The sequence below is a fragment of the Lactuca serriola genome, chromosome 3 (assembly GCF_051521515.1).
Source record: "Lactuca serriola cultivar US96UC23 chromosome 3, Lser_US96UC23_V15, whole genome shotgun sequence".
Classification (NCBI taxonomy): Eukaryota; Viridiplantae; Streptophyta; class Magnoliopsida; order Asterales; family Asteraceae; genus Lactuca; species Lactuca serriola.
The window spans coordinates 165,867,468-165,933,233 of record NC_136410.1 but is presented as its reverse complement, the minus strand read 5'-3'; the positions used below and the strand labels follow the sequence as shown (position 1 = coordinate 165,933,233).

Genomic DNA, 65,766 nt, shown 5'->3' with positions numbered 1-65,766 from the left:
TTCAATCTCAAATACGTAACATCGATTTCTTTGTTGAATACTCCGAATTTGAATTTCCGATATTCGCAAACGAACGCAGTTGGAATCGGAATTTCTTTGTTATTCATGAAATTGGAATTGAAGTTTTGGACTCGCAGTCACACTCGACATTAAAGGACTCGGAATCGGTAATCACAGGTTCCTAATCGGATTTTCGAAAATCAAAATAAAAATGTGAAATCGATCAGACATAGTATGTCGCATCTGAAGTCGGAAGCTTTTGAAATTGGAACATATATTCTAATCGGAACAGTTTGCGTCTTGATTATTAGTATTACAAAGAATCTGGAATCGGGATTTCAAGGTTTCAAAATTGAAATCAGATTTTTTTGGAATGAAATGAAAATCGGAATTGCACGCTTCAAAGTCGAAATCGGAAGTATATAATGATTTGGAATTGATAACTTGAATTGGAAGTATCATGTTTTTAACATTTTTAAAAAAAGTTAACTTGTATGCACTCCAACTGTTTGATGAAATGCATAAACTAAATTACCACGTTATATTCACATATGAATATGTTTTCCGACCTGAATCAGTATATGATTATTAAAAAAAACAAATATTCAAGTTTGTATGTTATTTATATGTGAATAACGTATAAAAATTATATATATTTGTAAAAACACATTGTAATATTCATATGTGAATATATTGTGTAATATTCATAAGTGAATATATCATATTATATTCACAAGTTAATATACTATGTAAAATTCACATGTGATATACCATGTAATACTATGTAATATTCACATATGAAAATATCATATAATATTCATAAGTGAATATACAATCTAATATTCATGGGTGAATATACTATGTAATATTCACAATTGAATGCATCGTCTAATATTTAAATATGAATATACTATTTTTATTATATGCTATATTCATATATGAATGATATTTAAATTATAAAAAAATTAATTATACTTTTTATTCATAAGTGATAATGTATTTTTTTCGGAAAAAAAAACATTGTTTTGAGGTCCTAAGCAAGTTTGTAATTCATATGTGAATAACATATAAGAATTATATCCACATGTGAACATATGTATTATTCACAAATGAATATATATGTAATAATCAAATGTGAATATATATGTATTATTCACAAATGAATAAAATTGTCAATAAAACCGAGGACTACAAAATATATAAAATTAAAGATAAAAAAAGTATTTGATAAGAATATATATTTATTCACATACAACTAATCTTTTTAGGTTAATAAAATAATTATATAAGCATATATATATTTATTCATGTTATATTCATTTGTGAATAAATGATAACTTTTTTTTCGGAAAATTATAAAAATAGAAAAACGTCATTTTGAGGCCCTAAACAGTCCAGAATGGCCGAAAAACACCGTACTTCACGGCAAAGCGGTGAGTTTTGTAAATCGCACCATTTTACATCAAATATGCGAATGTCGTCCAATTCCGAGACTAAACTTCATTGCGACAAATTGTTTTGATGATGTCACTAAATTTTCATTCCTACTAGTGATGACATCATCATGACATGCTATTTATTCATATATGAATAAAGTTTAGAAATCATTACGACATATTTACTGATGATGTTACTAACTTCAATCACACTAGTAAAAACATCATTGTAATTTGTTATTTTTATTTATGCGAATAAGCTATACATGTTGATTTATTTGTTTTGTGAATACAACCTTTATATATAAAAATAAATAATACACTATAAGAACTGGTTTATGAATAGTTTTTTGTATATTGTAACAATATTATTTTACATGTAAAATCAACATTATACTAAGACAAACAACATTGTATTGGTTAATGAATATCATTTGCATTTGAATTTTACACGATCAAAATGAAGAATATATTAAGGGTTTAGGTCATTTTTGGTCACTTAACTTTTAGTTTTGTGCTAATTTGGTCACTTAACTCTTTTTAAGTTTTAAAAGGTCATCAAACTTTTGGCTTTGTGCTCATTTAGTCACTTAACTTTTGTTTTGGTCACATTTAGTCACCAAACTTTTAAAATTGTGCTCATTTAGTCACTAAACTTTTAAAAAATTTTAAAAGTTTAATGGCTAAATGAGCACAATTTTAAAAGTTAGGTGACTAAATGAGCACAAATCTAAAAGTTGGGTGACTAAATGTGACAAAATCAAAAGTTAAGTGACTAAATGAGCACAAAATCAAAAGTTTGATGACCTTTTAAAACTTAAAAATAGTTAAGTGACCAGATGAGGAAAAAACCAAAAGTTAAGTGACCAAAAATGACCTACACCCATATATTAAATTGTATAACATTTACATGTGAATATAAAAACATATTGTCTTTGTCAACGATATCTTCTCAATTATGTCAACCAATCGTCAACCACCGGGATATGAACCAACCATTGATTGAAATGTTATTCTTTTATTGAGTTATAACAATGCTTGAAAAACATATGAATACACATAAAAATGTTAAAAATATACTTTTAGTTCATAATAAGAACGATTTATCACATTCTAATTATCATATGGTATATTCACACAAGAATGTATAATAAATATGTGAATATTATATGATATATGTTGTTTATATTGTATATTTACATGTGATATTACATGGTATATTCACAAATGAATATTACATAGTATATTCATATATGAATATTATATGGTAGATTCACATGTGAATAGTATATGGTATATTTACTTGTGAATATTACACATTCTAGTCAAATCTAAATATTGCATGGTATATTCACATATGAATAATATATAGTATGTACACTTGTGAATATGATACAATATATTCATATTTAAATATTAAATGATGCATTCATTTGTGAATGTTACATAATATTTTCACTTGTAAGTATTAGATGATATATTCACTTATGAATATTAGATGATATATTCATATGTGAATATTATATAATTTATTCACATATGAATATTACACAGGATATTAACATATGAATATTACAAGGTATACTCACAAATATATATAATTTTTATATCTTATTCACATATGAATAACATATAAAATTGTATATTTGTTTTGTGTTTTAATAATCATATATTGATTAAGGTGCGAAAACATATTCATATGTAAATATAACGTGGTAATTTAGTTTATGCATTTCATCAAACACTTGGAGTGCATACAAGTAAGTTTTTTTAAAAATGCTAAAAACATGATACTTTGACTAATTAAAACTTACAAAATAGTAGATTGATAGAGAATTATATGAAATTTTTCAAAAAAAAATGATTTGACGTTTTTCTAACCTTAATTTAGAAGTTTTGTCTGATGATTGATGTTGAATGAATGATATGATATGAAATTGTTGTTGATTATCGATGATGTTGATCTAATGACACTGGGAGTATAATTAATCGTAGATGTTGAAGATATGCTCGAATTCAAACAATTGAAGGTTTGATTGAAAGAACCAAAAACGATTTTTTTTGTCTACTGTTGAATGATGTTGATGAACGTGTTTTTGACGAAGATGGATGATTGATTAACACTGGATGATGTTGATCAAGGATTTAATTGAAGAAATTTGGATGATCGTTGAAAGTTGGAGAAGAAATTTGGATGATGAACGATCAAGTAGTAATGAATTTGAATTGTTATCAAATTATCCACAATTATGTATCTGTGAGTGAAGGATATAATATTGATATGTGCATATTTAGTTCATATTAAGTATAGATTTTTATTCATTTATTAGCTAAATTATTGAATATCATGGACAAAAGTTACTTAAAAGTGTTTAAATTATATGTTCAGTCCAAAAGTGAAGGTCGGAAGCAAAAGGAAGCAGGAGAAGCGGTTGAGAGCTCGGGAATTGAACAAAGAAGAAAACACTAAAAACAACACCTACTCGGCGAGTAGGGTCGACTATTCGGTGAGTCCAAGTGAATATTCGAGAAGATAAAGACTCAAAGACCCAGAGACTTATCGCATACGGGGACTGAGAGATGGACTCAGCGAGTCGTCACCTGACTCGACGAGTCGTTTCGCATATATAAAGATAACTTCTCAGATCGACAGGGGAGAATTCTGGAACCATTCTGGAGAGGTTAGCTGTGATTGAAGAGCCAGAAAAACCCTAGAGAACGAAGATACAAGCTAGCATTCAATTCCAAAGAAGATTTGAGGCAAATTTCATCATTATACTCAATCTTTTGTTTTTCATTATGATTAGACAATTAGAATTTGTTTGGTTGTTGTTATTTACTTCAATCATGAGCTAAAACTCTTAAACTTCTGTTTGGGGATACAAAATTGATATTATGGTTTGATTAGTGGTAGGATTAATTTAATATTGATGATTTTTGTTATTTTAGCTTGTTAAAGAACCTTGTGTGTGAAGGATAATTAATTTTCTGTTAATAGGAAGGTAATTAAATAGCATGAACATCTTTTGATTATCAACCTCATATGTTTATGTGACCACTTTGTCATATGTCTAGGATTAATGAACATGAAACTAGAATTAGCAAGAAAATTAAGTAAATTCATGTGTGAGCTTGTATGATGACCATCAACAAGAAGTTAACTAAAGGACCAAATTAGTTAATTATTGCAAGTCTAAATTAACCTGAATAATTAATCTAGTGAATTTAATTAAGTTAGACAACTGATCACTGTTTGAGTTAGTTATTTCAGTAAGGGTTAGTGTAGTGAACGCGAAGCTAATCATTAGAGTCGGTAGCCAATAAAAGAATTAATCCATTGCACTATTACCATGAAATCAACCATAGGATCAATTGAGTTGAAATAAACAGAAGTTCCTTCTCATTATTGAATCTAGTTAGTTCTTTGCTTTCCTAGTTTTTAGATAGTTAGTAAGTTTCTAGTCTTGTAAAACTAGAGAAAACCCCTACTTATTAATTAATTTAGATAAAATTAGTTTTTAGTTTGAATTTACCGTTCCCTATGTTCGATACCCTACTTATTTAGCTTTACCACAATTGATAGGTCCACTGCCTTTGTGTGTTTATTTTTATTGAAAAGTAGGTTTAAAACTAGTTGAGTTTTGCACACATCAAGTTTTTGGCAAGGTTACCAGGGAACAATTCTAAAATTAACATTAAATTCTAGTTTAATCGATCCTTTGTGTGGGATTTATCTTACACAAAGTTAATTAAAAGGTAATTTAGTGATTAGTATAAGTTTTAATAAAAATCCGTTTTAAAGAAAGTAATTAAAATTTTTCTGTTTTTGCCTTGAACTCGCCGAGTGCACTCGTACCGACTCGGCGAGTACATCGCTGATTCACAGTTTTAATTTTTATTTATTTTTTGTTCTTTTTACGCATTCTTTTTGTTTTGTTTACAGTTGTCTCATGACCCGAGGATCTGATACACCTCTGGTCCCTCCTTTTGAAGACCCGGAATCCGCACTAAGGAGGAGCAAAGGCAAAACCGTTGGAGAATCTGCTTCTTCAAAGAACTTGCCACTCAAGAACCTTAAGTCCGTTTTCAGCAAGAAGAGGAGCAGCATATCAGGAGCATCGAGTGCCTCTGTGACAATCGAAGACCCAATTAAAAAGACACCGAGTACAAGACCGAAGAAGAAGAACCCACATACGAGAACGAATCCGATTTTGAAGACGATTTAGCTATCACTATGGCTAATATCGATGAAGTCCCCATGGGGGATTGGAAGAAAAGGATGCGCGATGACACTGGCCCGTGACTTATGCAGCCCGCAATTCCCGCTACCGCTACTTTCGAGCTAAAGGGTCATATTCTTGCTCAACTCAAGGAGATTCCTTTTTATTGGAAAGACCACGAAGACGCCTACAAGCACTTGGACGAAGTGAATGATGTGGCTAACTACTTCAATGTACCAAATGTTCCATGCGAGACCCAGCTTCTTCGCATGCTTCCAGTCACGTTTAAGGGTGCTGCAAAGGATTGGCTAAAGTCACTTCCTCCCGGATCGGTCACCACATGGGCCAAGATGAAAGAAGAGTTCATAGACCACTTTTGCCCGCCCTCCAAAATAGCCAAGCTAAAGAAATCCATTGCCGACTTCGAGCAACAACCCGTAGAATCTCTTTATGAAGCTTGGGAAAGGTACAAAGGTCTTCTTAGAAATTGCCCACACCATGACCTCAATAGTCAACAAGAGGTCTCCATCTTCTATGATGGAGTCAATGTCACCACAAGGCAATTGCTCGATTCACAAGGCCCGCTCACGAAGAAGGCGCCCCCGGTAATCAAGGAGTTAACTGAAGAATTCTCTAAGCATTCTAGAGAATACCACAATCCAAGAAATGAAGTAAGTCGGGGGGTGGTGAACTCGGCAAATGATAGCATGGCAGCGATAATAGCTAAGCTCGATAGTCTAGATAGAAGGATGACAAAAATGGATCAAACAATCCATGCTATTCGAGTTGGATGTGAGAATTGCAGAGGGCCCCATCTCACAAAAGATTGTGATTTGGATAAAAATGGAAACAAGAAAGCTCAAGTGTTCTACTCAAGCGGCGATCGATACGATGAGAATTGGCGGAAACCGAAGAAGGAATGGCTCCCATACGAAGAATACAGGAAGGCTAAGGAGGAGAAATACAAGAAGAAGGAGAGGGGATTTTATCAAAAAGTTGAAGCTTATAGAGCTTTTATGGAGCATGTTAAAGCCCTACAAGTCAACATGCCAACTGTAGAAACAATGCTTAAAACGCCCAAGTATTTCAACTTACTAAAAGGTCTCTTTGCTGCTAGGAAAGATTTAGCTGAAGTCGCGGAAATAATATTGAGTGAGTTACCCGAAAAGAAGGGCGATCCAGGGAGTATCATAATTCCATGCCAATTTGGAAATGCACTTGTCACTCAAGCGTTGACCGACTCGGGTGCAAGCATTAACCTGATGCCTTTCTCTTTCTTCAAGAATATGAATTTACCAGAGCCAAGGCCGGTAAACATGAAGATCCATTTGGCAGACAAGACAACAATTCATCCAAGAGGCGTTTGTGAGGATCTTCTTATTCAAGTCGACAAGTTCATATTTCCAGTAGACTTTGTGGTGCTTGATATGGAAGAAGACCCCAAAATTCCGATTATTTTGGGGAGGTCATTTTTAAACACCGCATGTGCATTAATTGATGTATGTGAGTCTACACTAACGTTGAGGGTAGGAGACGAGTCAGCAATATTTAGAGCTTTACCAGAGATCAAGCAAGAAGAGGAAGGAAAAGAAGAGATCTCATTTATCTATTTGGATGATGACATACTACAAAAAGAACTTACACTTTTGCAAGAAGAAGATCCAAGCAAGTTTTTGCTACCTTCTAGAGAGGATGGAGATGTTAACAAGCACTTGGAGGAGATAGAAAAGCTACTGGAAGGAGCCGACTTGGAAAACACAGTGGAAATGGTGAAATGCGATCCGACTCGCCGAGTCACTTTCCTAGACTCGACGAGTCCAGTCGGAATTACCAAAAACTTGGACGACTTAGATCTGCTTGTTGCTAGTTCTCTGCATGTGCTGGGCATGGATGTTTTTCCTCATTCGTTAGAAGAACAAACATCAGAAGGAGAAATGGATACTGAAGTTCAACACGTTCATATAGCATGTCTTGATGCAATTCCGCTTGAAGACGAGGTAAGCACAGAAAAAGAGGAGAAGGCAATGGATAGGAGAGTTGATGCTGATCAACCTTTCATTACCAAACCTAGAGCACAACTTTCACAAAACATGAAGTAATTAAGTTTGTGGAAAAGGAGGTGCAAGAGAAGGTGAAAAAGAATGGGGGTGAAGAAGAAAAAGAGGAGAAGGGAATTTCAAGCAGCTGAGGATGATGCTATAAGAAAAAAGAAAGAAGACTTAAAACGGGCTTACAAAAAGAAGATTCACGCTTACAAGACAAAGTACAAACCACAAAATATTAGGCGTGCATTCTCGATGCTGGAAGATGACGAGACGTAGATGGGAAGGAGTCCAGCTAACGACTCCTTAAAAAGAAGCGCTTGGCGGGAGGCAACCCGTTATTTAGAGTTTGCTTTCTTTTATCTTTTTAGTTTTGTTTAATTTTCATTTTTAGGATTTTAATCTTCCAAATCGTCGGACATGTCTGCTTGAGAGTGCGTATGGACTAAGTGTGGGGTGGATTAAAATTTTCTTTTCTAAATAAATGGCAAAATTATTTAATTTTTGAATTATTTGCAAAAGACTCGCCGAGTCTGACCATGACTCGATGAGTCCATTTAGATTTCAGATGAGGATAAAATCGTGACCAGACTCGCCGAGTCTGCCTATGACTCGACGAGTCTGTTTTATTTACAGAAAAAAAAAATTCATTTTTTTACAACCGGTAACTAGGGTTTTTAACCCTAATGAAATCAGTTTTTCCCCCTTCACTCGCTGTGCGCCTCCACTTTGGTTTTCTCTCAAGCATTCATCAACTTCTTCATCTTTTCTTCAAGCTCTTCAATTTCCATCACAAAAGGTACTTAATTTCTTCCTAAATTCTATTAAAGACATGATTTTTAGATGATCTAGGGTAGCAATTTCATAGAATACCCGATTTTTAGTTATAGTAAATTTTTGCTTTTACATCAATTATGATGTTTTAGATGATTATTCTTGCCCTAATAAATGTTACACATGTCCCTGGACAAAACCCTTGAAGAAATTTTGAGATTTCTTGGTTGAATTTTGACAGACTCGTCGACTGACTCGTACAGTTCATGCGACTCGCTGAGTCGTTCATGGACTTGATGAGTCCAGTCGGGGATCCAGGTGTGATCTATTTTGATGATTTTCTATGTTTTCTGGGTTTTGTGTTTTCTGTTTTGTAGGGACAATGTTCAACAGAGGTCAAAGTTCTAGTGGATGCCAAGGAGATTTTCCTTGGTTGAATTTTCCTCAAATTGAATCAGCTTCAAGCATGACGAGATGGAAGAAGAAGTTAGTTGAAGTCAGAAAGAAAGAGATTTACGTGCCGAACACGATTGATTGGGATTGGTTGCGAAGTGTGTGGTATGAAGAGGAGTTGGCTCCTTATCTTTTAAAGGAGTTTAATTACGAGGGGGAGGCGATGGTTTGCGATGGGTGGAGCCGGGTCTTTAGAATTCAAGAGCCGGTGTACCGGGAACTTTGCCTGGAATTTTTCTCTTCGTGGGGGAGATGATTGCTATCACCCGACGAGTTTCATTTTTTTCCTTGGGGGCGAGTTTCATCAGTGCTCCGTTGTTGATCTTGCTTGTCGGATGGGTATTTATGACCGGCCATTGGTCTCGACTGCTATTTTCCGCGCCCTTATGGAACGCTCTCACAAGGTGTTCCCCGATGGTGTGACGAGTACGAGTTGGCGGAACTTGATCGCCAACAAGTTGTACATTCTAAATTCGGCCCAAGAGGGAAGTATTCGGTCGCCCACACACCGTCTCATTCATCGCCTTATCTCCACCACCATCAACCAATGGAAGGACGACGACAAGGTTTCTAACCTTGATGTCTTTTACCTATGGAGCATTATCACACCAGACACTTTTTGCAACATTCCGTGGTGTTTGGCTTCCTATTTGGCGGAGGGTGCGGTCAAGGATCGCAAGACCTCAAAAATTAATGGTGGCATGTTCGTCACCCGGCTAGCCAACTCGTTTGGATTGATGACCCGTGGTGCGTTGTCCTACCCTCCATTTAATCCCATTATTTTCTGGAGGGCTAGGATTATTGAGGACTATGGTGGTGGTCATTATGCTACCCCGCATGATGATCCGGTGGTTGGCCCCGAGGCGCCGGGAGGGAGGGTTCGGTTGAGGCGAGAGCGAGATATAGTGGAGGAACCACCGATGATTCCGGTAGACAATGATGAAGTACTGATGGATTGGTACAATGTTGAGATGAGGCGGTTGCAAGATCAAATGGCGCGGAGTATCAACTTTAGCAATGAATCACATATCCGACTTTTTGACCACTTCCATATTCCACATATCGATGGTGGTAACTTTCCATCTATTCCATCTTGGGATGCGGTGATTAATGCGAGGAGGGGTGGCGCTAGTGGAAATGGAGTTGCGCATGATCATGATGATGAGGAGGAGGATTAGTTTATTTATGCTTTGTTGAACAATTTTATTTTGTTTTTATTTGGTGTGTTTTGGGATTTGTTAAGACTTTTATTTTATGCTTGATGTTTAATTGCCTTGATGATTTTCAGATTTGGATTAGAATGCTTGCATAAAAGGGTCTAGAGTTTGAGAGAGAAAGAGAGTTGTAAAGAGTGGAAACGAGTCAAGAAAGGGCGGAGTCTAGAGTTAAGGTGTCGAGTCCGGTCCTTAGGGACATGAGCAAATGAGTCTAGAATTTATGAGAAGTTTTGAAGATTTATCAAAAGCTGGAACGAATGCAGAATCTGAATTTTTCCACCCAGCGGTCTACTCGCCGAGTGCACTTAACTGACTCGACGAGTCACCTTGTATTCTTGCATATTCGAAGCTTTCCGCGACTATACTTGACGAGTCGCTTATATGACTCGATGAGTCACTCATTTTTATACCAAGAGGACTGCTGATTTGATGCTGCTGAGTGTACCACTTGACCATTTATTCTTCCATATCGATTCTTGAAGTTTTTACACTGTTTTTCCTGTCTATTTGGAGCTGCCACATGTGATTTGATGCCCAAGATGTGGATAAGCTATTTCCATGTCTAAAGTCAAATGAAGATGGAGCTGAAAAGAAGAGTTATCAACCTATCGACTGCTACCCCATGGGAGTTTGTTCCAATTCTCTCTATATTTGCATTTTTATTTTTGTATAATATGCAATGAGGGCATTGCATAAAATAAGTGTGGGGTAGGGGGTTGGTCACATATTAGAAAATTTAGAGTCTTAATTTAGGCTAATTTTAAAAAATATTGTTGCATACCAAAAATATTACTTAGGAATTAATTGAGAAAATTTTGGTAAAAGCAAATTAGGATTCCATGTTAGAGTTATGTTGATAATTGCATGAAGACCCAAATGTTTAGTTGAGCCTATATACGTTCTAGTGCATTTGTGGCTTCCTTATTCCAGTGAAATCATGAGACAAAAACACGACCTTGCTCAACCCGATGGATGCAATATCTTTAGCATCGTGTACCAGAAATGTATCCAGGAAAGTTATTATCGTTAGCCAATAAAGGTTGAGGTTGAGCGCCCCTGCTTAAGCATGTAGGAATTTGAGTGAAAAAAAGTGAGGAACATGTAAAAAAAAAGAGAAAAAAAGACAAAAAATAGAGAAATTACAAGAAAAGTTTGAAGAATTTTTAGAGCATCAAAGTCAAATATGAAATTAGAAGATCAAAAATTCCAAAGAAATTCAAAAAGTTGAAGATACCAAAAATCAAACAACAAAGGTGGTGAATTCAAAACAATCAAAAATCAAATTATCAAGGAAGTGAAGAATTCAAAAGAGCTCCATAATGGTATCATAAATTGTAATTCTAGATTATGTATGCTTGGGTTGCTCAACTAAAAATACCTTGAGGTTAAGAGGTTTTCTGGGGATGGATTCGGAGGGATGCATAAAATGAGCATAGTTCGGGGTGAGTGGACGAATGTTTATGAGGATTGTGAGTATTTAGAGTATGGGGTATTTAGGACAATTTTAGACACAAATGCATGCATTGCGGTCTTGGCATAATGGTTGGGTTAGATTGGAGTTGTCATATGTGGTTCTAATATGTTTAAAATTCAGTTTTGCTTGGGGGCAAGCAAAAGTCAAGTGTGGGGTATTTTGATATGTGCATATTTAGTTCATATTAAGTATAGATTTTTATTCATTTATTAGCTAAATTATTGAATATCATGGACAAAAGGTACTTAAAAGTGTTTGAATTATATTTTCAGTCCAAAAGTGAAGCTCGGAAGAAAAAGGAACCAGGAGAAGCGGTTGAGAGCTCGGGAATTGAACAAAGAAGAAAAACACTAAAAACAACACCTACTCGGCGAGTAGGGTCGACTACTCGGCGAGTCCAAGCAAATATTCGAGAAGATAAAGACTCGAAGACCCAGAGACTTATCGCATACGGGGACTGAGAGATGGACTCGGCGAGTCGTCACCTGACTCGACGAGTCGTTTCGCATATATAAAGATAACTTCTCAAATCGACAGGGGAGAATTCTGGAACCATTCTGGAGAGGTTAGCTGCGATTGAAGAGCCAGAAAAATCCTAGAGAACAAAGATACAAGCTAACATTCAATTCCGAAGAAGATTTGAGGCAAATTTCATCATTCTACTCAATCTTTTGTTTTTCATTATGGTTAGACAATTAGAATTTGTTTGGTTGCTGTTATTTACTTCAATCATGAGCTAAAACTCTTAAACTTCTGTTTGGGGATACAAAATTGATATTATGGTTTGATTATTGGTAGGATCAATTTAATATTGGTGATTTTTGTTATTTTAGCTTGCTAAAGAACCTTGTGTGTGAATGATAATTAATTTTATGTTAATAGGAAGGTAATTAAATAGCATGAACATCTTTTGATTATCAACCTCATATGTTTATGTGAGCACGTTGTCATATGTCTAGGATTAATGAACATGCAACTAGAATTAGCAAGAAAATTAAGTAAATTCATGTGTGAGCTTGTATGATGACCATCAACAATAAGTTAACTAAAGGACCAAATTAGTTAATTATTGCAAGTCTAAATTAACCCGAATAATTAATCCAGTGAATTTAATTAAGTTAGACAACTGATCACTGTTTGAGTTAGTTATTTCACTAAGTTAGTGTAGTGAACGCGAAACTAATCATTAGAGTCGGTAGCCAATAAAAGAATTAATCCATTGCACTATTACCATGAAATCAACCATAGGATCAATTGAGTTGAACTAAACAGAAGTTCCTTTTCATTATTGAATCTAGTTAGTTCTTTGCTTTCATAGTTTTTAGATAGTTAGTAAGTTTCTAGTCTTGTAAAACTAGAGAAAACCCCTACTTATTAATTAATTTAGATAAAATTAGTTTTTAGTTTAAATTTACCGTTCCCTGTGTTCGATACCCTACTTATTTAGCTTCACCACAATTGATAGGTCCACTGCCTTTGTCTGTTTATTTTTATTAAAAAGTAGGTTTAAAACTAGTTGAGTTTTACATACATCAATATCATATTTACAATTTTGCCACCGTGTATTTTATGTTAAGATGCTAATTAAATGATTGGCTGAGAATTATTCCCTCATATATATATATATATATATATATATATATATATATATATATATATATATATATATATATATATATATATGGTTTAAATTATATAAATAGAACAAAAAAACATATATAAAGAAATAGTAATTGAAAAACGTGAATACAATGTTTAATTAAAAAAATTATTGGTTTCACTAAGGCATGTTACATCACACAGTACCACCTTAAGTCATGTATTTATTTATATGATTATAAATTATATAAAAAAGTTGGATAATAGTAGAATATATATATATATATATATATATATATATATATATATATATATATATATATATATATATATATATTTTCTTCATTTAATCTTACCTTCAAAATATCATGACTTGCTATGTCTTATAAAGCTTCAGACCTCGCTACGTCACACTTTTCATGTTCAATTAAGCATTTTGAAATCTCTTAGACAAACTAGTTTATTTTGTGTCGAATTTGTATCGGATTAGAGTGTCCTGTTAGATTTTTGATATGTTTAAGTTAGGTGCTAGTTTTAACGAGATTTCGAATTCTTTGTTTGATAACATGTGGTTAATCATGGTTTCATGTTCTCCAAAGTAAACAAATTTTTTACGGACGTACACCATCGTCAATGGTGGCATCAAATTTGTGTTATGTTGTTTGTTATTGGTTGTTCATCCGTGACGTGAATATTCGTTATAATAAATTCGATATATCTGTAATATATTTAATAACAATTTTAAAGTAAATTTTAGATACTAATTATTTGATTTCAATATTTGTAAAAACTTCTTTTAGAAATCGTATTTGATTCTGTTCCAACTTTTAAAAAATTGTTATTAGTCATGCACTTTTTTCTTAAAATAATGTTAATCTTATTTTTAAAAAACCAACAATAATGTTTTATGCACAACCAAGAAATTATCTAGCATATGTGAACTGTCATTTATTGCTAGCATGTCACAGATAGTGAATGATACTATATATTGTGAAGACATATGGTGGGTTATAAAGAATCCATTTTAAAGGTTTCCAAATATTAGCAAATGAATGAATGAAATACTTTGAATCAATGTTCCCATTACCTCCTACTTACCAACCCTTTAATTGTGACCATATGCATTGTATTCTCTTAAGATATTATAGAACTTTAACTTAGTTACGTCTAAATTCGTACATCTTATAAATTCTAAGTCTTAGTCTTATTATAATCACTAAAATAATTTTATCAGTATTGGTTAGATATAAATTATTGGTTCCTAATAATGAGTGAACTGTCGTTATTGAATTTTTGTTGACCGATATCAATTACGTACACACCGAAACAGGTTTATAATCTATAAACATATCGTTTATGCCCTTTGAAAATGACAATAGGATAATTGATGATTATTAGTTATTTAAAAGTTAAGAGATAAAATTGAAAAAAAAAAGATAATGTGTACAAAAGGAGAGGTATGTTGCCAAATTAGAAGGGTAAAATCCATAAAACTTATTAAATTTATATAAAAATTTGATTTACACAAAAACTCAATTTTGATGTTGTATTATTTTTTGTCTTAAATTGAAACATTCAGTTTATCAATTTGTTATAATTTTAATCATTTAACTGGTGAATCAGATTGAACACTGTCATATAAGTTTAGATTGCATGACATAGTGACATTGTTTGCATGACATGGTGACATTGCATGATTTGACATTTTTTATTAGAACATATTAGATTGTGCAACAAGGTTGTCAAAAGAACAAATGTTGTTCTTTATTAATTTACTTAGGCTCCATTTTAACAAGGTGGGCTTCATTTCCAATAATCATTTCCAATAATCCATCATGTTTTAAACAAGTCACCAACTATTTAGTGATTTTCCTTAATTTATTCAATAATAGTTTATAACCCGTGGAACCATGGCTGTAAAATTAATAAAAATTTTATAATAAAAATTTATAATTATTAATCAATTATTTTAAATAAGTCATTTTAAATAAATTATTAATTAATAGATATATCAAAATGTTAAAGTTATTATACCTTCAAAATTTAACATATAATAAGAAAATATAAATTTGAATTTTGAAATGAATTGCTTAATATATCTACATGACACATGACATAATATTAATGAATTGTATTAAAGTGACACTTGCTAAAAAAGATTAAAACTATTCATTAATTAAAATATGGATATACGCTAAACTTTGTACCATCAAATGAATGGAAGGAAGTAATAAGTCCTAACACATGCCTAAATAAACTTTTACCATCAAATGAATGGAAGGAAGTAATAAGTCCTAACGCATGCCTAAATGACCTTTGATATATTTAGGGAAAATGATTCAGGATGGTAACCAACTCTTGACTTTGTTTTTTTTTTTTTGTCCCTTTTTTTTTACGCAATATATCATTGAACTTGTTTGTATTCATCATAACCTTTTTGATTGGCCATCACATATGATAGTCGGTCAAATAGGTTATGGTAAGCACATACAACAAGTTTGATAGTATATTGTGTACAAAAAATGATTAAATGTGAACAAAATCAACATTTGGATATCCTCCTGAGTCATTTTCCTTTTTATTACAATTAGGTTTCCGTATTTAAAGCCTTAAGATTAGGATTATGGTTTTAATTTCACCAAACATTATTGAATTTGGATTTTAACAGTTAAAACATAAGATAATGACTAAAATAAACCCTACAATCGAATTTGGCAGGCTAAACACCAAAAAAATGAAAATCTCAAAAAGTGCAGTGCGCCTTGCAATTGATGTTGCGCATCCAATTCTTGTAGTTGGTGCCATCCAATTACACTTTTTAGCAGATGTTCAACACATAGAAGTTGTTGTTGTTGGAGGAGGAGGAGGAGGAACCAAAAAGCATCAATTGGATTAGACATCTGAAAGAGTAGAAAGGATAGTTTAAGTTAGATAAGAATATCCTCAATATAACACCCAAAATGAAATATCAAGGCTAGGATCCAACTAAATAATTTACAACTTAGAAAATGGATGCCATAATCTAATTATAAATTATATAAAGGTAGGTAATGATGATTTACCAATTTCACCATCAAAAAATGAAATTTTAACGAATTTTGTTTTAAATGAAATACCTAGATCTTTTTGAGAATCATTGAACTTTTCAATGACATGTTTAATCTCGATTATGCTCTTCCATTTGTGACTGGGATACCGAGTATCACAAACAAGATGTGAATAACCATGCAAATTAACATGATACTCTCGATGTCATTTATCATCTCATTTTAATGTGCCGGTTAGCCACACGTGCTCCACTAATCAATGATAACTTTCAAGATACCCATTGTATGTCTAGGATTCTCAAACTCATATAATTTCCTTAGATAGATCATATGTGTGTCTAAACTATTTTAGAACTTACAGCAGTAAGTCCCGTTCGGGCTATTTGACATTTCTCACAATTCGAACTATGAAGAGGGATGTCATAATCGTAATCAAATGTGAGAATGCAATTACCATAACTGCTATTTATTTAAATCTACTTAGTAAAAGCGTTTTCTCACAATCCTTTTATGAAGCGGAGAGAAACATTTTGTCACTTAGATTTTATGGTGTATGTGTTCCTATCCATGTGAATTTTTCATGACCATAATCACAAGAAAAGGTTTGTGACAAATCCAAACTCATATGGATTGAACTTGTTCAATCTTAATTTCTTGTCATTTGGTAACACAAGGGCCTACCATTTCTTCCAAGTTATTGAGCAGCTTACTATACTTGATCAATGTACTTTCATTGATCAAGTTGCTTTGCCTTATGCAATCAAAATGCATAGTTAACTTAACTGGAATAGGCATAGAAACAAGAATATGTCAACACGATAGGTTACAACCTCAAGTCATGTGCTAGCAATAAACAATAGGTTTATTCTTGATTAGTTCTTAAAGCTATTCAAGATCATTAAGACTCCCACCGACCTCTTGGCATATAAGATTCTCTGTCAAGGAACATTCCTTGACAAACAAATACTCATGAGTTAGTGTGGGCTCTTATTAAGAAAAACACTTCATTTATTGGTCTTAGTTGGTCTTTATTTTAGCCAAAAATATGCAAGAGTAAGAAACATTTTTACTCCACATTTCATGAGGTGTTATAAACCTACTTGGAACATGTCACACAAGGTACAACTTGGAGTAACTAGAGTATGACTCTAAAACTTGATATTGGAACGAAGTATGACTCATCTTCTCGATTTAACCATTTCAACAATTCATGATTCCTCTTTTCAGTCATATAAATGTACTAAGGTGTCCTTAGAGGATCAATTGTGAAATCGTTCCTAAATCAACAAGATGATCATAAAACATGATACTAAAGTACTCTTCTTTCCTTTCGGATTGAAGAAACTTTTATCTTTCTGCCCACTTTGATTCTTCTTATTCGTTTTGCCATACGTTAAAACTTTTTCAATGTATCAGAATTACACTTAATCTTATAAGTATAATCATATTTACTGAACTATCAGTAAATCATGACGAATAGACTTTATCGTCCTTTGTGGTGGATCTAACCAGTACACATCAATGTGTACTAGATCCTTTAGCCTTTCACTTGACTCACATACATATGTGAACAAGGAATCAGTCCTAATTTCCCGAGGATCAAGATCAGTGGCGGCCCTGGGGTGGTGCCGGCAGTGCGGTCACACCGGGCCTCTGATCTTGGGGGCCTTCGATTTTTTGGATAATTTATAGCTATAGTATTGATATTTTTGTGAAATCTATTTTTATGTTTTATCAATAAATAAAATTAGCCCGGTAACATTTGGTTCCAATTTTTAATGCATTTTAATTATGAAAAAAAATCAACAACAATCAAAATCTAATCATAAATTTAAAATTTATCAACAATTTAAGGAAAATATCTATATCTAAAAAAATGCAAATCTGTTTTCTTTATAAATTTTAGACAACGTTTTCATTTTTTAAAAACTCACCAAAAAGTAAGAAAAAATCTCATAGATGAAAGTATCATAGATGAATTTTCTTCTAAAAACGCTACAAGGTCGATGTTTAGAAAATAGTAATGTGTTCCTTTTTTTTAAAGTTGTTTTTAACAGTTTTACAGATTTATTTGATTACCAATGAATGCAGACATTATTTTGTGGTAGTGAACTTATGAGATGTTTTTAGCAATTTTATATTTTGAATTAGTGGTAACAAATGTAGTTAATAATATTTACAAGAAATTTTTATGGGGCCCTACTTTAGTTTTTGCACAAGGTCTCCGAAATGTCAGGGCCGGGCCTTATCAAGATTCTCATACATCACACTATTCAAATCGTATGATTCAAAGTTTATGTCCAATTGAAACTTGGGTGATGAGAATCCTTCCTCACTTGGAAAATTACGACACTACCACAAACGATATAAGCAAGAGTCAAATCCATTTTCAACATTGCTAATAATAGAAATATATAAACGCTATTTTCCATAAATGTCATTGCACGGAAACATAAAGTAAAAATTTTTTTTAATAATGTGCGGAAAACTTGTCCTTACAACACAAATACATACGAAACTATGTTTCTAGATAATCCTTAGCAATCTATCATAACTCCTAAGTAGCAGCTCAAAAATCTGATCATCAAACCATGCAATCGAAATCCATCTCTTCACGATCAGACTCAACTCACTCTTCCTTTAAGCTTCCGTTCTTTTCTTCGATCCTACAAAACGTCAGAATGCAATATTATCAAATCATGTATTAAGAATCTATAAACAAGAACTTAATATAGTTAGATAGAAGACTTACCTAAACTAGAACCATACAAATTTATTTTACCATCTCTTAAATCTCTCAGGTAGATACGGCAGCTTTGCATCCAATGTCCCTTCTCTTGGTAATAGAAACAAATCGACTCTTTTGGCACTCGGGACAATCTCAGAATTAGCCTTTCTCTTTACCATTTGGTCACACGGTTTGACCTTGGATGATCCTTTTTTCATTGGGAAGAGAAAACTTTTCTGTACTTACAATGTTGCCATTGTAAATGTCCATGGAAGTTTGGGAGATTGATCTTCCAATCAAATTTGCTTGACCAGTACGCCAAATCATTGTTAATTCAGCAGCAATTTGCAAATAGGTAAGATTGATAAGGGTCACGTCGTGATCTGTCATATATTAGTCTATAAGAAATTGACCATACGAATCGGGAAGTGATTGAAGAACCAAGTCAATAGCCAACTTCCTTGGGAAAACGACGCCCAACATTCCCAGCTTGTCAATATGCAACTTCATCTCCAAGACATGAGCACATACAGACTTTCCATCTTCATGTTTGCTTGCCAATAGGGACTGAGTGACCTTGAACTTTTCAAGTCGACGAACTCGTGGGTCAGGAAGAATATTTGGAGGAGGTGGAGGAAGTAAAGTATGATTTCTAGTTCCATCAATGCACGAAAAAGAGATTGATCTTTCACCTTGATCGCCATGTGGAATATCTTCTTCATGCGGAAAGCTTTTTCCAAAAGGATAAGGAAGACCATAGTAGTCGAAACTAGACATCTACAAGGGGAGAAATTCAAGTAAGTTGATTTATTCCTTAATATAACACCCAAATGAAATATTAAGGCTAGGACCCAACATACTAATTCACAATTCGGAAGAGGGATGCCGTAATCCAATTGCAAATTATTTGAAGGTAGGTAAATGACGATTTACCAATTCCACCAGGAAAATGAAATTTTAAACGAATTAGGTTTTAAATGAAACTCCTAGATCTTTTGAGATTTATTGGACTTTTCAATGGCATGTTTAATCTCGATTATACCCTTTCAAGTTTGTGACTGGGATACCGAGAATCACAAACAAGGTGTGAATAACCATGCAAATTAGCTTGGTACTCTCGAAGTCATTTATCACCTAATCAATGTGTCGATTAACCACACACACTCCATTGATCTATGATAACCTACGAGCTACCCATTGCTATCCTTCATTAGTTGCATATTAGTGTGCTGGTTAACCGCACATGCTCCACTAACGATCAATAAGTTGCAATGTGCAATTTCATGGATTAGCACCAAATTCACATTTTTCCTAAAGTAATTAAGATTGAGAATTTAGAAGAACATTTAGTTACTTTTTATAATTATCATTATACTTTTTAAAGAGAATTAATATCTTATCCTACTCGTTCGGCTAACGACCCTCCACTAGTCAAAAGTGCGGTGGGTAAGAGTGTATACCCAATAACGCTCATTTTACAGGCCGCTTCCTTAAACATTCCTTATAGACCAGCTTCGTGAATGAGACCTACTAACGGTAAGACTGAATTTTAACTTATGCATATATAATATATTAGACTTTTAATTTTATATAGTATAATGGTGTCTTTTAAACCTTTAAAATACTAGGAGGTTTATCTTTTACATAAATTAGACTTTTAATTCAATTAAAACTTTAAACGATTCTATTATGGATTTAGTAATACTCTTTTAATTAACCTTTTAATTAATTATTAATAAGGCCGTAATTATTCTTTCCAGTTGTGTCCATTTAAATTTCTAAAATTAAAACCTTTAATTGTAAATTTAATTATGAAACCAAAAGGATGTATTTTAAACATTTAAAATGCTATGGTTTTAGAATTTAATGTTTCATAATTAAGACTTTTCAAATTCCAAAACTTGATGGCAAATTTTGAAACTCTTCAAAATCTTTTAGATCAAAATTTTAAACTAATAAAATAATCATGTAATTTATCTCTTACTAATTTGACCTAATTCAACTCATATAGCAAGATGATTCAAATTCTACAAATAATTAATTTTTCACAAAATCAAGTAATTATCTTAAATTTTTACAACCATCATTTAATTGGATGAGGATAATCATTACCTTATCAGAAAATTTGAATTTTATGATACAAAACAGCTTGTGGTAATGATCCTAATCCAATTCTGGCCAAGAAACTCGAAAAACAGCAAACAGATGACCCAACTAGTCAAGTTCATGGCATTGACTCGTCGAGTTGGACCAACTCATCGAGTTCCCTCATGGGACTTGTCGAGTCCAGCAGTCAGAGCCAAAAAATGAAGTTTTTTCAGCTTTGAAAATAACACAATTTCATCAATATAACAGAAAACACCCTAGGCTCTGATACCACTAATGGGTTTTGAGCACTATAACATCCCTATGGTGCACATATAACCCTAATGCTTTGGATCTAAGTTTTCTCAAGTTATACATGCAATTCCATTTTATCCAAAGCATGTATCCTAGCTAGCATGCAATTGGAGATATACAACATAAAAATTAGTTAGATGAATACCTCTTTGTTGTAGCTTGTTATCCTTGGCCTTTCAAGAGCTTAGTATCTCAAGTATGATACCTCTAATGTGTCACAAAACACCGAAAGCAAGATAAGGCTTATTAGAGAGAGGTTAGGAGGCACCAAAATCAGCTAGGGTTTCTTCTTAGAACACAAGTCATGATTTTGGAGTGCAAGGGTTAGTATTTATAGTGTGGAATTCATCGGGTTTCATACATAAAACCCTAATTTACTTAAACCTTTAAGTATTCCAATGATCCATATGACAGACCCTTTGGACAACTCTTCATGGACTCTCACATATATTTAGCCCATTCCTAATCAACATGGATCATTAGCCCAAACTATAAGTATTATTGATTTACATAATCAGTCCCTGCAAATTTAATTGGTCTCTTTTGATCACTAAATTAATTCCAAATTAATTCTTGATCAATATCAATTAAATAATATGATTTCTCAATTAATATATTATTATTATAATATATTAATAAATCATAAATAACCTCTTTCTCAAATATCCATCCTATCAAATTGCTCTAGTGAATGCAACCCAAAAGGACCATGCTACTATCGGGTCATGTACATACTAGTTATAGTTATGAGCTTAGACACCTAATCCAACAACATTATGGAATCATAATTTAAACATTATATCTAAACTCCATAAAGCTAGGGTTGGAATTCTCCCTAACCTTCCATGAATCTCAAATCTAGCAACTACAATGAAATTTGTTGGTTAAATCATGAAGTGGAATTGAAATAGAAACTAGAATTAAACATAAAGTCACAAGAATAACATAAAACTCTAAATATATACCTACAACCCTAGAATCCATTTTGAGAAGAAAATGGAAATAAAATTACCTTCAAGCTAGGATATGAAGAGTTTTGGCCATGAATTTAACAAATTGACTTGTAACCTTCAAATCAGCATGTGAAGGAAAACAATCGTCCATGGAGGAGCTCTCAGGGCTGAACACATTTGAATGAGGGGGGGGGGGGGGAGAAGTGGGTTTGATATCTAATCCCAAAACTATGAACATTCGGCTGATAAGGTCCCTCAACTTCAAAAGCTTACACCTAGACCACCATTTTGACGTAGAAAACAACTAGTTACTTTATTTGTACATAGTTAATCTATACCCATATAATTTTTGACATGTAAGTCCTATTTGGTCAATAAGAATCAATCTCAACTTTTATGAATTGACAACTTTGGTTCTTAATCATATTTTTTCTCAATTTGAATCATTTAAAACTATGGTTTATTTCTTTTATCATATAGATAATATATTTTATAATTTTTCTTTAATTATTTATTTTTATTAACTATTTATATATTTGTTTTGTATTTTTCACTAAAAGACAAACACTTCTAGGTCTATTTTGCGGGTGTTATGGTGGTGATTTTTATGCCAAAAGTCAAAGTGCGGATGTAAAATTTTGTAGCGGACTAAAATCCATCTACATCTAGCATCCCATTTTAACTGAAAATAAAGGTAATTGTCTTCAAAATCTTTATCTGTATGTAGGAATAAACGTTTAGTTATACAAAAACGATTTGAATTGAATATGGTTGTATAAGCAATCATAGACAAAGTAATCACATACACGAAGTGTGTGCGCAACGTTACGATCATTGTTTATTGAAATCTATATCTATATCTATATCTATATCTATATCTATATATCTTATAAAGCTAGCATTTTTCCTTTCACCACATTCATTTGAAATTCTCATGCATTTTTCCTTTCACCACATTCATTTAAAACTCCAATGACTTTTCAATTTCTTCATAATAATGGTTATAAGTTGGTTAATAAGATTAAATAAATTTCAATTATAAAATGTAATCTTATACAAACTAAATTTCAATATTAAAAGAATATCTTTACTTCTATTTATAAAGTTATGTTTTTTAACTTTTAACATATTATACTTAATTTATTAGTTTTAATATATTGTTGGGTGTAAATCATTATCATTTTAAAACTACAACTTTTTAATAATTTGTATAAAATACTTAAATTATAAATTTAAATATAAAATTACAGGATCAACTTAAATATAAATTTTAGCTTAACTTAAATAAACCAAATAATATTTTGTAAATAGTTAAAAGTGATAAATTGTAGTGTCTTTCTAATAATGATTATAAGTTGGTTAATAAGATTAAATAAATATCAAACCAAAAGTGTAACCATAAATAAACTAAATTTCAATATTAAAATAACATCTTTACCTCTACTTATAAAGTTATGTCTTTAATTTTTACAGATTATACTTAATTTATTAGATTAAGATGTTGTTGTATGTAAACCATTATCAATTTAAAGCTACAACTTTTGAACAGTTTGGACAAAATACATAAATTGTTAATTTAAATATAACATTACAGTGTCAACATAAATATAAATTTTAGTTCCACTTAAAAAACCCAATGAATATTTAGTTAAATGTGATAAATTGTAGTGCTAAATGCAAATACTGAATTATAATCTCAATTTAACTAAAATATTTCATAAAAATATTTGAATAATCGTTAAAAGTTTTCAAATAAGTAGTTTAAAATAAGTTACAATAACAATAGTTAAATATAACTGTATATATAAATGATTATATTGTTACCTTTAAAATCAAAAAACAATGTTTGATGTTTTAAATAATTATAATGATAGAAATTAAAACGTTAAACAAATAAATTTGAAAAAATTAATTAACAATAACAACTATAAATAACATTAAACCATATATTATATTTAATTTTATTCATGAGTAACTCGCGAGTAAAAGTCATTCAAACGGTTGAGATTATGCAGTTATAATAGATGTATATATTATCATATAATTCAAAATAATCAATATATTATTCCAATTAGTATATGAATTATTATATCAAATTTAACAACAATGCTATTGTTATATTTAAAAAAACATATATTTGTAAAGATTTCAACTATATAGATGTTTCTGCGCAACGCGGGCATTCGCCTAGTTTTAGTAATTTTGATGGTGTTTAAACTTTCAACTTGTTAACTCAACATGGTGACTTCCGTTTAGGGCCGATCCGGTAATTTTGAGGGCCTTGTGCTAAAAGTAATAAATGGGCCCCTAATATAAAAAAATAATTAGTTATAAAAATCATCTCAAAAAACGTGAGGCAAGTGATTTGAACCTTAAGCTTATAATGTGTAAACCTTAAAGATAGTTGAGCTACATGACATTTTGTTATGGATCTACGTGTATATATATATATATATATATATATATATATATATATATATATATATATATATATATATATATATATATATATTAGAAAGGAATCAGTTAAAAATTAAAAGAAAGGGAGTAGATGGAATTGAACCCTGGGTGTTTGGCAAGAAACAGCTAAACACGGCTTGTAGAACCAATTGAACTAAAAACAGTTTGTTAATATTACTGCGAAACATAATATATAATATATAATAAATATTTAAATTGGCTAAAATTCGGGCCTCATTTTTTCCCGGGCCCTGTGCGGTTGCACAATTTGCACACCCTCAGGGCCGGGCTGCAGTTCCGTTTCCACGAATAAGTGAAAACAAAACATACCATCATTATCGGATGAAGATGAAGATGAAAATTGTTCATCATTTAAATATTTTTGTGTATAATGTATAGATAATTTTGTAAAGAATATGTGATATTATAACGTGGAAATGTGTATAACATAGGTTAGAATTTATAGGTTAAAAATGTAAATTTATTTATTTGTTTGTTTGTTTAAATGGTCAAACGGTAACAACATCTTTGCATGCTTCTCTTTCTTCCATGCCATAGCCATTTCACACCATGGCTATGAACCACAGTAAATGGTGTGCATAGTCTATGTGCCAAATGAGTCATTGAGTCCACAAGGACCATACCATATGGCCTAAGTTGTGGTGGTAGGAAAAGAGATAGATTTATAGAAGGTTTTGGGAGGGACATTTATTGGATTGGAATGATTCTATTTTTAGATGAGCTTGTGGGATGACGAATAAAAGAGAAATTGTGGAGAGAATTTTCTTTTCATGGTTTTGGTCACCTTTAGTAGAAGACACCTTCAGTGACAGCTAGAAGAGATTAAGAGAGGTAGTGGTTTGTAGCGCATTGGTCAACCTTATGTTATCAAACCATGATAAAATCAATATTCAACATATCCTATGATGAGTTCTTATTAATGTTTATAGGTTATAATATAGAATTATATGCTAATACAAATACTATATAATATAAAAACTGTATCAAATGTAAATATGTGGATCTGCATTAAACATAAATATGAAACCTAGGATCATAATACAAATACAATACTATATAAAAGCATCTAGCTTTGTTTATATTTCTCATAAATTTTCCTTGGAGAATTTCAAAATTTTCAAAATATTTTGTGAATTTGAAATGAATTTTTCTGAAAATTACATTATTTTTCCAGAAAAAAAATATCATTTCTCAAAAAATAAAGTTTAGAAAATATGACTTCAGAAAAACAAATTGGCAAAATTAACAAAGCTTCCTCACGAAATGGATCATAATTTATTTTAAAGAAAAACACGAAATTGATGCTATACTTTTACATATTTAGACATTTGTGCGATGAACTCTATATTTAAAAAAAAAAAAAAAAAAAAAAAAAAAAAAAAAACACTCATTTTTCGGATATTGTTTTTTGGTTTTACATGAAACAAAATAATGGGCAAAAAAAGAAGGCCAAAAAGCTTCAAACTAACCAACCCAACTTGTCTCTCCATAAACACTATTTATGGCTTCTCGATCCTCTTCGCTTCTTTAATCTACAAAACCCACGAAAACCTCAACCAAATTTCTTGATTACCCTTATTACAGAACCTTCAATGGAAGACAATTACGGCAGCCATGATCACGAAGAACACATGGAACTGCCTCCAGGCTTCCGGTTTCATCCTACTGACGACGAACTCATAATTCACTACTTATATCGTAAGGTGTTTGATGATTCTTTCGCAAGTCGAGCCATTGGAGACGTTGATTTGAACAAATTCGAGCCATGGGAGCTTCCATGTAAGTTTTTCTTTATCATGATCATGAACCCTGTTTTGTTTTCTGAAACCTTTTATTGTTTGATTACTGATTTTGGTGTCATAATTGAATTCAAGTGAGGGCGAAAATTGGGGAGAAAGAATGGTATTTCTTTTGTGTGAGAGATCGAAAATACCCAACTGGTTTAAGATCGAATAGAGCTACAGAAATGGGGTATTGGAAGGCTACAGGGAAAGATAGAGAAATTTATAAAGCAAAAACACTTGTGGGAATGAAGAAAACTCTTGTGTTTTATAAAGGTAGAGCTCCAAAAGGTGAAAAGACGAACTGGATCATGCATGAGTTTAGATTAGATGGAAGATTAAAGAATCTTTCTGCATCATCAAAGGTACCATTTTTATGAATTTCTTTACTCTGTTTCGATGATTCTTGTTATGTTTTAGCTTTTTACGATTCTTGATCTGGTTTCGAAGCTATTTTGATGATTATGTTTGTGCTTTTGAATATTTTTTTATGATTAATTCTTTGTTTTTACTATTATTTGCTACATTTTTATGATTGTTTCTCTCATTTTGCTTTCTTTTGATTGAACTTGCTCTGTTTTTTACACTGTTTATCCTCGGTTTTGATGTTTCTTTGCTCTGTTTTTACTCTATTGTAATGGGTTTGCTTTGTTTTGATGATTCCTACAATGTTTTATATTTTTTTGATTGATTAGGATGAATCTTACTCTATTTTGATGATTTTTCCTTCGGATGAATCTTCCTCTGTTTTTAGAATGCTATATTGCTCTGATTTTGTCTTGTTTTGCTGATTTTTGCTCTGTTTTTGTAGGGTGAGTGGGTGATTAGTAAGGTATTTGAAAAAAATTGTGGAGGGAAGAAAATTCAGATTTCTGGGGTTTCGGGCATTAACTACAATTCCTATGAAGATGAATTGGAGCCTTCAAATTTGCCTCCATTAATGGATGTCTCAAGAACAGTATCCGAATCTATCCAAGAACAGAAACCTACCAAAGAAGAGTTGATTGAAACTTACAACAAATCAATTTCCATGATGCCTTCAATGAATGATAATCTTTTTGGGGTTTCAAACAATCAAATGGTTCCAAACATTGAATACTTGCAGTACCATGATCCTTCAATTCTCATGCTCTTGATTGATAAAGATGATCATTCAAGCATGCAACAAAACCCAAAAAGTGAATTTGGGAACAATCAAGATTATGCCATGAATTTAGGTGGATTAGTGGACCTTGATTGGGTTTGGAATTATTAAGTTTATAGAGTTGCATGAAAGGTTTAGTATCTTTTTGATTCATTCTAATGGTTTGAAGGAAATTAAGGCGCGATTAAAACATGTAAATTATCAAAGTAGTGGGGTTTTGTTGTTTGATTTGAGGAAACGATTTGTTGTTATAACCATACGCACAAGCGATTTACAAATTTTGTTTGAAGGAAATCATACATAGATATTTTTTAACGAAATAAGTTGAATAAGGTTTCATTTGATAGTTTCTGTCTGAGAAAATGTTGTCTGGGAAAGTGAAAGTGTTGTATGGGAAAGTTTTCTTATTGAGAAAAGAAACCATGTTGTTTGATTGTACATCTTATTGACTGTGCTGAATGATGAAAAATAACAATATTACCCTGTTATTGTATATCGTGATAGATGAAATTGTTGAATAATTATAAAAACATACAAATTGTCATACAAAATCAAAATTATACAATAATCATTTAAAATTCCAAATAGAATATGGATTAAGTTGTTTTTAATTTATTGTTTTTCAAGTTGATGTTACTTTGTTATTCTTTCTAGCTATTTTTGTTTTTTTTTCATAACTCATGTATGATTCTTGACCAAGTTAATGTACGATAGTGATAGGATTGATGAAATTTTTTAAAATATATTAGGATGATGGTGTTGTAAAAAAAAATTAAACCAATAAAAATGAATTATATAAATTAACTAAAAGAAATTAATAATCCAATAAAGCAATATTTATTAAATATAAATATTATATATTTATAAATAATATTTACTAATATATAATAATCTAATAAAAAATAATTAATCCATAAAAAAGAAATAAAAAAATTATTTAAAAGAAATTAATAATCGAATAAAATAATTTCAATTAATACATAAATATTATATATTAAAAATAATATTTATTAGTATATAATAATCCAATAAAAAAGTAATAATTCAATAAAAAAAGAAATTAAAAAAAAATATTTAAAAGAAATTAATAATCTAAGAAAGAAAGAGGCGGGGTTTGGGAAACAATTTTCTTTTCAGTCAATTTAGCTAGAAAGATATGGTTTTGAAGTTTTCTGGGAAAGACACATCTTACCGTAAAAGGCCTATTTTTTTGTGCATATCAACCAGTATTTTTGGTCAATTCAGCCAGAAAAATTTATTTGGACCTGGAAAGATATCTATCAAACGGGGCCTAAGACTTTTTGGAAGATGTGTGTAACGCCCCGTTTATTTAATAAATAAAATAAATTAATTAATGAATGACTCGTAGCCTAAAATCAATAATTATATAGTGAGGTGTGACTTTGTGGAGCTAATTGTCATAATTTTGAAGTTGGGGGGGGGGGGGGGTTAAAAGTGTAAGTTCTGGATCTAATTTGAGAAGGGTTTCAGAAGTCAGGGTGCGTTTGGTAATTAATGGATTTAAATTGAAAAGATTTGAAGGCTTAGGGAGTTGATTGGTAATTTAAGGATCTATTATGAAAGAAATTTATGGGATCGGGGTTTAAATGGTAAATATCAGCCTTATTCTGAAAGAAAATGTCATGGGGAGGGACTGTTTCTGCCATTCTGGCAATAAGTTTGGAGTGGTAGCGGGTATAAAACCAACATGTAACCCTAACCCTAGTGACCATGTTACAGCTGTCATCTCCATCCTTATACCTCCATCGTCGGCCGTCACCCTCCTCCTTCGACTTTCGGGGCAGAAACCACCACTATCTCCGCTCCAATGCTACCACAGGTTGCCTCCGGTGAAGCCAAAGAAGCTGAAGACCGTGTCGGGGCAAGTGGTGTTGCCGATTTCCCATCTTCAGTCGCTTCCTTCAGTTACATCGCCGTCGTGAGCCATTGGTGACCGCTACGACGCCGTTTCCATTGAAGACGAAGCCGTCTTTGGGCGTTGAGGCTGCCGTTTTTTCTGTTCCGACCACTTCTCTTTCTTCTCTTCTTTCTACTGCCGTTTTTTCTGTTCCGGTCGCTAGAGTCGGTTGTTGGCGCCGCCGCTGCCTTCTCGTTCCCTTCGTGATGTCGTCGCCTATTGTGCACTTCAACGGCTATTCCGCTCGTTTCCATCGCCGCCATGCGGCTGTACCGCCATTGACACTGCTGTCGCCTCTCTGGGGGTCCTGTCACCATTAACGCCATAGGTGGGTGGCTGTGTTACTATTCCGGGAAAAGGGTGTAGTATATGTTTATTGTAGTGTGTGTGTGGCTGTATTTCTTTTGTTAGAATGTTTTTGCCTAGCAGGAAAATTAAGATCAGTCGCTACCACCACCGTGAGATGGTGGCTGCTGTCGCGAGCCACCGTCGGCCACCACAAGGTGGCTGTGTCTGTGTTTTATTAGATTAGTATGTGCGTGTGCCATTCGAATTGGGTTGTAAATTGTACTTGGTATATGAATAATAATAAAAGAAAATCCATAACCACCACCGTGAGGTGGTGGCTGCCATCTCCTGCCGCCATCGGCCGCCATGTCGGGTGGCGGTGTTGATTCAGTTGGGATGCTTGAAACCCTAATGGGCCTAATGAAATCATAATGGGCCTAATGAACCCAAATTGGTCAAAGGACCTAGCTATTGGGCCTATTGGGCTAATATGGGTTGAAAACGCTAATTAAGGTTTGGAAAACCCTAATGCCAGGAAACCCTAATTTGGGACTTATCGGGACCGCATCAGAATTATTTAATGAACTTAAAATATTAATTAATAATCGTTGCAAATTAACCGAAGGCCATGTTGGACTTAATGGATTAAGTCCTTAATGGGTTAAGTAGGAAAACTTAACCCTAAACATCATTTTATGTGGAAACCCTAATTTCACTTGGGCCTTGAGTTGGGCCTTTCCATTGGGCTTTGGTAATTGGATTATTAATAGGCCATCCAAGAATAATCATATGGACTAGAATAATTTAATGGGCTTTTGGATAAGTCCCATATGTGCGGGTTTGTGCCCAATTTGGAAAATTGGGCCATAAATGGGCTATAGTTTGGGCTTAGATGATTGTGAGACATTAGGCCATTGAAATGCCAAGTGTATGGACTGGACTAAATGGTTGGGCCTTTGAATAAGACCGTGTAAAGGTTTGGACCCAATTTGGAAAATCGGGCCATATGTTGGGCTTTGATTCCTATATTGACTTTTGGACCTATGCATTGGGCCTTGGGCTTGACTAAATCCAAGCATGGGGTAATGTAGTAATGACCCCAAGTATGTACTTATGGTTATGTAGTGGAACCCAATTATTAATTGGGTGATGTTTTGATATTGACAGTTCGGGAAGTTGTCATCCAGCAGCTGGGATTGTGTCTACGAGACTTCAGCAGTGTGAGGTGAGTTACCTTCCAGTAGAAGTGGGTCTAAGGCACCAAGGTCGACCTACTAGTAGTTGATTATAGTTAAGATGATTGTCTTTGTGATAATTTTCTGGTTTGCTATTACTTGATGTGTCCTATGGGGAATTCTATCTACACCATGCTGCAAACCATTTAAGAAAGTCAAAACCATTACTGTTCAGGTCAATTAAAAACATAAAATAATCATATTTAATTAAAAATAGGTTAATACGATGGAACGTTAAATTTCATTCTTTTCTTTTTTTGACGCCAATTAAGATTTTCTACTTTTACTTTTATGTTTAAACTAATTATTTTTATATTAATATTTATAAGTACACAATTTAATTTCTATAATTTATTCTGTACATTTTTTATTTATGTTATAATCTGTAAAATAATTTTTCATAATAAAAAATAAATTTGTTAAAAATATCATAATTTTTTTTTCTTTATGTTAGATTAGTCTCGTAATTGTTAAAAAATATCATTAATAAAAAATAAATTTGTAAAAAATATCATAAAAAATAGATTTGTTAAAAATATCATAAATTTGTTAAGCATGTTTATATATGCACGTTTTAAAGATGCATAATTTGTTTTGGATAAAATTTACGATAAAAAAAAATATTGGGTTCTTACGAGTGTCTGACAGTGGCCAAGGTCAAAACAAAGGGTGTCTGAGTTGTTACAAGATTATATATATATATATATATATATATATATATATATATATATATATATATATATATATATATAGTGAGATTCAAAATAAAATAGAGATACAGAGATTCAAGCTTAGCTACATATTTCACATCTGCCGTTCTAATCTTCTAGCGTGGCACGACGGATCAATTATAATCATAAATGATTATATGGCGTCGTACGTGTAACATCTCAAAATTTCAGACCAAAAATTTCATTTTTAAATTAAACAAATATAAGACAACTTATAGAAAAAATTAAACAAAATAGCAATAATATCAAAGTACAAATCCCAAGAATCTCGGTGTTGGGATCAACTCTTCTCAAACTCCTACAGATAACAATCTCTTTTAATTACTCTTTATACCTCAAATGATCTGGAAATGAAGTTCTCCTTCTGGATCCAAAGTTCCTTCCTTCAACCAAACAATTCTAGCTTCCACTTCTTCAAGGAAACACCAAAGAATCACTCGTTTTTCACTCACACACACTCACAAGGCTCAATATCATGAATTAGGGTTTTCTGGACTAAGGGTGGCGATAAGGGAGGCCACAATGGGGGAGTTAATGTCTGTAAATAGGGTGCAAACCCTGAAAATTAGGGTTTCACTCTGGTAGCCCTAATCATCGAGTCGAGGCTTCTCGACTTTTCAGGTAGACTTCAAGTCCCGCATCCAAAAATCCCATTCCTACTCGACGATTTTGGGCCTCCAACTCGTCGAGTCCCTTTGCAAAAATGAATAATACTTTATTAAAATACATACTAGGAACCGAGCGTTACAGTCCGTTTCTTCCTACCCCGCCACCATCCCCACCACCACAAACTGCCACCGATACCACCACCTCTGCCTCCAGCCGACACCACCACTATCACCTCCGCCACTTATACCACCGCCACGTCTGCCATCATCACCTCTTCTGCCACCAACTATCATAATCATATATGATTACTCAATCTGTGAACAGACATGTATAATCATTTTGATTAAACATATACATATAAACATATATAATCATATATGATTATACGTCTCTGTCATATAATCATTTATGATTAGGTATACCCCGCTGCTGTCGGTATGTTGAACGTTAGAGCGACAAATGAGAAATATATGGATGATGTTGAATCTCAAGATCTCTAATTCTTTTTTTGAATCTCAAGCAAAAAGCGCCAAGGAAAGTCAACAAATTCACGAATTTGTCAACATACCACCGGACACGAAAAACGGTGGTGGTTGTTTGCCGGAGATCGCATAGATCTAGATCTAAAGATGAAAATAACAAACAAATTTCGCAGATCTAAGACATGAAGAAGACAAACCAGATCTGAAGAAATCAGATCTAAAATCATGAGCACGATGCACAAAAAAATGAACTGATCTGAGATGTTCAGGTGGTAGTCTGACATCGGAGGTGCTAACGGTGGTTTAACGTCGACGATAGTTGTTGCTCTCCAGATCTGATACATTTTTTCCATTTAGAGAGAGAAGTGGAACCGAAGGAGGTCGGTGTTGTTGGTAGTTGTTTGGCTTCTTCAGTGGTAACAGTTCATCGGAGTAATGGTGGAGGAGAAGAAGTGACAGTAGATCTAGATCTAAGCGTGGTGCTTCCAGATCTGAAGTTCCGACGACATATGTAGGTGTTTTCGTAGTTAATCGAAGGTTGTGACAAATGAAGAGAAGTAACGGCTGTGGAGTCGCCGTCGGCGATGGTGGCGGCAGTGGGGCCGCCTCCAGCAGTGATGTTGTCGCGTAGCAATGGTGGCGGTGGTGTTCTTCAGAGAGGTTATTGAAGAAGATGAGAAAATTACTTTTTCTCTTAAACAACTATAAAAGTAATTCATCATATATGATTTTAAGAATAAGTTTTTTAAAAGACCATTATAACCTTGTTGTGTTTTGTTATTTATCAAACTTTAAAAAATAAACAAAATAGCTAAAAATAGGAGGTTCTTAGGTTCTTAACTTTTAGTACTGGTTCTCATTTGAACATTTACCTATATATATATATATATATATATATATATATATATATATATATATATTAAGTAGAAGTAATAAGGATTAAAAATAACTTTTCAAAATAGAAAAGGAGATAAATTGAAAATAAAGTTTAACTAGGAGGATTAGAAATGTAAAAACTGTTTGATAAAGTGATGGCTTAACGGGACGTAAAATAATATTTGTTCAAATAATAATTGGTAGATATTAACGTTGCAATTGTATAATATATAATTATTTTGTTAAGTCCCGTCAAATGGTAAAGTCAAAATGGTTTTTGACGTTAAAGCGGTTTTTGACCACTTAAATCGGGTGCGAATAGCATCACCCGTGTTCTATGTACCAGTATATTATGTTCTATGTGATAGTGGTAGTAGGAAGGGAATAGTCCCTCGATCGGTTGTTAGGACTGAAGGGTAGGTCGGACACCCCAGATATGTCTGACATCATGTTTATGATATGTTATTATGTGATAGTAGTAGGGGTGAAATAGTCTCCATGACCGGGTGAGATAGACCGAAGGGTAGGCAGACACCCTAGAATGGCCTGACATGGGTAGTCAGCACCCCATAATGGCTTGACACAGGTAGTCAGCACCCCATAATGGCTTGACATGGGTAGGTCGGGCACCCCAGAATTGACCGGCAATATGTATGCTATGTGATTGTATGGTATGTGGTATGATGGGGGAACTCACTAAGCTTCATGCTTACAGTTTTTAGTTTTGGTTTCAGGTACTTCGTTTTCAAGGGAAAGGAGTCGGCTCGATCGCAACGCATCACACTATGGTTTTTCCGCACATGAGATCTTTGGGATTACACTCTAATATTGTCTATGATAACATGTTTTGATTATTTCTACTTTGGTTTTGACATGACATGATATTATGGATGTTTTCTTATATTGTTGGTTTTATTATAACTTACTTGAAAATGAAATTTTTGGCCTCGAATTTTGGGATGTTACAATGTGTTTTGTACAAATCTTCTACTCTTTCATCTTTTACTCCATCTTCCAATGTGTTTGTACTCATTTTTAGAGTAAATTACAAGAATCGTCACTGGTGTTCGTGCTAAAATGCGCATTTAATCCCTATTTTCGAAAATTAACTCGGACCGTCTCTTGTTATTTTAAACGTTACACTCTTCATCTCTACAGACATGAAAGAGACGATTATGCCCTTAGTTATTTCTTTTTTATTTATTTATTATATTATGCTAAATAATCTATTAAAAAATTATTTGATAAAATAGAATTAATTATTAATCTGAAAAACTATCCACCCCACCCACCTATTTATTCTCATTCATTTTTTTGCTTTCTTGTTCTTAAACCACCACCAACTGATGATGACAATACCGCCTCCCCTACTACTGCTTCAAGGATCGCCAGCAGTTGCATTTGATGAACCTAGACAACAACATAAGTGGAGATTTCAATTGGGAGGAAGTGGATCAATGAATGAATTCATGAGAAAATCAATTTTGATTTCCTTCCTAACCCTCAATCCTATTTTGTTTTATCTATTTGTTTATTATTTTCTTGAGATATTGCAACCAACCTGTTCATCAACCAAACCTACATCAAACTAGAATCTTGACATAATGATATCAGAATCAGAAAATCTATACTTGAACCCAACCAAAACCTAAAACCCGTAAGCAACTCCAAACCCTAAACATGTAAATCATAACCCACATATCGTAATAAAAGAAAGGACCTAAAAAATCAAACGGTAATGCCATCAACCATCACCTGATCGACGACTAAGGGCCCATTTCCTTTTAGAAAACCAAATCAGCTCCTATGAAATTAAAGAAGGAGCTTTTCAGAACTCGAAATCGAAAACTCCATCCACGGTCTTAACTTGTTGAAAGGCCTAGTATGCTCAAGAGTCATATTAAAATGATATTACTAAATAACATATGATACTAATAGGTCATACGAACAACAACTTGATACAATTGATTATCTATAAGAAATGGATTTTAATAAATATTCAATAAAACTGTTATAATTAAATTGGAAATTATTTATTTCATGGAAATAATAAATTCCATTTGCAAGTTACTTAATATACATCATATGGTATGATTTATAAGTCATGTACAAACTTTTGGACTAGTTGAATCCTTTTGTCTTTTTCCTAAAAGAGAATGTTTATATTTTATAAAAGAGTTTATAAAAGTTTGACTTTCTTTCTTCTTCTTTATGCAATTTTCGAGATATGCATAAAAAGAAGAAGTGTATGACTTGCCTAATCATGCTTTAAAGGCATGGAAGACATACTTATGACATGGAGACAAGTGTGTCTAAAGTTGAAGGAACCAATGGTTATTAACTTCACTTTTAGGCTCAATAAATATGAGGCTTCCACTCTTGATGTTCTTGCCCTATTCTCTCTTGCTATGGCCGAGAGTTTCTCCCTCCCTCTCCATATCTTCTCTCATCTTGCACTTTGAAGATTTGATGCTTGGATTTTGCTCTCTTTGAACCATACTTGGGTTTGGTTCAAAGCTTAAGAGTTTTACACAAAGAACTAGCATTCTACATCAAGTTGAGCCGTTGTTGGTGTCTCAAAGGTTCCACATTCTTCATCAACTTTCAAGCCTCCCAAGAGGACCCAAAGAACTACAAAGGTTGTTATTTCTTGACCTCTTCTTTGGTTGGTGTTTTAATTTTTCTAAAACTTTCAAGAAGATCATTGGTGGGTATAAAATGTTTATGTTATTTCAAAAATCAAAGTCTTCCGTTGCCATAATTTTCTTGTTTATTAAACTATTTTTGAACTAAAACCCAATACTTGTCGACTGCTTAACGTTCTCCAAAACTGAGTCCATATCCTATAAAGAGGCTATAGAATGACGACCACCATCATCTGTATGATTTCGAATTATACTTTAATTTCTGGAACCAATTTTGATTCCGACTTTTGGAACCAATTTCAGTTTCTTATTTATTTTGGTTTGGTTTGGTGCTCATCCCATTACTATCGAGGGCCTCAGATCGACTTCCTCTTCCGATCTTGTTTGGTGCAAGAGAGATTGAGAGATCATTATTGTTGAAACTGCAATAGAAGGTTGGTGGTGCCCGATGGTGGTAGTGGTTGGTAAGTGGTGATGAGGATTCTTTATGCTTTCAAGTGTTTTGACATGAAAAGGGGAACATAAATATATGGGTTGTATCTCTTTTTTTTTTCTTTTAAATATAAAATGAATTATAAATAAAAAAAAATAAAATAGTAAGGGTATTATAGTCATTTTTATATCTGGTAAAGGATTAAGTGTGTAAATTTAAAGTAACAAGGGATGAAGTATGTAAGTTTTAAACAAACAAGAGACGATTCGAGTTAATTTTTGAAATTGGGGACTAAATGTGTCATTTGGCACCTGCACGAGAGATGATTCGTGTAATTTACTGTATTTTTTGTTTTTCATTCTCTTTTTTAATATAAATAATAATTATTAAATTTCAAATATTTAACTTACTAATTTATATATATATATATATATATATATATATATATATATATATATATACACACACACACACAAACACACACACACAATGTTAAGTTATTGCGAAAATCAAAAGATTTGCAAGAACCCTAGAACTCCTAATCCGCTCATCATTTTTCAAAATGAATATCACTATTAGTCTCCAAATGTTGTGTCTAAAGAATATTTAGGCTAAAAAAGATTTGACAATTTTTGAAATGTGATTATATACACATCAGAATGTTCATATATGTGCATGTATGAACATTTAATATTTTTCAAAAAAATTTAAAACAAACACAATAATGAGATTCCAATATCAATGTTTAAGAGAATCGTAACTTGAAAACGTCAAAAAACACATAAAACATCAATGTGAAGAATGCACTTTTAGATGTGCATGCATGTACATTTTCAAAGAAAAAAAGTCCTTCAAATCTTTTTTTGGAGCATGGATCTCTCTTAGACGCTAGTCTAGGAGTCCAATGTTGGTATTGGTTTTGAAAAACTATGAGTGGAATAGGATTTCTATGGTTCCCACCCACTTGTTTTTGCTATAATTTTTTTTTTCTTTAAAAAACATTTAAAAAAATGAAAGTTCTTAAATTTTAATTTTCTATGAACTTTAATTTGAAAAAAAAATTACTTTTTTTATAAAACAATTTAAGTTTTTGAAATATACTAAAAATTTAAGGGATGCTTCTATTCAATATCTTAGTAACTTTGGAAAAAAATTTCAAAAATAAGTTTTTGAAGTATTTATTTTTAATTTTAAGAAATATTAATTGTTTTTTAAACAAACATTGAACATAATATAATCCAAAATGTGACGATTCAAAATATTTATGATTAAAAAAAGCATTTGATTCAACTTGTTTATGATTCTTAATTTGTTATGATCTAAAAATATTTAGATTCAAATATTTTATAATTCTTAATTATATCTTTTATGATTCAAAATTAAATTATTCCAAATAAATAATGATCCATAATTTTTTTTTTCAACAAAAACTATATTATGTAGTGAAAATACTACAAAAAATGGAAATATTATAATCCTTAAGATTCTATTTATTTAAAATTTTATAATTGTTAAATATTTAAAACTCAAACCGATATTTAGTTTAAAAATTAAAAAAATAATAATAAAAATAAAACAATTAATTAAAAACAAAAAGAAAGAAAAACACTAATGTCTTCAAGTATGTAGTAATGATACTAAAAAAACAAAAAAAGAAAAAAAAACCTTTATTTTCAAAAACGAAAAAAAAAAAGAAAAATAAATTAAAAACATTAAAACCGACCATATATCTATTTAAAAAAATAAATTTTTTAACAACAAGTTAAAACAAAACTTAAAAAAATAAAAAAAACAAAAAAAAAAACCAAAATAAACGAAAATAAATAAGAATGCCCACTTAAATGATGTTCCATAGACGTTCGTCGTACATGATTAAATCATTAAGTCCGTATTAGAAACCATAGACGTGGGTCGCATGCAAACGCAGTACGACCAAGTATTTGGGTTTGACGTTTGTGCCTTTAACGAAATGGGTGCTGGAGAATTGTCTTCACAATCCTCACAATTTTTTGAGTCCTCACAGGAACTGGAGCATATATATATATATATATATATATATATATGTTCAATTGAGAAAATAAAAAAAGTTGAAAATGTGGGAACCATTTTCAGCTAATTAATTATTTTTGCCGCAAAGCAACCGGGCCGACGAAGGATGAGTAATATTCATACATGAATACAAATAAGAATGTATTCATATATAAATACATCAGTTCCCTTAGCCACCAACCACCAACAACCACAACAACAACGACCACTGCCACCACTACCACCTCCAACACCAACCACCACAAACAACTGCCACCTCCGCCACCACCTACCATCGTCATATTCATATATGAATAATTGCTTCCATTATACATATTCATATATTAATATATGTATACACATATGAATAATTACTTCCGTTATACGTATTCATATATGAATATATGTATTAACATAAGAATACATTTATCGATATATATTCATATATGAATACGATATGTTCTGTCGGGCGGTACGCCGGAGCGCTAACGCGACAGATTCAAAATAAGTGATCCATATTTATTCCCTCGTTCTCATTCCTTTTTTTTCTCTGTTGAACAGCCCCTATATATATATATATATATATATATATATATATATATATATATAGACATATATAGACATAGTTATACACATTTCTAAACAGTATTTGAACACATTTTAAGCTATAATTTAGTTAATTGCAAAGATATTTCATACTTATAATGCTTAAATTGTATTTTGCAACAAAAAGTGAACATTCTAGAAGAAAAAGATTGAAACCGACAAAAGCTGGATACTTGGAGGACTGGAGCTAAAAAAGATATAAAAATGATGTTGCTAGACAGCTTGACCCTTCGTCGGTACATTGACCATATCTCATCATTTGTAACTCCGATTAACGAGATTCAAAATGATATGAAAACTAGACAAAACTTCGGACGACTTTCGTTTTTGTGCCAAATGCTAATTCTCAGTTTTCACGACGTGAGGAGTACAATCTCATGACGTGAGATTGATTCTTCTAGAAGATAGCTACGCGGAATGAAGTTTCCTTGCCGAACACGGATTCTACTAAGATCACGACATTTGAACTTAATTCTCATGACGTGAGATGAGATTTTTGGAAACTATATATATCCCTTTGCTCATTCGAGTTAGGGGTTAGCTTAGACATATTCTGGAGAGATATTTGAATTTGGAGGTTAGAAACCTGTGAAAAACATACTTTGGAATGAGAGTTTGCTTGAAGATTAAGAATTTGATGATCAAATCATTACATTCGGTTTGCATTATTTAGTCATGTCGATTTGTATAGAATTTGTGTGTTTAATTTGAATTATGAGTAACTACATAAGTTTACTTTCATTTAGCTAGATGAAGCTTTAACTCCATGGCTTAGTTATTTAAATTATGGATTTTAATTGCTAGTTATGAGCTTGTGTTTGATTATCTCAACCTAGCATGTTAATATTTGATACTTTGATTGCTTGAATTCAGGTTCTATGTAGCTTAGTGACCATTAAATTATATGAACTTGTTACCTAGTAGTTTAGTGACTATTAAATTGCTAGAGCTAGGATCGACCACATCTTAGATAAATGATAAAAGTAACTAATTTAGTTGTGCTAGAGAACATAAACTGTGACCACAATTGTGTTTATTTGGATCAATCTTACATAGCTTATATACAGTGTGTAACTGATTATGTGTTTGCTAGTGTATGACCATACACAGTTTTACATGAATTGGTGAAAATATTACTAAATTTGGATTTGAATTGCTAATTACATAATAAATGGCAACAAACTTTAATAATCCGTAATTAGTAACTAACCATTGAGAATAAGTGGATCCGAACTAAACGAAAGTGTTTTTAATATATTGATTAACATTGTTAGTTAACCATTTAAACTTGTTTGAACTTGAAAAATCAGATAACCCCCCCCCCCCCTTTGACTTTTGCTTGTTTTTAGATTAATCTATTAGTAGTTAGGTTAGTAAATTAAATCCATTCCCTAAGTTCGATACTCGACTGTTTTTGCTATATTATTTGCGAATAGGTCCACTACCTTTAGTCGAATAGCTAGTTACATAGGAGGTAAAATTATGTGAAGTAATATTTCGACAGCAAGTTTTTGGCGTCGTTGTCAGGGAATGACTATTTAGTTTAAAATTTATTTTCTTTAGATTGATAGATCCTTTTTGTGGGGTAAAACCTGCAAAAAGTTACATTCTAGGAATAGATTTTTGTTTAGAACTGAAGTTGTGACGTGGCCTTAAGCTTACTGCGTGAATTTGATTATTTTAGGTTTGTTTTATATTTTTATTTGTTTTTCGTTTCTGTTTACATTTTCTGCGACAACACGACATGGTAGCCCTTGCCATGTCGTTGTAAACAATCAGTAGGCATTTTAAGTACTTTTTGTTGGTTTTTACGTTTTTATTTTTGTTTTTGTTGCAGTAGTTCAAGACCCATGGATCCAATGCGCCTTTGATACCAGCACTTTTAGATCCAGAGTTAGCCCTTTACAAAAAGACGAATAAAAACCTAGGAGAAACCAACCCACCAAAGAAGTCACCTTTCAAGGACCTTAAATCGGTTTTCGGAAAGAAAAAGGGGAAGAACTGTTGGATTTAGTGTCTAAGCCCATAACTATAATTGGTATGTACTTGACCCGAGAGTAGCATGGCCTTTTGGGTTGGATGGCACCAGAACAATTTGTAAGGATGGACTTATGAGAAGAGGATATTTATGATTTATTAATATATTATAAGTTCTAATATATTAATATGAAATCATATTATTTAATTAGTATTGATCAAGAATTAATTTGGAATCAATTATGTGATCAAAAGAGACTAATTAAATATAAGGGGTTGATTTGGTAAATCATTCATTCTTATGGTGTGGGCCAATGATCCATGATTCCTTATGTTGGGCTAAACCCATGTGACAACCCATGGATGATTCATGGAGGTTTAAACCCATGGAGCATGAGGAATATGGATGGTTATGCACATTAGGGTTTATATGGTGTAACCCTAGTTTTGCAACACTATATAAGAAACCTATGAGCTCCTAAAATCGGCACCCTAGTGTTCTTGGAAGAGCCATAGCCGATTTTTTAGTACAAGTATTTCCTCTTAAGTCCTCCATTGTTGGTGGTGTTGTGTGAAGCATTTGAGGCATCACATTTAGGGTGCTAGGATTTTAAGGGTCCAAGGAATCAAGCTACAAGAAAAGGTATGTGTTCTAACTAGATTTTTGTTATATAATTACCCATGTTGCTATGCTAGTTAGGGAAAAGCTTTGGAAAATCATTTAACATGTATAATTAGAGAAAACATAGATCCAAAGCATTTAGGGTTGTATGTTCACCTTAAGGTTGTTAAGATCCTCAAAAACCTTCAGTGGTATCAGAGCCTAGGAATGTTTTCTATTATACTTGATATTATATTGATTTTTCAAAGTGTAAAAAATCGAATTTCTGCCTTCTGCCCAGTGAACTCGCCGATTCCCTTTCTTAAATGACCAAGTCAACGAGTCGAGTTCATGTACTCGCCGAGTTGGTGCTCCAGTGGGCAGATTTTAGACTTTTCGCCTGGAATTGGATTAGGATCATTACCCCAAACTGTTTTTTGAACCATCAAACTTGTTTTTTCATAAGGTATTGATCATGCTTGTCCAATTAAAAGATAATTATCAAAGTTTCAAGATTTATATTAGTTTATATGATTTCTTGAAAATTGTTGATGTGAATTATATTTGCTTATGAGTTTTTCTAGATCATAGATATTATTTGACAGTTCGTGTTAGTTTAGTTGTTGATCTAAATGTCTTTTAATGGATGTCATAACTTGTCCTCAAGTTATGGAAAACCAAAAGTATTTTTCTTAAAAGTCATTAAACTCATAAGTTAAGAAAATGAAAAGTTTTGAATAGTGTCAAAACTTGTGCTCAAGTTTTGGAATTTGTAAAGTCACACTTAAGATACTTTAATTCCAAACCCTAGAATTAAAAGTTAAAAATTTAACCCTTATACTTTATAGTATTATAAGTTTAATAATATATATATATATATATATATATATATATATATATATATCTTTACCATACTATTAAGGATATTGCCCACCTCTTGAAAATTAAGAGGTACAACATATCTTACCTCATGAACAATGACATTAAGCAATATACGTATTATACTACACGATACACAAGGATCATATAATACACCGTACAATGACCTTACCTAATCTCCTAACCACAACCATCTAACCTATTCATATCGACATGCCCCTTTCCAACTTCATACGGAGGCGCTGATGAACAGATTCGAAGATGGTCATGAAGACAGATTAATGATACTCAGCATCTTCGATCCTCAATCCGATCGTCAGCCTTCAAGCAGTCGAGGTCTTAACATGGCAGATCTCCAGTGTTTCCAATATAAACCCTTTCCCCGCCTTCGATTTTCACCCTAACAGACGTCTTAGCATCTTCGATCCTCAAAAACCCTAAAGATCTGCCATCTAACCTATTCACATCGACACCACCAAAGATGCCCCTTTCCCTGCCTTCGATTTTCACCCTAACACGCTCTCAGGTCTCAGCTATCAAAGATCCCGAACACAGAGGGGAGGAGGACGCCGCTGCTGACGACGAATCAGCTCTCAGCATCTTCGAAGGTCTCCGCATCTTCGATCCTGAAAAACCCTAAAGATCTGCATCAATCGTCATTCTCTTTCTCTCCAGGTACTTTTTTTCCAATAATTTTTCCATCTTATGCCTTTTTTTGTTAATTTTTGATCTTGTCCGATTGCAGTTGAAGCAGCAGTTTGATTCTTTGGAATCCTGTGTCTCAAATCTCGAATTCATGTAAATTGGTTAGCTCTACTGAAAGCTCGGATGGAGGTATAGAAGAACTTGTACCTGTATTAACATAAAATATAATCTAAATCAACCAATCTAATGTAGTATTTTGGAACTTTTTATTTTTGTTTTTCAGGATCATCCCGAAGGATTGAGAATTTGCTTGATCTTGATCCAATGAACAATGGCAATCTTCGATCCTGAAAAACCCTAAAGATCCGCGTCAATCGTCACTCTCTTTCTATCCAGGTACTTTTTTCCCAATAAATTTTCCATTTTATTCCTTTTTTTTGTTAATTTTCGATGAACAATTTACGAAATAAAGCCCTAATCCTATTCCATTACTGAATTCCTGTAAATCAAAGAAGCAAATATCTTTTAGGGCCACCAACTTGCAAGTCACTTGAGTTTCGTGGGTCAATGGTTCAAGGAGGACAGTTGACTTTCATTGCATCTTATAGCGGAGGGTAAGTCATCATTTATACACTCATTAAAAAATCAAATATATGACACGCATCTACCTTGTTGTGCTGTTTTAACGTTTGTTTATTTGATTCTTTTCAGGGAGAAAGGAGCTTGCTTCTTTGAATGGTTTAGAGTGAAGAATAATGGTAGCAAGGAGAAACTATTTTCTAAAGGTGAGTTTTTGCCTAATATATCTTATCACTTACATCCACAGTTAGCTTGCTAAACAAGCGTTGTGCATACATTGTTAGCAGATCATTTGGATTTGACTCTAGAGGAGTAGGAACATGTGTGGAGCTTGTTTATACACCTGTACCAGGTACTAATTTTGTATTTTTCAGGGTTTATTTTATATATTTTTCTTAAAATACAATTTTTTTTTAAAAGAAGGGTAGCTTACTTTTCTCCTTTTCCATTTATACCCTTCTTGTTTATTTATAACCTGGTTCAGGCACTGGCATTTATATGTGTATTGTTTCTATTTATGCCTCCTTAGTTTAATTTATTGTTGATATGGTTTTTGTTTGTTTTCTTGGATTACAATTTTGCATCTTCATGGACTGTATGGTTTATCAGTTGGGTATTGTCTCATAATATCATGGTACTACTTCACCATCATCTTCATCATCATATGCTGTTTCTTTTCTGTCTCTCTATTTTTATCTTTTTCTTAATGTAAAATTCAGTTCAGTCGTGTATTTGATTCGTTATATAACCTGAAACAGCCTGTGATGCCGACAATGGAATTGGATTTGGAAGCGTTTGTGGAGGTGGATCCGAGCGGCAGGTATGGATGATACAAGTTTTGATACAAGCCTTGAAGAAGTGGTCATGGCAAATATTGAAAGGCTTAGATTATCTACACAGGCATGAACCCTGTATCATTCACACATATATCAATTGCAGCAATGTCTTCATCAATGGCAATATCGGCGAGGTACAAATATTGATCCAATAAAGGATTGGTTTTAAACATTTTTAATAATAAATATATAATTAATTAATGAATAGATATATACGTATTAGGTAAAAGAAGGCAATTTGGGTTTGGCTGCAATAGTTGGTAAGAGCCATTGTGCACATTCAATACTGGGGACACCTGAATTCATGGCTCCTGAGCTGTACGAGGAGGATTACATGGAGCTGGTTGATTTGGGTTTGAGATGGTGACTCTTAAACTGCCTTACAACGAATGTGATAATATTGCCAGAATTTACAAGAAGGTGACATCGAGTCAATGCCCTTCATGGAGGCTTTGAAGCAACTATTTTTCTCTACAGGTGAGTTTACCATTACCATACAATGCATCAAAAGTGGGAGTGCAGATCCCACAATTAACAGCCAAGGCAACCGATACCCTGCCCCTGTTAATCCTAATTCTAAAGAGGTAAATTTTACTTTTATCGTTTTTTATCATGAGTTGTCGAGGATCTTTGTGGCTATCTTTTTCAGCAAATTAATTAGATTCACTCTGCTCATGAGTGTTGTCTAACTAAACAGGTGACTCATAGAGTGATGAGAGCTGGAAGTTGGAGGCATTGGAATTGGAGATCGGAAGGTGACCTAATGTTGAATGGAGCATTTTTTGTCCCATCTGGGAAAGGACTGGGAGTCGGTTACGCACGTGTGAAGAAAGGCATGAAGTGTTTTCATCTTTTCATTTTTTGTCCCATCTGGGAAAGGAGTGGGAGCCAGCTACATGGTTGCAGATTGTTGTTATTTATATTTTGTAAAATCAAGTATGAAGTATTAGATGAATTATTTGAGACGTAGACTCAACTTTTGTCGTATTGTATGACTATGCTCCTAGCAAGAAACTATATGTTGAAATGAACTATTCTACACAAAATAGTCTACCAAATGGCCACAATGAATAGGTCACGTCTAAAGGAAACTAATCATCACATTAAAACTATCTTTCGAAAGAAACTTTTTGCCGTCCGGCGCTTAGTGCGGGTAAACGGCTAGTATATATATATATATATATATATATATATATATATATATATATATATATATATATATATATATAAGAACAAGTCAGTCTTACCGTTAGTAGGCCTCATTCACGAAGATGGTAAATAAGGGGGGGTATAAGGTTACTGCCTATAAAATGGCAGTTTAATGGGTGTCCACTCTCACTCACTGCTTCCTTGACTGGTGGAGGGTCGTTAGCCGAATGGGTAGGATAGGACTATAATTATCATTAAAAGTATAATGATAATAATAAAGTAACTAAATGTTTTAATAAAATTCTCAATCTTAGTTACTTTAGGAAAATGTGAAATTGAGGATTATCCATGAAAATTGCATTTTGCACCTTGCCAAGTCGTTAATGAAGCGTGTGTGGTTAACCGTCACATTAAATTGGACTAGTAAGAGTGGAAATGGGTGGCTTGATGTTTATCATAAGATCAATGGAGCGTGTGTGGTTAACCGACACATTGATTGGGTGATAAACGACATCGGGAGTACCAAGCACATTTTGCATGGTTATTCACACCTTGTTTGTGATCCTCATGATCCCAGTCAATAACCTGAAGGGCATCATCAAGATTTAAACATGCCATTGAATTGTTCAATGAATCTCAAAGGATCCAAGAGTTTCAATCCAATTAAAACTTAATAATAAATTTCATTTTTCATGGTGGAAGTTGGTAAATCATCATTTACCTACCTTCAAATATTTGCAAGTTGGACTACGGCATCCCTCTTCCAATTTGTAAAATATTGTATTGGATCCTAGCCTTAATATTTCATTTTGGCTATTATATTAAGGACTCATTATCTAATCTAAACTTTGTCTTTCTTTCTTTTTCAGATGTCTTCCAACACTACTTCTGGCTCAAACACTACTAGCTCCTTCTCTCTCATGAACTTGTGTGGGAGAGTCATGTTTGATTTGTCAACTTCAATGACTGGATTAGGAACATCAGGATGGTCACTCTCTGTGAGGACAAGGAATATGTCCTTGACAAGGAGCTTAAGGAAATTGATGAGTCTTCTGCTACTCCTAAGGAGATCACTGAGTTTAGGGTTCATGAGAATGGTGCCACGAAGGTGTCTTGTATCTTGTTGGCCACCATGACAGCTGAACTCCAAAAGTCCTATGAGGACTTCTACCCTTTTGAGATGCACCAGGACCTGATGGAAAGATACCATCAGAGTGCTCGTCAAGAAAGGTATGAAATCATCTCTTCCATGATAACAACCAGGATGAAGGATGGTGAACCTGTTATGGGCCACTTGCAGAAAATGCAAAGGCTTATGGACCGGTTGCTAAAGTTAAATGTGAAGTTCCCTAAGGAGCTAGCTATATATCATTCTACACTCCTTACCTCCATGTTATGATCAGTTCTGCATGACCTATCATATGAGCAAGGAGGAGGTCACACTTAGCAAACATCAAGGGCTTTTGAGGACTGCAAAAAGTGGTCTCAAAGGTAAAAATGTTATTTCTAATCCTACCACAACTGCCCCTGTTCTGGAAATTGGACAAGGGAAAGGGAAGAAGAGGAAGGCTCCCTCAAAGAGCCATAAGGGAAAGTCTCTTGATGGATCCTCTTCAAGTGGGACCAAGGCTGGTTCTGCTACTCCCTCTTCCACTCCAAAGGAAGCAGAGTGTTTCAATTGTCACGAAAAAGGGCACTAGAAGTGAAGCTACCACAAATACTTGCAGCATGTCAAGGATGGGAAGGTTAAACCCACCCATGTAGGTATTTATACTGTTCTATCTAAAAACTAATCACAATCTAACTCTTGTGTTCTTGACACAGGTTGTTGATTTCACATTTGTTCTGATGTGTAGGGCCTAAAAAGAAGTAAGGATGTGGAGTATGGGAAGATGAAATTGATCATAGGGAATAGGAAGGTTTCACCTGTCACCAAGATTAGAGTTTACTCTTTATTGCTTAGTAGTGGGTTAAAAATAGATTTTAATAATTGTTGCTACTCGTCTAATATGGCGAGAAATATCATTTCCTTTCATGGTTCGTACAAACAACACTATAGTTTTTTCATTTGATAATGAAATTGGTGTTATAAATGCTTATTATAATGGTGTTTTTTTTTTTTTTTTTAATTTTAAAGCATTACCTTGTAATGGTGTATATGAAACTGTGAATGTTGTAGACAACTTATGAAATAATGTGTTGCATATCAATTCTTCCAATGAATTGGATAAGGAATCCTTGTTGCATTGTCGTCTTGGACATGTTAACAAGAAGCGCATAGGCCAACTCCAAAAGGCTAGAGTTTTGGAGTCATTCGACTTAAGGTCAGATGGCACTTGCGGATCTTGTTTTCTTGGAAAGATGACTAAATCTCCCTTCACTGGTACTTGTGAAAGAGGTGAAGGTTTGTTAGATCTCATACACACCGATGTCTGTGGGCCCTTCTGAACTGCCACAAGGGATGCTAACCGCTTCTATGCGACTTTTACTGATGATTATAGTAGATATGTCTATGTCTACTTAATGAAGCATAAGTCAGAAACCTTTGAGAAATTCAAAAAGTTTAAACAAGAAGTGGAGAATCAACTGGGAAGGAAGATAAATATGGTCCGATCCGATCGGGGTAGTGAGTATCTTAGTATCGAGTTCCTTGACTATCTTAAGGAATGTGGAATTTTTTCACAGTTGACGCCACCTAGGACACCACAGCTTAATGGTGTGGTTGAGAAGTGTAATCGAACCTTTTTGGACATGGTTCATTTGATGATGAGGTGAGCTTCGTTAACTATCTCATTCTGGGGGTATGCCTTAGAGACTGCCGCCCATATCCTTAAACTAGTTCCTAACAAGAAGGTTTCCAAAATACCTCATGAGATGTGGACAGGGAAGGTCCGATCATTAGACCACATCAAGGTTTAGGGTTCTGAGGCATTCGTGAGACGCGAGACTTATAACAAGCTCGAACCTCAAAGTGTGTGGTGTATTTTCATCGGCTACCCACATAAATCCTTTGGTTATCTCTTTTACAGACTGAGTGAAAATGTTGTCTTCGTTGCAAGGAGAGGAGTCTTTCACAACAGAGAACTCATAGGCCAATGACACTGTGGGAGGAAAATTGACCTTGAAGAACTTCAAGAGTCAAGCGATGAAGGAACCTCAAACACTAGCACGAAACCTGAGGAGGAAACTCCGGTATAGCCAATTGACAAGTCCGTAGCTCCGAGGCGTTCTAGTAAAGTTAGTGTTCGATGTGTGTTATATGGTTTTCATATAATAGTTGAAGGTGATAGATTTATCAGTGATAACACACTGATAAATTGGATGAACCTAACAACTACAAGGAAGCCATGGCAGGTCCCGAGTCTGCTAAGTGGAAAGAGGCTATGGACAGCGAGATTCAGTCCATGTATGACAATAAAGTTTGGATCGTGGTTGATAATGTACCGGGCCGTAAGACAGTCAGGTGCAAATGGATCTTCAAGAAAAAGACCGACATGGATGGGAAGGTACACACTTATAAGGCGTGACTGGTTGCAAAGGGCTTTACTCATACTCTGGGAGTTGATTATGATGAGACCTTCTCACCAATAGCAAAGAATAAGTCTATTAGGGTTTTGTTAGCCATAGCTTCATTTCATGATTATGAAATATGGAAAATGGATGTCAAAACCGCTTTCCTTGATGGAAAGTTGGCTGAGGATGTTTACATGAGTCAGCCAGAGGGGTTTGTCGATGCAAAGTACCCTAATAGTGTGTAAGCTTGAGAAATCCATTTATGGATTCAAACAAGCATCTCACAGATGGAATCTTTGTTTCAATGAGAAAGTCAAAGAGTTTGGACTTTCGAGAAGCAAGGATGAGCCATGTGTATATGTCAAAGCTAGTGGGAGCTTAGTTAGCTTTCTGGTATAGTATGTGGATGACATACTACTCATAGGAAATGACATCCCAACCTTGCAGGAGGTTAAGTCCTGGCTTAGGAAGTGTTTCACTATGAAGGACCACAGAGAAGCTGCCTATATTCTAGGGATAAGGATATTGAGAGACAGGAGTAAGAGACTAATTAGACTTAGTCAAAGTACCTACTTGGATAAGGTGTTAAAAAGATTTAGCATGCAGGATTCCAAGAAAGGTGACTTACCGATCCAGAGTAATGCCAAACCGAGTAAAGCTTAGAGTCCGAGTACAGAGGATGAGATATATGAGATGAGTCGAATACCATATGCTTCCGTTGTTGGCTCGATCATGTATGCTATGACTTGTACTCGCCCTGATGTGGCCTTTGCTTTGAGCATGGTCAGCAGATATCAAGGGAATCCTGGCAACGCTCACTGGAATGGGGTAAAGAGCATTTTCAAGTAACTATGAAGGACTAAGGACTGGGTCGTTACCCTCGGTGGGAGTGATGACTTGAGAGTGGTGGGGTATAGCGACGCCAGCTTTCAGATCGGAAAAGATAATTTCCACTCTCAGTCGGGCTGGGTCTTTACTCCGAATGGAGGAGCAATAACTTGGAAAGGTTCCAAGCAGGATATAGTACCTGATTTAACTTACGAATCAGAGTATATAGCAGCAAGCGAGGTAGCGAAGGAGGCAATATGGCTGAAGAACTTCATCGGAGACCTAGGAGATGTACCAGCTATAAAGGATCCTATGGAGATTTTCTGTGACAGGGAGAGTGTAGTTGCCTTAGCCAAGGAACCAAGGGATCATGGCAGATCCAGGCACATAGACAGAAAATGCCACTTCATTAGACATCGAATAGAAGGACTCCTCGTGACAAAGAGGGTATCGTCTGAGGAGAACCCAACAGATCCCCTAACGAAGGGACTGAGTAGGGTTAAGCACTTACAGCATGCGAGGCGCATCAGGATGAAGTATCGTATTAGTTTTAATGATTAGATAGCTTTCGGAACTTGTAATAGTTGAAATGTAATTGACATTTGATGCTTAAATAAAAGGTGTTTTTTATTTACTAGTATGGTACTGTCTTATGTCAATTGTTTACTATTGTTTCATTTTGCATGTTTTGACTTCAAGTATAATAATATTATTCAAACTATCCACAATCGATCTTACGTTGGAAGTAGGTATTGAAGCAAGACTGTCATGAATTTGGCTTGTAGATTTGTCTGAGTTGTATTAGGCGTAGCAAAGTTTGCTGCAACATTCATGAGTGCTCATAAGGTCTGAGTATTGGATTAAATCCACGTTCACTTGTATCACTTCATGAAATTTATCTCTAGTGATCATGAGACGATAATATCATATAAGTCTTCAAACCAAGAGATATGATTTGTAGACTATGAGTTGGTTGTGCGTTGATAGTACGAAACCCCTTTAGTAACTTGATGCTATAAAACATGATGTTGTGTACAATTTTTTGAGTAGTTAGTACAAGCATATGATTCAAAGTTTATCTGTTCCTATTAGTCCTTGCAGGATTAAAAGCGATATCTTGGACCCCTCGATGATTTAGTTTTGACCTATGGGTTGGGCCCAGTCAAAACACAATTGATGTGTTCCATTAAGTTCTATGTCAAACGAGTCGGAAATCAAGAAACAAACTGTTGGACAATAAGTACGACGTCGTTACATGTATTTGTCCGAATGATATCTTGAGAACAGAGGATTATATGATCACTTATCTAAAACGGAACATCTCAGTTCGACAGAGGCTTTTAAGATCTACGCTTGCTAGTCGGTGTTTTAATTCGTACTTACAGTTATAGTTATTAGACTTATCCAATTGGGAAATTGTTGGATTTAGTGTCTAAGCTCATAACTATAATTGGTATGTACTTGACCCGAGAGTAGCATGGTCCATTTGGGTTGCATGGCACCAGAACTATTAGTAAGGATGGACTTATGAGAAGAGGATATTTACGATTTATTAAGATATTATAAGTTCTAATATATTAATATGAAATAATATTATTTAATTAGTATTGATCAAGAATTAATTTTGAGTTAATTCTATGATCAAAAGAGACTAATTAAATATAAGGGGTTGATTTGGTAAATCATTCATTCTTATGGTGTGGGCCAATGATCCATGATTCCTTCTGTTGGGCTAAACCCATATGACAACCTATAGATGATCCATGGAGGTTTAAACCCCTGGAGCATGAGGAATAGGGAAGTTCATGCAAATTAGGGTTTATATGGTGTAACCCTAGTTTTGCCACACTATATAAGAAACCCACAAGCTCCTAAAATCGGCACCTAGTGTTCTTGGAAGAGCCATAGCCGATTTTTTAGTACAAGTATTCCCTCTCAAGTCCTCCATTGTTAGTAGTGTTGTGTGAAGCATTTGAGGCAACACATTAGGGGTGCTAGGCTCTTGAAGGTCCAAGGAATCAAGCTACAAGAAATGGTATGTGTTCTAACTAGATTTCTTTTATACAAGTACCCATGTTTGTATGCTAGTTAGGAAAATGCTTTGGAAAATCATTTTTTATGTATAATTAGAGAAAACATAGATCAAAAGCATTTAGGGTTGTATGTGCACCTTAAGGTTGTTAGGATGCTCAAAAACCTTCAAGAACGTGGGTGAATCAAGCAATTCCTCGAAGAACGAAAGCAAATTACAAAGCTTTGAGCAAAATCTGAATCTTCACGAATCCGATTCCAAAACAGAAACTGAAAAAGAAGAAATCGAAACCAAATACGAGCCAAAAAATGAGATGGAAAACATTGAGAATATTTCTATGGAGGCATACCAAAAGAGAATCCGAGAGGACACCGGTCCCGGTTTAGTGCAACCTGTAGTTCTAGCTGAAACAACATTCGAGCTAAAGGGACACATTATATCCGCGCTTAAGGAAGTTCCATTTTCTAGAAAGATCATGAGGATGCTTAAAAACACCTTGACGACATCAATGACATTGTTGATTACTTCAACATCTCATATGTTCCACGCACTACTGTTTTACTTAGAATGCTACCAGTCACATTCAAGTGAGCTGCAAAAGATTGGTTGAAAGCACTTCCATCCGGTGCAATTACTACTTGAGCACAAATGCATGATCAATTTTTAGAACACTTTTGCCCACCTTCAAAAGTTTCTAAACTCAAGAAAGCCATAGCAAATTTGGAGCAACAACCAGGTGAGTCACTCTACGAGGCATGTGAGCGCTACAAAGGATTGATAAGGAATTGTCCCCAGAATGATTTGAATGAGCAACAAGAAGTATCCATCTTTGATGATGGGGTCAATGTCATGACAAGGCAACTCCTTGACTCTCAAGGACCGTTAACTAAGAAAACCTCAGTGAGATCAAGTAGTTAATTGAAGAATTCTCTAAGCATTCTCGTCAATATCATAATCCTTGAAATGATGGAGCAAAGGGAATTGGGAGTGGTACTTCTGAAGATATGGCTGCTGTTCTAGCAATGCTAAACACTATGGACCGAAGAATGATAAAAATGGACCAATCTATTCATGTTATTAGAGTTGGTTGTGAAAGATGCAACGGTCCACATTTGACCAAAGATTTCCATTTAGATGAAAGTGGAAATAAGAAGGTTCAAGTTTGCTACTCAAGTGGAGACAAATATGAAAAGGATTGGAGGAATCCAAAGAAAGAGTGGTTGTCATATGATTAGTATAAAAAGCGAAAAGAAGAAAAGTATTGGCAGATTGGCCGAGGCTTTTATTAGAAAGAGCAACCACCACCGGAAAAGAAGGTTGATTTGGAATCCATGCTAGCAAGGTTCATGGAGGCTTCGGATAAAACACATGATGAGACCGTTGTAGTGATAAGAGACCATCAAAATCTTATGAGGGACCAACAAGCATTGCTAAGAAATCATCAAGTATCGATCGAAAACATTGAAGCTCAACTTGGATAGTTAACCACTTTGGTTAATGAGCAACTATATCCAAAAATTACCAAAAAAAGCCTCAACCACATGTTATGGTGATCGAAACTGAAGACGATACCATCTCTTAGTTCCTAGAAGTCCTTGAAGTCGAGCCACATCAGGTCGGACCAAAGTCGAAGATCGAAGAAAAGAATCTTGCTGAAACATCTGTAATGCCTGTGTTTCTAGGCTAGGCATTAATATTGACATCATAGTCTAGGTTAACCTTTGTAACTCATTTTGAATAAATGAAAAGGAATTATGTGAATATTATGTGAATTATGTGTTTTATGCTTAATTATTAGGGTTTAATTAATTAAGAATAAAAATAAGTGTCAAAATTAAAGTGTGAGATAAGCCCGATATCTTTACATAAAGTTGTAGTTGTCAAAACAAGGATTTCGGGGATATAAAGAATACCAAAATCCAAGTTATAACGAAAAAGTTATGACCTGTCGAAGTTTCGTGACAAAACCAGCACGGTGTCGAATGTCCTAAAAAGTGAGTTTTTGATAAACTACTTTTTAGCCTTAGTGATCTAAACGAAAGTCATAGAATTCGTTAAACCGAGAAGTTCGATAAAAAGAACGCCCAAATTTGACTTCGTATGAGGAAATTATGATTTTTCGAAGTTTCAGCTTAGCAGTAGACAACTAAAAACTCGAATTTTAGATCGAGCAATTTTTAGCCAACACAACCTACACGAGAATCGAAGGTGTCGTCATTAGTAGCACAACGGTAAAAAGTCTGATGAAAACGGACGTCGGGTGAAGAAGTTATGAATTTTTAACGGATTTCGTGTCCCGGTGTGTTAAAAATAATAATAATAAAATTAAATTCAAAATTATCTGACGAAGTCTAAACGGAAGTTGTAGAGCGTAATTTTAGCTACACATGCATATAAAAAACGTCAAAAATGGAGCTCGTATGCGAAAGTTATGGATTTTAGAAATTTCGGCGCGAAAATCGAGAAAATTCGCATAGTCATGAGTTGCCACGTCACCCTCCCTGAAAAAGTGTCACGGAGTCATCCGAACGGGTCCAATGAGGATCCGACGCGTGTTGCCTTCCCTCGCGTGAACAATAGCTGCGTGGTGGATTCTGATTCGACCGAAGAGATGCCTAATCCGAAGCTCGCAGCTGGACCGAGCCTCGCACCGCCTAGCCTCCGAACCTCGCACGTGGACCAGTAGACCGCGGTCCAATCAGAGGCCGACACAGAGGCCTTCGCACGTGCAGCCACTTGCGGACCTTCGCCTGCGGACCCCACCACCGGAGCCGACTTCGGACCCCTATAAATACAAGGGGTATGCGAGCCTTCTCGGTTACTTTTGGGGTTTTGCCATATTTAGCCCCTTTCTTCATATTTTCTTCATTATAACATTCCCCAAAGCCCCGGTATCAATTATAAGCCCCAGAATACTCCACGAAGTGCCCGAGAAGCCCGGAAAATTTATCTTTTCGGTTTCAAAGCCCGACCTTTGCAAAGCCCGGTTTCTCAATAAAACTCCCGGTTTTATTAGAAACGATCGTTTTAGGAAACGAATTGCTGCCCGATTATCATCAAATCATGTGAGTGTATAGTCACTTTCATTTTACACATAGATATGAAGTATTTACCTTATAATACATGCTATGTGTAAATATATTAATTGTTTATTTGAGGTGACTGTTGAGTTGATGTTTTATACAAGTTTTAAACTGTATAAGTATTTTTATCTACAAATATGTTGGGTAGAACATGGGTAGATAGTGATGTGTGATAAAAATAAAATTGATGAGAGGCCTCGATGAGTTTTGAGATCAGTCATCTAGCGGAGTTTGGATTACGACCACGGATTTTCTAGACAGTCCAGTGGGAAACATTAGCAGGTCCGCAACCTGTAGGTGTTAATGAACTAAGAGTGTTCATTTGTTGTACTCCATCCCCATCATGGTTGTCTTTAGGACATGTATGGCTGAGGAAACCCCTTAGCAGTAGTGCCCATCCCGATGATATTCTTTAGGCTAGGTCCCTTGTGAAAAGTGTTAGGGACGTAAATTGAGGATAATGGGAACGGGTAATCAGGGTTATTGTTGATTGATGAACTTAGTAAGTTTATTATTATTGTGGGTTGAAAACCCTATATGGTCACCAGGATCCCAAGCCTGACCTACTCAGCTTTTTATGTTACCGGTAGTGGAACCCGAGCATAGTCGGAGGACGACAAGAGATTTTTGGATTATAGGCCAGTAGTTGTAAATAACTGTTCAAAGGCTTATAATGTCTTGTTTATGCTTTTGATCTGTATCGGAACATGACATCCCAAGGTTTTGATATGAAATGAAGCTATACATTTCTTAAAGAAGGTTTTGATAGACTTTTATCATGTTTTGTTTTGGGAACAAATTCTGCATCATCTTTTAATAAGATTTCTCTGATTTTATTTAAAAAAAGCATAAATTAAATCGGTCTTTTCTGGCCGATAAATTAGGGGATGTCACAGTTGGTAGCAGAGCATTAGTTTATGCGAACTAATAAATTATAGAATTTCTAGGCTTAAACTTAGAATGCTATGTGATGATTGTGAGATGAGTGTCTACCATATTTTAGACGCGAGCACTAGTTTATTTTAGGAAAGATGCCTAAAATGCCCTTATGTGCTAAATGTTATATGTTTGCCATATATGCCATTATTTGTTCGGATCTATGGTCTGTTGCTGTCCGGATCTGGAAACCTTATGTGTGTAGGTTTCTAACCGTACGACTACGAGATTAGAACTAACATGTAAACATTTCGGAGGGATAATGGAATTTAAATACCTATCGAAGGTAAAGACCTAAATTCGCCTTATAAGGTATATAGATTGTAATGGCAAGAACTCGTAGTGGAGTTGCAAATGCAAACGGAAACGGGGATCAACATCCTCAACCTCAAGAAGTTGAGCAAGTACCTGTTGTAGGAGCTGCACCTGAGCCAATGATGATGGCTGGGGTACAAGCAATGATGCAGATGATGTTAGATCGCCAGATGGAGGAGACAAGGCGATTACTACAACAAAATAGGGAAGAGACTACGATGCCTATTGAACAGCCTGTATTGAATGAAAGGCAATCAGTAGGAGAGAACTATAGTGGGACTCTTGGTCAAGCCAATCCACCGATAGTTAGACAAGACAACCAGGATGGAGGAGTTGATGGACGCGGGTGCAAATACAAAGATTTCATGGCATCTAAACCGCCGTGTCTATATGGAAGTCCGACACCGGTGGAAGTCATGAATTGGATCTCCGAAATGGAGACGATGTTTGAAAGGTTTGACTGCAACAACAAACAAAAGATCGCACTTGCAATTACTCTATTAAAGTCTGGTGTGTTGAACCGGTGGAAGTTACTAGCTAATTTGATGCCCAAGGGAGAAGCTAGTAAGATGTCTTGGGAAGACTTTGTACTACAACTGAAACTGCAATAATGCTCTGAGCAGGATCTTCTGGAAATCAACAATGAGTTCCAGAATTTGAAGAAGGGAAAGATGAGCGTTACTGAATACGCTACTAGTTTTACGAAAAAGATGAAGCTTGTTCCTTACCTAGTTCCAACTGAACTCTCTAAGATCAACAAGTTTTCCCTCGGATTACCAGCGGACTTTGGTCCGATGGTTAAGCAAGAAACCACTTTAAAAGCCGCCATCTGGGTTGCTAAGAACGTTGAGGTTCAGATCAGAGAGAAGGGTCTGGAGAAGTGCAAATTTTCTAAGCTTAAGAAGTTTGGAGGAGGAGGAGGTGAAGTGAAGTGGTGTGAGAAGTGCAAGAAAAAGCACTCGGGGAAATGTAGTGAGGAGGTGACTTGCTTCAAATGTGGAAAGATTGGGCATTATGCCAATGTGTGTCCGTCCGACAAAAGGGTATGTTTTGAGTGCCATGAAGAATGGCATGTTTTTAAAGACTGTCCGAAGAGGAAGGATGCTGCAAAGCCCAATCTACCACTAAAGCCGAAGGCGAGAGCCTTTCAGATGACACTTGAGGCTGCAAAAGAAGAAGATCAAGTTATAAAGTAGTAATGTAAATAGTAACAAGTGGTTTAGCCTATTAGAGGCATAGTATAGGGTAAACTTGAAACTTTGTGTAATCGTTTCAAGGAAATAATATAAACCCTGGTTTTGTCATATGATGAATTGAATGACTATGTGAAATTCTTGTATGGCGATTTGGAGAACTGCGAGACAATACTTGGGACGAGTATGCGTAGGTGCGAATGGTAGTAGAGACCTATACTACCGGAAGCACATGACCCGTACTTGGATCAGGGAAAGTCACAAGGTTACCAAGGAGCTATTATTTGATTCCGTTTTATTCTAGTTTGTCATTACCATCGTTTCGGTAATGACTAAGAAGATGATCTTTATTCCGAACTTAGAGGTCATATTGAATCGAGCCCGACTAAGATGAGTATGTTACGTGGTTCAAAAGATAATTAAAGCGATCAACAAAAGTATCGCACTCATTGTTAAAGAAGTTGATATTTAGGAATGATACATGTTAAAAGAATATTATTATTAATGTATTATAAGAATAATATGTTAAAAGAATAATAATATTATTTGATTAATATAAGTCATAAATTAATTAGGAATTAATTTGGTGACTTAAAGAGATTAATTGAATAAAGGGGTATGAACTGTCAAATGTGTGAAAGTTGTATTTTAAGATGATAACCCTTATGGATATGGGTTGGACGATTTTAGGGATGTGGATCACCTAGATATCGTCCAAGGCCTTAACTAAAAGAGGATTTGGATTGCTTTGAGGCTAAGTTATCCAATTAGGGTTTTAGGGTGAAACCCTAGGAGCTCACAGTATAAATAGACCCATAGGGTTGAGGAAATCGGCCACTTATGTGATTGGAGTAACCCTAGAGCCGATTTCCCTCTTCCTCTCTCTCTCAAATCATCTTCTTGCTAGTTGGTGTTTGTAAGCCATTAGAGGAGTGACATTTGTGACTCTAAGCTCCAAGAAGAAGAAGGTTTTCTAGCAAGTAACTCAAGGTACTATTCTAGATCTGTTTTCATATGTTTTAATTGTTAGTTTACATTAGATCTAGCCATGAAAGTCTTGGATATGTTGCATGTTCAATTAGTGAAACCTAGATCGAAGCTATAGGGTTGTATGTGCACATAGGGAAAGTTCTTATGTCCAAAACCCATCAGTGGTATTAGAGCCATGATTGGTTTCAATTGAATATGATGCTTAACTATTTTGCTTGCTGAAAATCATTTTTCTTGTCCTCTGTCGACCCAACTCGGTGAGTCAGTGTTTAGACTCGGCGAGTTGGCCCTACTTGGCGAGTCCGAGCGTCAGACAGAGGATAATTCGGGATTTTGTTGCTGTTTTGTCTTGGATTGATACCTAAATCGTTTTATTATGTAAAAATCCGAATTTTAACTTAGTTTAATGATTATCCTTGACAAAAATATAGATAATTTCAAATCCTTTAAATATTGTTTATTTATGTGATAAATATTGAACTATTTAAGATTATTTGGTAATTATCTAATGACTAAAATTTAATTAGGTCAAATATAGATAATTTTGAAATTAATTGTTTAATTTGAATTATTTGTTATTTGATCCCTATTTTTTTGAAAAGTTCAATTTTACCTCGAAGTTTTGAAATTTGAATTTTGTGATTAATAGTTTAATTTAGAGGAATTTAAATTTCAACCCCTAGAGTTTTACAAGTTTAAAATTCAACCCTATACTATTATATTATTAAAAGCTTAATATATATATATATGTAAAACTAAAATGCTAGTCTTACCGTTAGTAGGCCTCATTCACGAAGCCAGTCTATAAGATGGGTATAACGTTGCTGCCTATAAAATGACGCTTAATAGGTGTACACTCACACTCACCGCTTGCTTGACCGGTGGAGGGTCGTTAGCCGAACGGGTAGGATAGGGCAACTCTCTCTCCTCATTAATAAGTATAATGAACCTATAAAGTAACTAAACTATTTTATAAAATTCCCAATCTTAGTTACTTTAGGAAACGTGAATTGATGGAATCCCATGAAATTGCACTTTGCACCCTTGCTAAGAAGTTAGTGGAGCGTGTGTGGTTTACCGGCACACTAATTGGTTCTAAGCAAAGGTGGCAAAGGGTGATTCATTGTTTATCATAGTTCGATGGAGCATGTGTGGTTTATCGGCACATAGAATAGATGATTGTAACAATGAAGGCACCATGTAGATTTGCATGGTAATTCACACCCGCTTTGTGATCCTCGGTATCCCAGTCACAAACTAGAGGGGCATATCGAGATTTAAACATGCAATTGAAGAGTTCATTTACCTCCAAACTATTTACATGATTGGATTACGGCATCCCTTTTCTAATATGTAAATAATGTTGTTGGGTCCTAGCCCTAATTTTTCATTTTGGGTGTTTAATTAGGGATCCAATTCTAATCAAACTTTGTCCTTTCTATTTGTAGATGTCGAATGCAAACAACGCTGCTGCTAACTCATTCACGTTAATGAGTCTTTGCCAAAAGGTGACTTTCGATGGTACGAACTTTAGTGAATGGATAAGATACATTCGCACCATTGCATGCTACGAGGACAAAGAGTATGTCCTCGACGAAAAGATTGAGAAGGTCAACCCAGAAATCGCTACTCCCGAAGAGATGGCTGTCTTTGAGACACACGAACGTGATGCAAAGAAAGTGCATTGGATCATGATAGCCACTATGAACCAAGAATTCCAAAAGTCCTATGAGGACATGTATCCGTATGAAATGCATCGAGACTTGATGGAGAGGTACCACCAAAGCACGAGGCAAGAGTGCTACGAGATCATCACCAACATGATCATCTCTAAGATGGGAAATGGAGAATCGTTGACTGTGCACTTGCAAAAGATGCAACGATATGTTGATCGTCTTCGCAAGTTAAATGTTAACTTTAGGGAGGATTTGGCCATAGACATTGTTCTTCATTCCTTGCCTTCATGCTACAACAAATTTAGGATGACTTACCACATGAACAAGGAAGAGGTCACCCTAAGCAAACACCAAGGACTCCTAAGGACTGCCGAGAGCAACCTAATGGACAAGTCTGTTGCACCAACAGCTGCTCCTGTTTTGGCTATAGGGCAGGGAAGGGGCGAGAAGAGGAAGGCTCTGTCAAAGAGCCACTGCAAGGGGAAGTCCCAAGATGGTTCCTCTTCTAGTGGGACCAAAGTTGATCCCGTTAAGCCCAACCCTAACCCGAAGGAGGCAGAGTGCCATCATTGCCACAAGGTAGGGCATTGGAAGAGAAGCTGCCCGGAATATCTGCAAGCCATCAAGGATGGAAAGATCAAGCCATCTTTTGTAGGTATATACACAATTAAATCTAGTAATTCATCTCACACTATTTCTTGGATTCTTGATACAGGATGTGGTTACCATATTTGTTCTGATTTGCAGGGACTAAGAAGAGATAGAGATGTGGAGCAAGGAAGAATAAATCTAATCATGGGAAACAGAAGATTGTCGCCTGTCACCAAGATTGGAGTGTATTCTTTGGTGCTTAGTAATGGATTAGGTCTAGATTTAAATAATTGTTGCTACTCGCCATATATGGCAAGAAACATCATTTCATTTCATGGTTTGTTTAGACGAGGATTTAGATATTCGTTTAATATTATGAATGGTTCTATTTATGCTTATCTAAATGGTGTTTTATTCTTTGAAGCAATGCCTTGTAATGGAATTTATGAAAGTGTTATGGTTGTAGATAACCTAGGAAATGATGTGTATGTATAGATTCTTCCAATAATATGGATAAAGCATCTTTATGGCATTGTCGTCTTGGACATGTCAACAAGAAACGCATAGCCCAACTCCAAAAGGATAGAGTGTTGGAGTCATTCAACCTTAGGGAAGATGACACGTGCGAATCTTGTTTACTTGGAAAGATGACCAAGTCATCCTTCACTGGCACTTGTGAGAGGGGTGAGGTTTTATTGGATCTCATACATACCGATGTATGTGGGCCCTTTAGATCCACCACAAAGGATGGAAACCGCTTCTACGTGACTTTCACCGATGATTATAGTAGATATGGGTATATTTACTTAATCAAGCACAAGACTGAAATGTTTGAAAAGTTCAAAGAGTTCAAGAATGAAGTGGAGAATCAATTGGGTAGGAAAATCAAGATGCTTTGATCCGATCGAGGAGGAGAGTACCTAAGTCTTGAATTCCACGACTATCTTAGGGAATGTGGAATAGTTTCACAATTGACGCCACCTAGGACACCGCAGTTAAATGGTGTGGTAGAAAGGCGCAATCGAACCTTTTTGGACATGGTTCGTTTTATGATGATTCGTGCTTCACTACCTATCTCATTTTGGGGGTATGCCTTGGAGACTGCCACCTATATCCTTAACCGAGTCCCTACAAAGAAGGTTGCCAAACACCTCACGAGATGTGGACGTGGAAAGCTCCCTCGTTGGCACATATCAAGGTTTGGGGTTGTGAAGTTTTCGTAAGACGAGAAAATCATGACAAGCTCAAACCTCGTAGTGAGTGATGTATTTTCATTGGCTACCCGTAGAAATCCTTTGGATATCTCTTCTATAGTCTGAGTGACAATGTTGTCTTCGTTGCGAGGATAGGGGTTTTCCGAGAGAGAGAACTCATAAGCCAAGGAGACAGTGGGAGGCAAATCGATCTTGAAGAGATTCAACAGTCGAGCGATGAAGGAACCTCTACCGCTGGCACTCAACCCGAGGAGGAAACTCCGGTTGAACCAATTTACGAGTCATTACCTCTTAGACGTTTCGAAAGAGTTAGAGTTCAACCCCAGTTGTATGGTTTTCATATTACTACCGAAGGGGACACGTATATTAATGATAGTACACTAATAAATCTAGATGAACCTAATTGCTATAAGGAAGCCATGGCAGGCCCGAAGTCTGCAAAATGGAAAGAGGCGATGGACAGCGAGAATCAGTCCATGTATGACAACCAAGTTTGGAATTCGGTTGACAATGTGCCCGGACGTAAGACGGTTGTATGCAAATGGATCTTCAAGAAGAAGATCGACATGGATGGGAATGTGCACACGTATAAGGCACGATTAGTGGCGAAGGGCTTCACTCAAACTCCCGGAGTTGACTATGATGAGACCTTGTCACCAGTTGCAAAGATAAAATCTATTAGGGTGATGCTAGCCATTGCTGCATTTCATGATTATGAGATATGGCAAATGGATGTCAAGACCGCTTTCCTTAATGGGAAGTTGGCTGAGGATGTTTACATGGCTCAGCTAGAGGGTTTTTTTTGATCCGAAGCATCCAAATAGAGTGTGCAAACTTGAGAAGTCCATTTATGGACTTAAGCAAGCATCTCGCAGATGGAATCTTTGCTTTGATGAAAAAGTCAAAGAGTTTGGATTTGTACAAAGCGAAGATGAATCATGTGTATATGTCAAAGCCAGTGGGAGAATAGTTAGCTTTCTCGTTTTGTATGTCGATGACATACTGCTCATAGGAAACGACATCTCGACTCTGCAGGAGGTCAAGACCTGGCTCGGGAAGTGTTTCGCTACGAAGGACCTCGGAGAGGCTTCCTATATTTTGGGAATAAGGATAGTTAGAGAAAGAAATAAGAGACTAATAGGACTTAGTCAGAATACTTACTTAGATAAGGTATTAAAACATTTTAGTATGGAAAACTCGAAGAAAGGAGAACTACCGATACAAAGCAATGCTAAGTTGAGTAAGACTCAAAGTCCGAGTACCGAAGCCGAGATAGCTGAGATGAACCAATTACCTTACACTTCCGCAGTTGGCTCGATCATGTATGCTATGACTTGTACTCGTCCTAATGTGGCCTTTGCTTTGAGCATGGTCAGTAGATATCAAGGGAATCCTGGTAGAGCGCATTGGATTGCGGTCAAGAACATCCTTAAGTACCTTCGGAGGACCAAGGAATGGTTTCTAGTCCTCGGAGGGAGTGATGACTTGAAGATGCGAGGGTATAGTGACGCCAGTTTCCAGACCGACAGGGACAACTACCGTTCGCAGTCGGGATGGGTCTTTACCCTTAATGGAGGAGTGGTAACTTGGAAAAGTTCCAACCAGGAAACTGTAGCTGATTCAACGTGCGAATCAGAGTATATTGCAGCGAGCGAAGCATCAAAGGAGGCAATATGGTTGAAGAACTTCATTGGCGATCTTCGAGTTGTGCTTGCCATAAAGGAGCCCATGGAGATTTTCTGTGATAGTGAAGGAGCGGTTGCCTTAACCAAGGAACCGAGGGATCATGGTAGATCTCGGCATATCGACAGAAAATATCACTTTATTAGACATCGACTAGAAGGACACCTCGTGGTTAAGAGGATATCATCAGAAGATAACCCCGCAGATCTGCTTACGAAGGGACTGAGCAGGGTTAAGCACTTGCAGCATGCAAGGGGTATTGGGCTGAAGGATGACATTAGTTTAGATTAGATAGTATTAGAAACGTGTAATAGATAAATGTAATTGACATTTGATGATTAAATAAAAGAGTATTATTTATAAGTAAAGTTACTGTCTTATGTTAACCGTTTAGCTATTGTTTCACTTTGTATGTTTTGACTTCCAGAATAATTGAGTTTATTAAGAATAATCGAATTATTCAAACTATCCACAATCGTTCATATGCTGGAAGTAGGTATGAATGAAGATTGTCGTGAATTGGTGTGTAGATTGTCTAAATGGTATTAGACACAACAGAGGTTTGCTACAACGTTCATGAGTGCTTATGAACAAGTTTTGAGCATTGGAATAAACCCGTGCTTGCTGGAATCATTTTAGAGTGATCGCAAGATGATAATATCATATGGTCTTAAAACCTAGATATATGGTTTATTATTTACTAATTGGTTGTGCATTGATAATGCGAAACCGCATCAGTAAATTGATATCATAAAACGTATTGTTGTGTATAGTTAATCAGTCGATAAGTAAATGCATATAAGTCGAAGTTTATCTGTTACTTTTATCCTAAGAGGGTAAAAGCGATATCACGGTCGCTCGATGATTTGATTTGACTTATGTGTCGGGCCCGGTCAGGACTGGATTGATGTGTTCAGTTAAGTTCTATGTCGAATAAATCTGAGATCGAGAAAATTAATTGCTGGATGACAAGTGTGGTAATCGTCTGAACGATATCAAAACAGAGGACTATACGATCCCTTATCTAAAGGACAAGTTACTGATAAGATCAGAGTTGACAGCGTCTTTGAGACCTACGATTGCTAATCGGATTGTGTTTCCATTTATAGTTACTAGACTTATCCAAGTGGGAGACTGTTGGATTAGTGTCTAAGGCTGTAACTATATTTGGTAAGTGGTTGACCCGATTGTGCATGGTCCTTTTGGGTTGTCTTCACCATAGCAACTTGATAGGGTGATTTAGAGAGAAGAGATATTATTATTAATGTATTATAAGAATAATATGTTAAAAGAATAATAATATTATTTGATTAAGATAAGTCATAAATTAATTAGGAATTAATTTGGTGACTTAAAGAGATTAATTGAATAAAGGGGTATGAACTGTCAAATGTGTGAAAGTTGTATTTTAAGCTGATAACCCTTATGGATATGGGTTGGACGATT

The 65,766-nt window shown here is 34.6% G+C and overlaps 1 protein-coding gene and 2 non-coding genes across 3 annotated transcripts; 1 reads left to right on the top strand and 2 right to left on the bottom strand.

Annotated features, from left to right (window-relative positions):
* Window positions 1–6,054: 6,054 nt before the first annotated feature.
* On the bottom strand, window positions 6,055–6,161 carry LOC145096453 (small nucleolar RNA R71). The gene has a single exon (XR_013703861.1). It is a non-coding gene; the product is annotated as a small nucleolar RNA R71 (small nucleolar RNA).
* A 20,126-nt stretch (window positions 6,162–26,287) lies between these two features.
* LOC145094729 (NAC domain-containing protein 92-like) lies at window positions 26,288–27,955 on the top strand. Its single transcript, XM_079032799.1, has 3 exons — window positions 26,288–26,603; window positions 26,699–26,970; window positions 27,417–27,955. The coding sequence occupies exons 1-3, from the start codon at window positions 26,417–26,419 to the stop codon at window positions 27,858–27,860; spliced, it is 903 nt and encodes a 300-aa protein (XP_078888925.1). The 5' UTR covers window positions 26,288–26,416; the 3' UTR covers window positions 27,861–27,955.
* A 25,380-nt stretch (window positions 27,956–53,335) lies between these two features.
* On the bottom strand, window positions 53,336–53,442 carry LOC145096405 (small nucleolar RNA R71). The gene has a single exon (XR_013703812.1). It is a non-coding gene; the product is annotated as a small nucleolar RNA R71 (small nucleolar RNA).
* Window positions 53,443–65,766: the final 12,324 nt, after the last annotated feature.

Coding starts and splice junctions, on each gene's coding strand:
- LOC145094729 (XM_079032799.1), top strand. CDS start 26,417: ATGGAAGACAATTACGGCAGCCATGATCACGAAGAACACATGGAACTG. Junction 26,604..26,698: donor CGAGCCATGGGAGCTTCCAT/GTAAGTTTTTCT, acceptor ATTGAATTCAAG/TGAGGGCGAAAATTGGGGAG. Junction 26,971..27,416: donor ATCTTTCTGCATCATCAAAG/GTACCATTTTTA, acceptor CTGTTTTTGTAG/GGTGAGTGGGTGATTAGTAA.